The sequence below is a fragment of the Cupressus sempervirens genome, chromosome 11 (genome assembly GCF_028749045.1).
Source record: "Cupressus sempervirens isolate cs-2001-9-10 chromosome 11, ASM2874904v1, whole genome shotgun sequence".
NCBI classification, from domain to species: domain Eukaryota; kingdom Viridiplantae; phylum Streptophyta; class Pinopsida; order Cupressales; family Cupressaceae; genus Cupressus; species Cupressus sempervirens.
In genome coordinates, this window is record NC_143128.1 from 147,979,264 (window position 1) to 148,051,352 (window position 72,089).

The window sequence follows — 72,089 nt, forward strand, 5'->3', positions numbered from 1 at the left end:
TTGGATTTAAAGTACATGCAGATAATGCTGAAAAAACTATAGAATTACCTGGAACTAATGAAAACAAAATTGTGGAACTTACTGGAGTTGATGGAGACAAAGTTGTAGAACTTACTGTTGTAGTTTCTAATGATGGAGGAGTTAAGGAGGCTGACTTGGTGGCTGAATAAGTGACAAACAACTTGGTAGATGAAGTGCTTGGCATATCTATTTCAGATATCTAGAGCTGGGAGGAGACGGGTGAAGATTGAGCAATTGATGTGGCAATTGTGCTCACAATCTCACTTGAAGAAGCTATCTCCATAGTTGGTGTAACAATTTTCGGTAGAGAGTGAGGAAGGGATGCAATCACTTCTTCTACAATTTTAACTGGATCTTCTTCTTCCTCATTTTCTTCTTCCTCCATGTCTTCTTCCTCATTTACTTCTTCCTCCTTGTCTTCTTCCTCTTTATCTTCCGTAATGCATGCAGCTCTCCTGGAGTAACTATGATGGATGGAGTGCTTTCAAAATCATCACTGTCACTACTATCATCATCCTTAATCTCAACTGGATCTTCACTAGGCTTTTGCAGATGATAGATGTTTTTCCACATGTTTGTTGCATCATTTACAACACAATCAATGTCTTTAATTAAGATCAAACATGTGTGAAATCTAATCATCATTTTACCTTAATGGTTTTTCATTGCTACCTTTATGTCTGCTCTAGTGAGACTCGGTAGGAGATTCTTTAGAGATTGCCCATAAATGTCTTTAACCGTGTGGGTGGCTAACTCCCATCTCAATTGCAATCTCTCCAATAGTTCTTTGGAGATTTGAGAGGCAAGGTGGTCCAAGGAGTATTTCCATTTACCCATTTTATTCAGTACCAGTTCCTCAACCTACATTTTCTCAGCATCAGTTCGAGTTTCAAATTTCAATGCCTTGAAATTTTTTATGCCATCTCCTTCTTCTAATTTCTTAAGCCTTTCCTCGAATGTGAGAGGAGGCTTGACTAGTATAGGTTCTTGCTTACTTTTTTTGGTTCTTCTGGAGAATACTGCAGTGGGCTTTTTCTTAGGTTTAGTAATAGTTACCTTACCTTTCTTCTTTGGTTGCTCCTCTTTAGTTTCATGATCTCCTTTTTCTTCTTCTCCTTCTTCTTCTTCTTCTTCATCCTCACCTTTTCCCTTGGTAATCATAAGAGGACCAGTAGCAATTTTTAATTTTGCTATCTTCCTCTTGCCTTTGCTGATGGCATGGTGTAGCTTGATTTCAAGCTCAATTCTGGCCTTTGCCTCATCATATGTTCTAAAGATTGGTTGCCTTGGGTCTACTAGCTCATTGACTGGTGCTTCAATGATATCCCTGGTCTCATCAATATTTACCTCATATGGAAGAGGTTTTACCGATGCAACTCAGGGTCTAATTGCTTGAATATATACCTTATCATAGTCAACCATAAAATATATATCATCTTTATAGTCCTCAACTAGTTTTGGAAAAATCTAGAACCTATTATTCTTCGTCTCTTTGAAATCTTCAAAATAATTGTCCATAATGCTATCAAAAATTTCACCAATTTCTACTACAAAATCATTAATCTAATAAAGAATGGGAATGTCTTTTCTCCATACAATTATTCCCTTTGATGGAAATAATTTTTGAATATAGAAAAATAAGCAGATCAATAAAGAACCAAACTTACAAGGGTTATTCTTTGAAGTCCTTATACTTTCCATATTTTTATTCAGCTGTCTTAACAATAATTTTGATAGATCAAATTCAAGATTTTTCTTTACAATTTTAAATGCCAAATCCACAGCCTCACAAGGTACACTGTTCAGTCAACTTGAGCTATAGATTTTGTAGGCAATGACATGAATGCCAAACATTAGTTCGATATCTAACACAACATTAACCTTTAAACCTCTACCATCCCACTCAGCTAGGGTTTTCTTTTGTAAGTCCTCCCAACCTAGGGTTTTGGTGGGTTTTACTTTGTTGAGCATAGGGAGACCTATAATTTTATTAATCATCTTCTTCATAATTATTATTGGCTACTCTAACCATAGTTCCTCATTGTGCATCTGACTTAAAATATACCTAATCCATTTGATTTGGAAACTTCTAGGCATATGTGATATATGGGTCAAGCCTTTGGTTTCAAGATGCTTGAATTTGGGTTTTAGAGAGCCATCTACACAGATTTCTCCTAGGGCATTGTCCATTTCTAGGTTTCCAATTTCTTGAATAGAGCATTTGAAATGAGTATGAATATCATTGATAGGAAGTACCTTAGGTGGAATTTTTGATTGAGCTCCATTTGGGTTGAGTGATTTTGCAACGGCCAGAACAATCTTGAAGTTGGGTGCTTTCCATTCTGTGCCCTTTACCAGCATTTATGAGCTTCTTTTCACCTTGGTGCTACTGCTACTCCTGGATGCCATTGTTGCTCGGTAAGTGTAAGAAAATTCTAAATAGTTTTTCTATTTTAAGATCACTTGAAATCATTGAAGTTGCTTGGAATTTTCTTGGGAATCACTGGAAATTTCTTAGCTCTAAAATTGCGATGAAGAATGAAATTGAATTCTTCCCTTTTTGACAAAATTTTTGCCATAAATGCTTGGTATGAAGGTAGTTGAGATGAAATAGTGTTTGATAGGCTATCGCTTACTTGCTTAGTAGAAGCATGCAACTCAGTGATTCAACAAAACTTTTAGTTGTTATCGACCTAGCTCGGCAAGGTGTATAACCAACTTTCCTCGATAGATGCAACTCGACAAAAGATATGCTTTTTTTGATTCTTTGTGTATCTGGAATACTGATTTGATCATTTTACTTTCTTGCATATGGAAATTCTCTAGATATAGCTTGAAGATACAGTTCTAGATCCTTTATGAATCTAATTGGAAATGATGGAGTCACCCACTTCTTGAGTGACATTGTCATCACTTGAACTATCTTGCTCGGTAGATTTTGGAATCCACTGTTGCCTCATTTGCTTCTGAATATTTTCAGCTTTAGCTTTCTTTTCATCTTCAACTCTTCCTATATTCATGTAGTTTTTAGCTATATGACTGAGTTCAGTGCATGTATAACATCTTACTATTGTGTCTCTTTTCCTCAAGTGATGTCTTAAGTAGTCTTTGCCAATGTGTCCACATTCTCCACAATAATGACATCTGCACCAAGTATTGTAATCCCATCCAAAGATTGCTTTAAAAAGTTGTTCATTTGGATTGAATGATTTGGATCTACATTGGAATGCCTTATGAACATGCCTCTTATACTTGTGACAATTGCCTTCAAATTTTGGTTTTTCCTTGCATTCATTAGCTTTATGACCATGCTGACTACAATTGTAGCATTTACAATTGAATTTAATTTTTCCATTGCTCCAAAACTTGTTTGATGTGTGACCTAACTTACCACAGTGATTAAAAATAGGCCTTTGATTCCTTTGGGCACCTTGTTTGGAAGTTTCACCTTCTTCCTTGCAACCAAGTCCAGCTTTGCCTTTTTGTCTATGAAGATTTTGCTCACCTACCTGATTTAATTGAGGCATGTCTACTTGAGATTTCACCATTCTCTCATTGATTTTATTTTTAGTGTTTAGGTAATTTTCCAAACTTTCATTGATTTGTCTTTTAGATCTCAAGTCACTTTTTAAGCTTTCATTGATTTGTCTTTCAGTGATCAGATCATTCCTCAGGTCTTCATTTTCAGATCTCAGATTCATAATTTCTTCATTTGCTTTGGATAGTTTATTTACAAGATCTTGATGCTGAAGGGATTGACTATTTCTTACCTCTAAGTCTTCATTTTCCTTGTTTCTTTGTTCCAAGACTTCACATAGCCTGATTGATTGGATTTCTTGTTCTCTTTTAAGTTATCTTACTTCTTCCTGTAGGGAACCTTTCTTTGCTAGGAGTTCCTTGATTGCCTCATTAGCTTCATTTAAACTGCTTGATGGTAAAAGGTCTTCAATCTTTTCTTCAACAAACTGATGATTATTCATTTTTCTTGCAAGTTCCTCCCTTCTTTTTAGGGATTGATAAAGATGCTACTTAGCTTCTTTGAGTTGAGCCATGGCCATTTCCAGATCTAACTTTTCATTTTCAATAGCTTTGTCAAGTTTGAATATCTCCATTGTCCTTGATCTTTTCTCAAGCTGTCAAGCTTTTTCTTGAGAACCAAAATGCTCTGATACCAATTGTTTGAAATTTTCAAGATATGATAGGTTATTGAGAGGGGAGGCGTAAATCAGTAACTTCAGAGCTTTTAAACATTTCAACACTTTAACCTTTCATTGTTTACTTATCTAATCTACTGCATATATAAGAAATAAAACATCTATAACACATGTACTCAGTGATTTGGTGACCCAGAAACCTTCCAAATAAAAAGTATAATTGGGGTGGGGATGATACCCACAAAACTTCATTACTATAGTATGAAGTTGGCCTGTTAAGGCTTACAATGACCGCTTTTGGTGATCTACCCTGTTAGGAGAAAAAACGACTGCTAGGTCCACCTTGTTAGAGGATTTACAAACATACACTTAAGTATGCACTCTGTTAGGAGATTTATACAAAGACTCTTAAGTCTATCCTGTTAAAGGATTTACAAAGTTGATTCACCTGTTTGGATGAAACACTGGATCTACTTACAAACTTAATTTTCTGATTAGATTCTTGAAGTATATATCACCTCTTATGATTGATAGATCTTTACTACTCCTTGTTGACCTTGCTTCTTACTCTACTCTTTTGCTGATTCGCATTTACATTTCTCAAACATTGCATGTCTCTTTTCATGCTCTAATCCATACATCTTCTCATTGCGAATGATATAATACATTACATATATACCATTCCAATATTTACAATTGCAAGGTCAGCTAAAACAAAAGTGAACAAAGTATTACTGAGTTGACCAAACAAAAAATAACTCAGGTTCATTGAACTGACTCGGTGACCTTCTAATACTCAGCATCCATTGCATTACTTGACATTGTCATGCACTCGGTAGAAGTGAAGGCTCAGTCCATACTAATCACCTGATGTAGTTCTAAACTCGATAACCATTGGAGACTCGATAGATATAGTATCACTCAGTAAAAACTGAATCCTTTGTTTACCTTGCTTTCACTCGGTAAACATTATATTTTCATTACTTGGTAAGTACTGCACTTCCATCACTTGGTAGGCACTGTGCTTTCATCACTTGGTAGGCACTATGCTTTCATCACTTGGTAGGCACTATGCTTTCATCACTTGGTAGGCACTGCGCTTTCATCACTTGATAGACACTACACTTTCATCACTCGGTAGGCACTACACTTTCATCACTCGATAGGTACTGTGCTTTCATCACTCAGTAGCCACTACACTTTCATCACTCAGTAGGCACTGCGCTTTCATCACTCAGTAGGAACTACACTTTCATCACTCTGTAGGCACTACACTTGGTTAACACTAGAATGCTTGGTGTGAATTACTGTACAAGATTACCACTAAATGCTTAGTATACATTGTAGACTGAGTGATGAGCTTAGTTGCTATACTGATATAGATAAGTTTTGTCACTAATGGCAATAATAACTTAATGCCAACACTCTATAGCTACAATGATGAAGCATCAAGTGTCGATATATATTGTAGTGATAGAAATATGGTCATCTTTAAAGTCAGGTGAGATATCAGTATAACATATAGCGATCAAGTTTATCACTATGCATAGAAGACATAAGGACAAAATGGTGATGAACAATAAAGAAAGGTGTATCATTATAACCTTCAATGATCATTAACAAGTGGACAGATGAGGTTTTGTTATAGAAATGGCTGATGACATTATTTCTTTTCAAAATTGAGTTGTTTTGTTTTGTTGTCAATGATGAAGTGGTTTGTATCACTATATGATATGGTGATAAGTTCTTTTACTTATCGAAGAAAGCAAGTTTGTCTTGCATTGATTAGCGATAAGATCGATTGCTCGACATGTGTTATAGTGATAAAGAAATGTGATTATCAAAAGGGGTCTCTATTGCCTATAGTGATAGATTGGTGTTGATCATGGATCATATTTGGAGAATAATGGACATAGTGATGAATGATAGGCATTTTTGTATCACTATGTATTATAGCAATAAGATGAAAAATCACAACAAAGACATGAAACTAGATGTGCAAGATGTAAAGGATGTGAATATTGGTTCCAAATTTGTAGAAGAAGAGAAGTCTATGTTGTAATGGTCTCTCTATCCTCCACACAAGAGGCCTCAAATTATTGATATTGATCAAGCCTTTGGGTGCTTGATGATATTTAAAGTGGGAGTAACAAACCCTAATGAATTAGCTACCATGCAAGTTGGTGTTGGCCTATTTAATCAAGCATAGACAAAATAGATGACATTTGAACAAGATAATTGGAAAGCAATGTATGAGGGCCATTTGCAAATAGGAAGGCCATAGACTCAACCTATGATTCAAGTGTCTGGCGATGCCTTGAAGATTGAATTGAAGAGACTACATGAGGAGAATAAAAGACTGAAGGAGATATCTTTTGTAAGGAGGCAAATATATAGCTCTATATTGAAAAATCATTTCAAAATGTTATTGACCAAGTTAGGAAAAATTTGGGACATATACAATGGATACATGCCCTAAGCTATCTAGAATAATGAAATATATAGAAATATTGTTAAAGAGAAGATATGAACTTGTGCAGGATGAAGATATTTGAGGGACAAACAAATTGATCCAAGTTCATAATCTATACACCTAGGAATTTAAAAATATTTTAAAGTTATTCAAAAAATTGGTAATAGAGCATAGAGTTCCATGTGGCATAATGCAAATGGACAGACAATCAATTAGGGGATGTGGATGAGGATTTTCCATGCGATGGAGGAATAGGCCCTGGGAGCAGCAAAAAATGATGATCTAGAAATGACAAGGACCAATGAGTAGATTGAATGGACGATCGACATGGATATCAAGGCTTGTTAGGTGATCAATCATGCTAAGTTGCTAAATGATGAAATATATCAAGCACATATTTAGGAATGCAATGATTTTCTTAAGGAACCAATGTTAGATTCCTCTTGAGCAACTCATTTTGTTTTGGAACCTTGTTTTGATTAAGTCAACATATAATTATGGGTTTATCAATTAGCCAATTTAGTTTATTTTGTAAACAAAAGTTCATGTATTTTCATATTGTAACCAATTTGTTGTCTATAAATATAAAGACTAAATTTGGAGATAAAACAACCATATTTTTTCATATAGACATTTTTTCAATAGAAAGATAGATTTTCTTGTCCACTCTAGATTTTGTTATTTGTGTGCACTAGCAACACATGTATTTGAGGTGAACAATACCAGCTTCACCACTAGGATTATATGTGCTTGTTTGATCTTTTGGTGATATCATCTCTGTCTCATTTATCTTGTCCTTAGATTAAACTTCAAGTTTAGTTTGATTAACTATTCAATTGATTGAATATTGTAAGTTATTTCAATATTTGTCAAACAATAATTTTGTATTGATTGCTCAATCTCTATTGCTTTCTTATTGGGCTAATCAAATTCCTGAAAACCAAGGGACCCTAAACCTATGCTATGTTTTCTAAAGACATGGGAGAAGTTACTACTGACTTTAGTACTTTTAAATCTATTAAACAATTAGTGGAGCTCTCCATTTTAGAAAACTAAAAATAGTCATAAGTTTTGAAGGCATGGAGTTTTATGAATACTCAAAAATTTGTGAAAATCTAATCAATAAAATGTTTACCAATATTTTTTATGAAATCCAACAAATCAACTAATCTATTTTTTAAAAATAGTGTAAATCAACCAAACCCATTGCAAAAGTATTATTTTAAATTGTCACAAATCAAGGTTTTTACTTGAAAATTTTATGACTACATAAGAAATTTAGCTATAACCAAAATAATCTTTGATTGACCTATATAATTTTGTGCACCGTAGTGACTAAATAGATACATTGAACCAAGAAGTCTGAAACAACACCAATACCATACCCTAGGATTGCTATTGACCCCCATGGAATAGCACTAAACCATGAATCTTGCTTCAAATTTACATTAAATACCTATATTCAAAGATGAAAGTGACTTTATCATATCTATGCTCAAATTCAAATGTAGTGAAAATTTCAATATAAATGAACTAAAATAGTATTCATGATTCTTGTAATTTCAATTTGATATTTTCTTTGATTAAAGTAGCTACAAAACTAATCTACCAAAATCTAAAACTCTATCAAATTACTATGGTGTTTGCATCATGCATATGATTTTCCAATAAAATTAGTTGAGTATAGCATGAGTGTGAATAGAGTATTTATAGTCAAATTTAGATAAAATAACTCAAGCATAATCACTAAGCACAAATTAATTGTTCAAGATTAAACATAGAGTACCCCTATATGAAAGTCTTGTCAATGCGTCCATATACTAATTTATTTGTATATGCAATAGAAAATTATTTTAACATTCATCTTTTTAGAAGAAAAGGGAGTTTTAAAAAATGAAATAGACTAATAAGATCTCAAATAGTTCATAAACCATGTGGATTTGATGCATTCAAGAAGATAATACTTACAAAAAATGAAGCCAAATCATGCTAGACAAGTTTAGTAATGGCCCTTCCAATTTTTTATTTTATAGTTTCCTAAAAATTGCACATTAAAAATATACTTATGAGAAAATACCTAGAACAAATGAAATTGATTAAATAATGAAGATATGCTAGTTTGAGGTTCACTTGGTTTCAGTAATATTTTAATATTCTCTACTTAACAAGGCCAACCACGTGAAGGTGGAAGCTCATCTAGCCTCACCCCCCTCCCCCTAACATCAATCTAAATTCTCCATTAACATTTAATTACATTATTCATTCATTCATTCATCCATTCATCCATTTATGAACTATACCATTCAATCAATACAAACACATTAAATTCATTAATATGGTATTAAATTCATTAATACTAAACACTAATAAAGAATTAATTAACACATAACAATATTCATTAACATGACATAAACCTTATTATTAATATTCAACATTCATAGATAATTACTTAAAATAACATTCTTTCATTATCCAACAAAGTTTATCAAAGAGCATTTGAAAAAAAATCATTTTTTCTTCTTAGATTTCTTAAGAAACAGACTAATAGGAGCACAAATATGTTCCTCATTCTCCTCCTCTTGTGGCTGTAATGTCAAATTATGATGCTTCCTCTTGCTTTGAGGAGCATGTGGCTATTGCACTAAAGGGGGGTCACCTTCAATAACAAGTAAATGGGTTAAATTCACATACCTTTTTTTTGTACTATTGCTAGTACTTGATTAACTAGTAGAACATAACATGCATTTTTTTTTACCTAACAATTCCACATCATTTATACTAACATCTTGATCGACCCCCCACCTCAACATATTGAACACTTCGAACAAGCTCCACCCATTCACCATGATGTTCAATATGCTCTAAAATATTCAAAAAGTGGTTACACATATGATAATTAAAATTGAAGATATTTAATTCTATTAATATTTACATAATTTATTCCCAATAGTAAATTAATACCTCCAACACCATGATACACATCATGGCCAAGTTGTTATGCATAGGCTCTGTGATAGGATTTGATGGCTAAAACAAAATTCCATGCGCATTGTTATCATTGTTTGATATATAAAACATAAATAGTTAATTTATGTAGGAAATTAACATCAAACATAAAATTTCTCAACTATGCAATTTGATTTACTTTTCATTTGGCCAATTTAGCTCTGTCTCGTCTGGTACCCTAGATTCTTGGGTATGGCTTTTTGATTCATGGTGTAGGCATGAAACTACGACTTTATAGCCTTTGTTGAAGGAATTTTTTTTTGTCTTCATTTGTGGGCTCTACATTCAATTCTGTGCCCTATATTTTTTGCTTAATATCATCAATTTTGCATGTATGATTTCATTAAAAAAAATTGTTTGCAAACTTATAGAAAAAAATTGATATAAAAAACCATTGCTTTTACTTACAAGTGGAGAGTGAAGTTTCATATAGCCACTAGAGTGAAGTTTTTTTTGGCCAACCTTTTGTACTCTCACTTTTGTAGCTTTTGATGTGTCCTAGATTTTATGAATTTTTTTAAACATGTTAGACTATATATATACAAAATTCAATAATTAGTGCATGATTACATTCTACTTAATACTATCATGACATACCTTCTTTTTCCCTCTTCTGGTTCAATTCCTTTATCCTGTAGCCTTTTCTCTTTTGTATCGTCTATTATTTCATTCCACTGCATTAGTGGAATCATATGAGGAGGCTCGTACTTTGGGTTAACCTTTATAGTCCTTTTATATTGGTCTCTCTGAGTCTTTATATGTTTGGATGCTCTTTTAAGAAGTAGGACATTGTCAAAAATATTTTTTCCAAATTGGTCCTCAAAAGATGTAATGAGATGATTTTTTAATACAAGACCCTGTTCATTACACCTTATTTGAAAAAATAAAATTGTTAGATCAATTACTTTAATATAGTACAATAAATGGAAGAAAAGAAAAATATTGTACCAATGATATGAAGCTACATACTTTTTTCATATGGTGGGCCCAAATAGCTTCAATGCCATTTCAAAAAGAGTATCATAAAGAAAACCATTTCCTACAAAAGAAAATTATGGGTTATCAATCCAAAATGAGTTATGTATAAGTAAACTACAATTACAATGTAAATAATAACACTTTTAAAGAACCTCATAGCTTTGGTACTTTTAATGGAAACATGGTTTTCTTGTTCGATAATAATGACCCACAAACAAATTAGTACTAATAAAATGGGCTAATCTAGGACATGGTTCTACTTTTGTAGTAGTGGTCTCTATTTTTTTATCAACAAAAGGTGTATATATTAGTGCCCAAAATAGGTCCATGAGTATAAAATGCACCCAATAGAAAAAAAAATCAATGCATGATTAGCACATAACAAAATATAGAAAAACAAGGTTTTACCAATTGTACTTGGTACATAAGAAGATGCCTGCAAGCTTCTTATTGTCAACATCATATTCGACAGTATCAGAGTGATCAAAGGAGGCATCTGCACTTCATCATGAGCTAAAGAATACATTTTTAGCAAAGAAATTTGCAATGGATAAAGATCAAATGGGGTATTAGAAGCATCCTAACCATAAGTTGAGTCAATAATGAATGCAAAGGTTAGATGAATGGTTAAAGGTTTAAGGATTATTTAAACATGAAAGTTTTGCACTACTATAACCGTCACCATGTTGACCACATTTCGAGGGTGTCAAAAATACCTGTAAGAAGAACACATCATATTTTAGATAATGATCCATAAGATAGTATAAAATATAAACATCTATTGAACTTTTATTATTGCTTAAGATTAATTACTACTTACTTTCATACAATTGACTTTACCTATCAATTCATCTTTTAGTACCTCTACCTCCTCAATTCTTTTTTGTTCCATGACAAGGGTAAGAATTTGTTGACTATATTTATTTATAATCTTAGTAGCTATTAAGCTGGGGTTAGTGCTACATGCGATGTCATCTAAAAATGTCAGCTTAATTTTAGATCACATTTGATCTCCTATCATTTTTTTATTTTCCCTATCAATAAGTATCAAGTTACGACATTAGCATTAGTAAAATTCTATCAAAATAACTCCAAAGCTATAAATAAAAGAACATAATAATATGACATTTGTTTCTATATAATTTGTACAATTACACTAACTAAAATCTACCTTTGCTAAATGTGTGTGAGGAACATCCCCGACTGTGCCTTCTAGTGGATCCATGTCACCCTATAAAAAGGATTAGTAATTCTTAGCAACCAGTAGCAAAATGGAAGTAATAGGCTTACCAAAAAATAGTATTAATAAAATAGTAAATTGTATACTGGAGTCAATATTAATTTGAGGTAATTGATTAAAATATGTTATACTTACCAATCCCATGATAGTGCATTTTTTGTATCAACATGATTCAAAATGTAATCTATCAAAATTTCTTCCCCTACACTTATTGATTTTATTGCACATACAAAAATATGATTTCCCTTACATGCCTCAAATATGAAATTCAACCACTTATTAGTTTACACAAGTCAATAACTATTTATAAAACCTACAATATTTCCTATTTCATTTGGCCTTCCATCAATATACATAGTGTTGGAATTACAACAGGAAAGGTAAACACTGAGGGGGTGGGGAGCGGGGCAGTGGGTGGGTGGTAAATAATTTCTTTAAACATTGACCACATAAAAAAATTCACCACACATCCATCTCACAATTTAATAAGTAAATTGAAATACCATATAAAGAATATACATCTAAAGTATGTAAACAAGTAAGCATTCGCACATATATGGCACAAGATATGATTACCCTGAAACCCTCCAATGTGAAGGTAAAACTAGGGTGTGGATGAAATCCACAAATCTTCACTACTACAGCAATAAAGTGTATCCAATGAAGGTTACAATGTTTGATCATGAAATATGATCTACCTTACGAAAGGTCTACCTTATTAAAGGCTTACAAAGACTATTAGGTCTCACCCTATTAAAAGATTTCAACACCTTGTTAGAAGTGTGCCTAGTTAAAGGAAATCAACTCACAACTATGCAAGCACCTTGTTAGAGGATTTTAACATAACCTTTTAGGACTACTCTATTAAGAGATTTAACTGATTCAACTATTAGAATGTCTCAACAATGATCCTACAATTTGTACTCTATTGCTTGATGTTAGAGCACCTTTATACTTGATCCTTGTTGATCATATGTCTCTCTGCTATTCACTATTTCCTTTATCTATTCTTCTTTAACTAACTCTACAATTCAATTTAGATCATAATACATTGGTCACCATGAATGTCTTGTTTGCGCATGCAAACTCTCCTCTTTTTTTGATCATTCATTTATTTTCTCATAAAATATCCTAGTTTGTCCCCATTAAGAATACCTAGGTGAATTAGGGTTAGGTATGAATCAAAAAGTATGATTCACCCATATTTCCACTTAAATGTTCCCTTTACTTAACTGGATGCATGTAATACATAGGGATTTCCACTTAAGATACATTCTTAACAAAAAATTATCATAAATTAATTCTTAAGTTGGCCCAAAAATGGTTTACATAGTAATTTGTGCCAATACAAATAGCTATGTCAAAACTTTTTTACTCAGTATCTAAAGTCCCTAGTGCTCGGGACTAACTATTAATTAATTATCGTCACTTGGTATCTAGACTCAGCATGCACTACTTTCTTAGCAACTAAATTGGTTGGTACATACTATCTACTTGGTACTCGAGTGACTTGGTATATAAGTGACTTGACACTTACTGTTTACTCAACATGCTCTAACTTATATGTTGTTCTTGACATATGTTACTTGTATGACATGAACTAAGTAAATGACTTAAGTGTATAGATACTCACTTGTCAAAACCAATCTAAGATTAACAATCTCCTTATTTTACATGAGTGCCAAAAACACTTGGTCATACATTTATAACCTTATTTTTACGAGCATAACATAAATATCTATTCAGCTTCTATACAAAATTTCAAAATATTAAATTTTTCAACATGAATTATAACTCAAAATTTTATAACTCAACACTAAAAATTGTAATGGTGTAGCATATGTGTCCATCCTCTGAAGAGTTTGACTGGAAGGAGTATTGAATTTTGGTAATGTCACTAGTACTTGGATTGCTACTAGCTCCTTTGACTTAGGAGTCAAACTTGTCTCTTTAGACTTGTCCTTTTCTACCTCTTTTGTTTCTATCTCTTTGGTTTTAGTTGCACCTTGATCTTGTGCTAGAGGTGTAGGTGTGTCTATCTGACCTATTTGGCTTTGTTTCCCATCATTTTATTGGTGTTTTCACCTTGTCTACTCCAACTATCTCAACCTTGTCTTTTCTAGTTTCTTGTTCATTTCCTAATACTGAAGTGTCTGGAATGAGTGTACTGATAGTGAAACTTACTACCTCCTTATTTTAATATACAACTATGGGTTGTGAAGTTTGTACACTTGTAACTTGAGGAGTGATTGTAGGTATTTCTTATGTTTTCACTTCCTCCCCTATAGTTATAGTCTGTTCTAGTATCTCAACCATGTCTTTTCTAGTTTCTTGTTCATTTACTAACACTAAAGTGTCTGGAATGAGTGTACTGATAGTGAAACCTACTATCTCCTTATTTTGATATACAACTATGGGTTGTGAAGTTTGTACACTTGTAACTTGAGGAGTGATTGTAGGTATTTCTTGTTTTTTCACTTCCTCCCCTATAGTTATAGTCTCTAATTTCTAAATTTCATCCACACTCACTAGTGTAGAGTTGTCACATGATTTGATTGGATATATATTCTCTTCAAATCTTCCTATGTAAGAGGATTGATGTTATGAATAGTAGTATTAGAAATAACCTTTACTTTGATAGTTTCAATGTTTGCACTTATCACCTGTGGAGGGCTCACACTCAGTATTTATGTATCTTGTACAATCTATTTGGTTTGCTTCTCTTCCTTAGCTGGTGCTTGATTATCAATATTCATATTAGTACTTCCCTCAACTATGCCTTGTTTATTACAATCTTCTTTATCTTCTCTTACCTCAATAGGTATCTGGTCATCCTCTTTTGATGTTGATAGTCCATATGTTATCTTCCACATTTGTTTGGACTTCTTGAAAACATCCTCTATATTACTCTATAATATGATAAATTCCCTACTTAGGTTTAAATATCATACCATATTTCTTAATGGATTTAGACATTTCAGCCTTACTAAATTTTGGCATAACTTGTGCAAGGGATGTCTCTTTAATTTGTCTTTTAGTGTTCAAACAATAGTGCCATTTTTTCTCAACTCTATCATATAGAATTCTAGGTATTGAGTTGGAAAGTTCTAGAGGATCCTTTTCAAATGTAGCCATAATGGCATATATTTCTTCCTCTACTTGGTTCTTCTTAATATTTACAAGATTATTAAACTCAATTTGAGAGAAACATGATAAATCAGCATTGTTTCTAACACTCTCACATAAATTGTCTATATTTGAGGAGGGACTATGACTCACCACTTGGAATTGGCTATTTTCATCTAATTCAACCATCTCCTCATTATTTTTAGCTTGGGAAACATACTTTCTCCTCAGTCTCTTTGGTGCTCTAGCTTCCTTCTCTTTTGACTCGACTACTTCTTTAGTCTTGTATGCAATGACTTTTGTACTAGACCTTATGGTAGGTGTTGTAGGTTTGGGCTGACTAGGTTTTTCAACTTTTATATTTTTCTCACTCCCTGAGTCTTTGCCTTTCTTTTCTTCTTGTTAGTAGTAATAGGTGCTTTAGTAGCTTCTTCTTCCTTATCACCTTTTGCAATTTCTACTTCCTCCTCTTGCTCATCTTCTCCTTGAGCTTTTGTTAGTGCAAATAATGCTTGAGCTTGTGTGTCTTCTTCTTCTTCATCTTCCTCTTCTTCTTCCTTGGATCCTTCACCAAATTTTTCTTTTAATTTCTTTACCAATTTGTTTTTCTTCCTCATCACTAAAGTAGTCTTCAACTCCATTGTGATCTTTGATTCGGCCAAGTCATAATTACCAAATGCTTTGGCTTCCTTAACCACTTCTTTAGCAAGTAATGTTGTGATTGATGAAAAGGCTTCATCAACATTGATTTCATAACCTAATAGCCCTAGCCATCTCACCCTCTAAACTTTTGCTTGAACATATGTGTGATCAATATCAACTAGGAAGAAAACATCATTATAATGTTTCTCCACTAGTGAGACTGGTATCCTTAGTCTTTTCTTCATTATTTTCTTAAAATCTTCAAAATAACTAGTCACCACTGACTCAAATTTATCACCTAATTAGTCAATAACTTCTCCTATTTGAACTTCAATTGAACTATTCACCTTCCAAGAAACCTTAACAAATGTAGGAAATTTATTCTGCACATAAAAGTAAATGCATACCATAATAGATCCAAATTTATACTAAGCACTCTTGGTTTTCCTTATGGCTTCAAAATTATCAATCAATTGTTGCAACTACAACTCGACAAGATCATAAGTATGATATTTCTTTAGAATTTTGTAGCCTATATCCACTGAAATTCAAGGTACACTATTTAATCTACTAAACTAATAAAACTTTTGTGCTATTACCCTCGCTACAAAAGCTATCAAGAGATTTCCATGTTAACCCTTTCTTCTCGACAATCTTGTATTCTTCCTTCAATGCTCCATTTTCACATAGTTTCCCATATTCTTCTCTGATTTCCATGTCTCCTATGCTTCCAATCTTGTATGTGTAACAATTCTTAATATCTTGAGTCATCAAGACTCGTGGTGGTATCATAGACAACACACTAGAGGGACACTTCTTATAAGCTATGTCTAGGATAGCCTTTAAAATAGGTTGTTTGATTTCATTGCTAATTAACTAAACATTCAAAACCTCTTTTCCCTCTACACCTTTTTCTTTAGAATAACTAGATGCCATTACATATATCTAGGGTTTGCAAAATTTGAGACTACATAGCTCAACACATGATAAATACCTTAGAAATCTTACTAAGATGGTGTCGAACAATGATTCAAATTTCTTGCAAATGCTCAGATCAAATTCTCAAAATTTCCTTTAGCTCTTTGTATTCTTTCTAAAATTCAAATGATGTTAAATGAGTAGAAATCGATCAAATAGCCCTTAAAACACTACATTTAATGCTAAGTGCTTACACAGTTGTAAGCTCGGCATCAATTAATTTCTAGCTCACTCAAAATCCACATGTCTTTCCATACACTTAGTAACTACTATGAGCTTAGCCTTAAATAACCAATTTTTTTAGCTCAACATACACTAATATTTTACTTGGCACCTTATGAAACTTTTAATGCTTGACATTAACATGAAAAACTAATAAAACTTAAAGATTTATCCTTGATTTCTAATAACACTTTGCATTTTTATTCATGCATATGTAATCTTTTCAAAACTAAATCCTTGGAACTAATGTATGATATATCTTTTAACTATTTGTCCCACATAACTCTTGATTGCTTAATTTGATGAGGTGTGATCACTTGACCCATTGGGTGAAGTGATTCCATCTACACATGATGTGCTGCAATCCTCCTTTCTGTTCCATGTCTAGTTGATCTCATCTCTAAAATTTTCAATATTTGTCATGCATTTTCCTTTGTTGAAATCACAACTAGTTTTCTTTGACCTTATTGGACAATATTTTCTAATGTGACTAGTCTTCAAATAACTGAAACATGTGATTTGACTCAACCACCTTTTGTATTCACTTTTGAAGTGTGTTATAATATAGTTCTTAGGACCATGTCCATAATCTTTATAGTAGTGAAAACTATACCTTGTATTATAATCCCAATTATTAGAGTTTCCATTGTTCTTTACCTTCATTTGTTTGTTTGATGACCAGTTGGGTTTGGATCTGCACTCAAAAGCTCTATGTCCATACTTCAGATAGTTATAATAGTATCCTTCAAATATTTGAGTGTGCACGGTCTTAGTTTTGCATTCATGTGCTTGATGACCTTTTTTGTTTCACTTGTGGTAGTGACCCATGTTCTTTTCCTTAACATTCTCACTCTTATACACATTAGTAGTGTGTCCTTTCTTACCACAATTATGACAAGTAGGTTTGTGATTTTTACCTTTATTGTCTCTTTCTTCAACACTTTTGGATGATTCTCCTTCTTTAGTAATAGTGTATCCCAACCTAGATGTATCATTGTTAGAACTACGAGATCTCATCAATTGTACAAAGTACTTGATGGCTTAATTTAGTTTATTGAAACATTCAAAAAACTCCTTTTTCCTTTTTAGATCAATGCTCAACTATTCATTATATTTGTGATCTCAATATCTTTACTATTTATTTCATGATTATAAACCATGACTTGATTCATTGTTTCCAATTGCATGTGAGCAATCCTATTTACTTCTGATGATTTCTCTTCTAGCCTATTGGTCAAAACCCTTTTGTCATCTTCAATCATGACTTCATCTTCTATATATTTCTTTCTTTTGTTGTCACCTCACATAGTAATATGGCTTGTGATTCTTGCTCTATCTTAAGATTTCTTATCTCTTTAGCTAGGGTTCTATTCTTTTCCATTAGATCTACAATTGTTGCACCTAATTCATTAGATTTTCCATTTACAAATAGCATAGTAGTGTCCACCTCTTTGTATTGTGTGTCATTCTCCTCAATAGCAATTTCCTTCCTTCTTCTCAATGATTTATTTAGGTATTATCTTGCTTCATTCAACTGATGTAGAATGAGTTGTATTTCAATCTCTTGGTTCTCAATAAATTTTCCCAACATGTAGACTTCCATTTTCAAGATCTTTCCTCAAAGTTTCTAGGCTTTACTTTTAGCAAACAAAGCTCTAATACCAATTGTTGGAATTACAACAGGAAAGGTAAACTCTAAGGGGGGATGGGGGTTGAATTAGTTCTTTAAACTTTGACCACTTAAAAACATTCACCACACATCCATCCCACAATTCAATAAGTAAACTGAAATACCATGTAAAGGATATACATCTAAAGTATGTAAAGAAGTAAGCATTCACACATATATGACACAAGTGTAGGACCTAGAAAATTGACTAATGTCTAACATACTATGAGAAAATCAACTCAATGATCATATATTAACACCCTCTAGTCTACCATGAAAGACAAATGAATCAAAACAAGAAAGAAAATCTAAAACTCTCTCTTTCATTTTTAGCTCCCATGTCCTTTCTTCTCCATTTGATGTAGCTCCAAAATTGCCTATAGTGAACACAATATTGAAGAAAAAGTCTATGTTATAGATAATTCTATGAGAATACTTGAAGTTGTGATTTTAGTGTGAGAGATGGAGTGAAAATACCAAAAATCCAAGGACCAAAAATGAGAGAAAGAATGCTCATTTTATAATCAACACTCAAGGTGAGAACATTGGATTTGTCACCCATAGATATGCAACTTGGCACAAGATTCCTTTGAGAATCCATGACACATATGACACAAGATGCCAAAGTGTGGGATTCTATGACGCTTGAAAGTCAAACATGACTAAAGAGGGAAGAGAATCTATGACGCATCATATGACACCTCAATCACACTTAAAGCCAAGAATCTATGATGATTGAAGCCAAATATGGATGTGCGTAAGAGGATAAGAATCTTGGATTATGACATATCTTAGCCATATGTCAATAGAGAATCCACAAGCTGTCACACCCAAGTTTCATGATGATTTCAATATTGTGTGGAATATTTGAATTAAAAATCCTTTATTCCACAAAATAGAAATTAGTGAAAATAGGATTAATGGTGGAAAATGTGACTTAGGAAATTAAGAATTTCCATGGTTTATGAATGACAAATCAATCAATTAATAAAATTAATTAATTGATTGAGGATGACAATAAAGAAGAATAATTAGTAAGAATGATAGGATTAAATTATGGGTTATTTAATCCTATAGAGAAAATTAGTAAATGATTGGCCAGTTTGATTTAATAAGTGCAATAGTATCCTTTGATGATAATGTGATAATGATCTAGATTGAATAGGATGATGATAGGTAGACCAAAGCCATGGCCAAATTGATCAGTTGATCAAAATTGATAACATGTCAAGGACACATGACATGAGTTAAAGATACATAACATTTAATTGATATCGTAAATGCTACAAGATTGAGATTGATTGATAAGGTTGATCATAATAACATTGATAGACACTATAAATATTATTAAATGGTTGATAATGCTATGATCTGATGTTGAGAGACTTGACAATGTCAAGGATTAGGTGACATGAATGATAGTTTGACCTAACATTGAGAGCCATGACAGTACTATGGTCAGATTGATTAGATTAATAGGTTTCCAGGGTGCTGAAAGGCACAAAAATGCCTAGGATTGAAGAGATGATGATTGATTTTGGATATTTGACATGTTTTGGGTTGATTAGGATTGATTTTGGGTGATTCTAAGTTGATTTGGGGTGATTTTGAGTTGACTTGATATTATTTTGAGTTGATATGAAATGGTTTTGTGTTGATTTGAAATGGTTTTTGGTGATGTTGAAATGGTTCCAAAATGATGTGAAATTCATGTGAAAGATGATATGAATGATGATAGACACTGTTGAGATACAATTAGGTTCGCCAAAAGATCAAAGTTAGTGGAATGAGAAAATGGAATGAATTAGTATGAATAAGTGATGTTGATTTAGGGGCCCAAGATTATTTTCAAGGGTTACACTCAAGATAGTGACCAAATAATGAAAATGATAGCTCAAATTGTTCACAATAAAGATATGAATCCAACACAACTAATAGTTCATAAATTAGAGTTGAAACACAAAAGTTATTGCCTTCAGAGTGCAACATAGGGGCTTTGAGAGTAGTTCTGGGCATCCTACTACCCCAATTGCACTTAGAAAGTGCAGACTGTGCCCAAAAGACTTTGGGGGCCAAAAATAGCTTGATTGGATATGGAATGACCTAAAACTTTGTGTGCATGCCCCAAATGATATAAAGAGGTCATAACAAGGATAAAATCCTTCAAACATGGTCAAAAAAAGGTCAGACCAAGGCTGGACAAGGTAGAAAGCCCTAAAAGGTTGACAGGATAGTGTAGGATGATGCTAGAATGTAATTATGCGAGATGAAGATGATTTGGTGTATCAGAACACATGATAACGGTGATGAATGAAGATATGAATGAAAGAAGACCTAAGAAATGAGATGAGGACCAATTGGAATGAGGTGAAAGTTGTTGCTTTCAAAGAGTGCACTATATGTCAAGTGGAGCTTCATTTTGATGAAATCATAGATGAGAACCATTTTTGAGTATCTACAACAAGATATAATTATCTAGAAACCTTCCAAAGAGAAGGTAAAAGTGGGTGGGAATGACACCCACAAATCATCACTACTATAGCAATAAAGTGTATCTAATGAAGGTTACAATGTTTGATCATGAAACATGATCTACGGTGTAAAAGGTGTACCTTGTTAAAGGCTTTACAAAGATTGTTAGGTGTCACCCAATTAATTTTTTTCAACACCTTGTTAGAAGTGTGCCCAGTTAAATGAATTTAACTCACAATTAAGTAAAAGCCTTGTTAGAGGATTTCAATACAGCCTATTAGGTCTACTCTGTTAAGAGATTTAACTGATTCATCTGATAGAATGTCTCAGCAATGATCCTCTGATTAGCCCTCTTTTTCTTGATGTCAAATCACCTCTATACTAATGTATACTTGATCCTTCTAGACTAATGTCTCTCTTATATTCATTGTTTCCTTCCTCTATTCTCCTTTAATTGATTATGCAATTCAATTTAGATCATAATACCTTGGTCACCATGAATGTCCTATTTGTGCATGCAAACTCTCCTTCTCTTTTTCTAATCATTCATTCATTCCCTTATAAAAAGTTTAAGTTTTTTACTCCGTAAGAAGACCTAGGTGACTTAGGGTTAGGTATGAATCAATGACTGTGATTCACCCATATTGCCACATAAACCTTCCCTTTACCTAATTATATGCATGTAATACATAGGGATTCCCACTGAAGATTCATTCTTATCAAAAAAATATCGTAAATTGATCCTTAAGTCAGCCCAAAAATGGTTTACATTTTAGTTTGTGCCAATACAAACAACTATGTCAAAACTGTGTTAGTCAACATCTGAAGTCCCTAGTGCTTGGCACTAACAATGACTTCAATACTATCACTTGGCATTTGAATGACTTGGAATGCACTACGTTCTTAGAAAATAAATCACTCAATGCATAATATCTACTTGGCACTTGAGTGACTCAATACTCACTATTTACTCGGCATACTCTAAGTTATATGTTGTGCTTGACAAATGTTACTTGTTTGGCATAAACTAAGTAAATGACTTAAGTGGGTAAACCCTCACTTTTCAAAACCAATTTGAGATTAACACATAGCGTGCCTTTTACTTTGATCATTTACTTTGAATTATATGTAATTTTCCGAAAATGCATACTTTTTTTTATATTAAACAATTTGCATCTAATTATTGTAATTGTAACAAAGTTCTACACACTCTATCTATTCAAAAAATTTATTATAACTGACATTTATGCCATCCATGGAAAATAAGCCCAAACCATGTAATGAAGATGGAGCTATGCAATATATCCTTTCATTAACAAAAACATTAGTGTTAATTGGAGGTAGTTACATGGGTACCCATTCTTTATAAAGATGTGTGTACCTTAAGGGAACCTTCATGTTGCCTTTGGTTTCATTATCATAAGAACATGATCCCCCCTCAGCAAGAAAAAATTACACTTGTTTATAGTGTTTTCTTGTAATCTTCTGACCTCTAGTTGATCTCCTTATTTTAGACCTACTAGATGTCTCATTTTTGTATTCTATTCCCATATTTTCCTCTCTCAAGGAAGAAAGTTTAGACAAATACCTATTTGGTGATACTTGTAATTCATCAAATGAGAGACATAGTATTGGAATTCTTTAGGATAATTGGGGGGGGTGTGAACCAATTATCTAAGGTCCAAATGTACAAATAAATATTTTTAGTGCTTAGTAGATTCATATCCATAAAACCAAAACATACATGCATCCATTAGATCATACAAAACCTTAACTTATTAGGTCACTATCATAGCTCAAAATAAATTTGTAAAAATGTAAACATAAAATGCCATAAACTCATTTACACAACTTGACACAAGGATTTTACATGAAAACCCAATATGGGAAAAAATACCAATAACATGCTACCCAATTTCAGTCTTCTAAAGTGACGCCTTGTTCAATGTGACCTAGTTAAAGGATTTCAAACACCCTAGTAGCAATGAGCCTTATTAGAGGACTTAAGAACATTCCATTAGAATGCCACCTAGTTAAATGATTTACAAATGACTATTAGGTCAACCTTAATCCAAAGGATTTATCGTCAACGATATGATTGTTAGAAAGTAACATCAAGACTTGATCTGATAATAAAATATAGCTAACTTGCAAATTATAGATCTCTTGTTTAGTCCTTCATTTTTTCTTGGCATTCATACTCTTCAACTCTGACAACTTGTTCACCCTTCAAGCATTTAACCTCTTAAGACTTCTTGGTTTGTATGCCAATTGAAATCTCTTCTATTTGGCCACCAAATGAAGCAACACCCTAGGTTTCTTGACTTCCTTAGGTTCTCACATGTGACAACCTTTTCTTCTATCCTGTTATCTCTATAAATATAGAGTTTATACCTTTTACTATTTAACTACAATTGACCATTTTAAGGTTAGGAAAGATTCAACTAATCTACTCACTTTTCCATTTTAGTCCCTCTAGAAACTTTTTCTACAATATTCCTTGAATTTACCTCAAAATGGTTCATCTAGAGTTTGGTGCCTCTGAATAATCATAGTTATCTTCCACACATGACATGAAATTTAAGAAATCAAATTAGTCAGCTTAAATTCATCAAATCTTTGATTTAACACTTTTTACTATCACTCGACATCTATGCTATTTACTTAGCAATAATAGTCTTTTGATGCTGGGCCAAAATTGGGTTGCTTGGCATTAACTACATCTTCTCAGCTCAGTCACTACTATTATTTCCCTAATTCTCAACACTTACTAAATTTTACTGATGGTAGGCATATACTAACTTTTTTCTTGACCTAAAATACAATTTACTCAGCTTACATCGTTTGCTTGGGCAAGCTTGGTAAACACTTTTTATGAAAACATTTCTTGTTGTCTTAGCTAAAGTAACCATTTACTTTATCCTTAAGTAGATCAACAATGCATAATATCATCAATATATTACTTAGTCTTAGAGCTCCTTTTATAAACTAAATAACTCAACCTTTGTCTAGGTTTTTTTTCTATCTTCTCTTTTCAAATCCTCTTTATCAATCAACAAATGATAGTATTTAGACCAAAAAGAAATTGCCTCACCAGCAAGTAGCAGGTTTGACATCATTTATAAAATAATGATTGTTCCATGATAGATTCTACACTTCAAACAATCTCCCTCTTTGGAATTGATGAAAAACCAATAAAATAAAATACTAGAAAGAAAATTAATACCTTTGAATTTCTCCCTTTGTCAGTATATGCCCTTACTTTGTATAGGGTAATGTTATATGATTTTTGAATCTACTTCATGGTATCTTCTCCCTCTAACTTATATTTATTGGAAATATAAGAGGAGTAAGTGATAGTGGAGGGGTGATTTAGTTACTACAAAAATATAACCTAGATTCCTTAGATGTCAATACCAATCAAAACTCAGTGTAAACAAAATTTTTCTATAACTTAGCAAATACATAAACACTTAGTTTATACTAACAAATGTTGTAACTCAGTAAACATTGAAATAACTTAGAAAATTCTTATCATAAAAATCTTAAGATATTATCTATGATTGATCTTACTTTAACTTAGTTGCATACATAAAAGAAATAGCATGAACATTGACACCAAGATTTAATGTGAAAACCCAATTTGGGAAAGACCACCAATTACAAATAGCTATTGATTTTCACTCTTCTAAAGTGATCCCTATTAGGAGCCAACCCCGTTAAAGGTTACAAAACACATTTTAAGTGTGACCATATTAGAAGATTTAATCACCATGTTAGGAGTGGCCTTGTTAGAGGTCTTTAGACAATTTAATACAAATGCCACCTTGTTAGAGGATATACGAATAGCTATTAAGCCAACTCTGTTAAGAGCTTTAAATCATTGTTATAATGGTTAGAGAGTAACAATGAGATGACCTGATTTCTAATGCAACTAAATTGCTAATTACAGATCTCAATTCTTCCTTGTATACTTTATCCTTCTTGATCAAATGTATCTTTGTATCTAAACAAAGATATTCCACTTATCCTTCTAATTCACTTCCTTTAATCATCATCAAATATTCAATTATGTTCCACACACTCAATACTCAACTTGATCTTGTACATATATCTTACACATTGTCAAGTTAGCTTGAATACAACTTAGAATAATTAATATTCATCTCCTAAATCAGCTAGAACCAACAAACAATTCAATTGAACTCAATATGTCAAAAAAAGAAAATTCTTTGTTATCCCACCTTGCTCAATAGATACTAACTCAAAGTGATTTTTTTTTTGTTAATCAAGTGAGCTTGGTTAACACTGGTTCCATCCAACATTTCTTTCATTATTTTAGTGAGCTTAGTTAACACTCAACTTCTACAAACTTTTCTTTGTCGCTCGAGAGAACTTGTTAGACACTATCTTCTAAGCTAGGTAAACTCTAGAATACTCAACAAAAATAAGAAATTATCTTCAATGCCCAAGTGAGCTCGACATACACTAACTAGAAATGATATGATATTTTGTGTAACTTTAAAGACAATACATAATTAATCATTTATTTCCAACAATCTCCCTCTTTGGCATTGATAGAAACACATGTCATAATGCAATGAAAATTTAGAGAAAGAACAAAATAATGAGCATATCCCTAGTTTTATGCTGATTCTCATCCATAAGAACTTCCTCTATTAGTGTAAACTCTATTTGCCTTTAGTTTCTTCCTATGTCAGTAAAAATCTATCTTTGACATCTTCTGATAGCAAACTCTATCTTTGATATTATACCAAGTTCATTCACCATTTTTGACATCCCTTTCACTTCATCTTTATAAATTTCTATGAGATATGATATTAAACTTCCCCCTCCTTGAAATCTCATACCAAATATAATATTCAAAGAATATCAATGTACCTCATGTACTGATTCATTTGCAATATGCCCATGTCAATACTACATCAATTGATTGATCTTCAACATGTTTTGGTTGATGCATCACTAAACTTCATTTAGTGAGCTTAAGATAGGGGAATGATCCCTAGCTTATGTCTTAGATATAAAATACATCCTTAGGTAATGGCTTAGTAAATATATCTACAATTTTTTTTTTAGTATTCACATATTCCAATCTTTCCTCTTTATCTTATATGAATTCTCTCAAAAATGATATTTTATAACAATGTGTTTGATTTTGGTTTGCATCACATGATTTTTTGATATATTAATTGCACTATTGTTAGCATAGAAGATAACCACAGGATCCTTGATTTGTATCTTCATACCTATCAATAGTTGCTTAAACCAAACAATATTTGAAAAATTAACTATTGCTGCCACATATTTTGCCTCTACTATAGACTGAGAAATACAATTTTGTTTTTTTCTTGTCCAGGACACTAGTCTTTTACCAAGAAAGAATGTTCCACCACTAGTTCTCTTTCTGTCATCAACACTTGCTATCCAACCACCATCTGCGTATGCTTTCAAATCCAAATTGCCTCTTTTTTTGTACCATTAATTATAGTCTTTATTACTTTTCAAATATCTCATGATTCTTATGATTTCCATCATGTGATTTTCTTCAAGATTAGTTGAGAATCTTGCCACCATACCATCTGCTAATGCTATATTAGGCCTTGTATGCACAACATACTACATTTTTTCAATCACTAATTTGTATGTGGTCTGATCTACCTCCTTGAAATCATCATTTTTGGAAAGCTTATGTCTCATAGACATAGGAGTTCCAACTGGTCTTGAATCTTCCATTCCAAACTTCTTAATATCTCCTTGATATATTTAGATTGAGTATTGTAGATACCATATTTCTTCTATTGGATCTACAATCCAACAAAGAATTTTATTTCTCCAAACATAGACATCTCAAATTATTTACTCATTTCTTTTGAAAATTCCTTTCACAATTCATAATTTCCTATAAATAAATTGTTAGGTCCACAAATATTTCTACCAACACAATCTTCTTGTCTGGTCCTTCTTGTATATATAGACTACTGTTATTATTTTTTCTTTAGAAACCAATCTTTATCAAGTAGTTATGAAGTATTTGATACCAACCTCTAGGAGCTTTCTTGAGACCATATAATTCTTTTTATAATTTTTAGACCATATCTCTTTTTTTGGGATCAACAAAAGGTTCAGGTTGTTCTATGTAGACTTTCTCATCAAGAATATGAATTTTACATCAATTTGATAAACTTTAAATCCTCTATGGGCTACATATGCTAGTAAAGTTATAACACCTTCTAATCATTCAAAAAGAGAAAAATTCTCACCATAATCAATACCTTCTTTATAAGAATAACCTTTACATACTAACCTTGCTTTGTTTCTAGAAACTTCTCCATCTCCATTTAGCTTATTTCTGAATACCCACTTTGTGCCAATTACATTTTTATCCACAGGTCTAGGAATTTGAGTCCAAGTATTATTCTTTTCTATCTATTCTATTTCCTCATTCATAGCTTCAATCCATATTTTATTATCCAAAGAATCTTCAACATTTCTAGGTTCAAATTCAGCAAGCAAACATGTACCTTTCAAATTGTTTCTTGTCATTGTTCCATCTGACTTGTCTCCAATGATCTAATTAGGTGCATTGTGTCTTTTAACATATCTTGCTAATGTATGTACTTTGGATTGGGACTTTGTTTCACTTACCTTTTCATGATCTTCTATATTAAGCTTGGGTCCCACCATTTGTGACTCGGGTCCATTAGACTTGGATTTCTATAGCAACAACTTTGTAACTTTCGACTACAACTCAGGTCCTTTAGACTATGACTTAGGTTGCACTGGATGCAAATCAGTAGCTTTTGGAGATTTTGGGGACTTGAGAGGTGAAGTGTTCTAAATTCTAGATAGATTTGGAAATGTATTAGGTTCATAGTAAACAAATCTTCTATAATCCTTGGGTTCTTTGTTGCTTTCTTCTTTATTCTTTTCTATAAACTCATCAATTCTCACATGTGCACTTTCTATGATTTTATGAGTAGACAAATTCAAAAATAATTATACTTTACTTCTGTAGGAGTTATTGAGATTACAATAGGAAAGGTGAACTTCTAGGGGGGATGGTGAATCAATGCTTTAAGCTTTGACCCATAAAATATTCACCACATATCCATCCCATACATTCAACAAATAAATTAAAATACCATATAAAGAATGTATGTATTTACACATATATGACACAAGATATGATTACCTAGAAACCCTTTAATGAAAATGTAAAATTGGGGTGGGGATGACACCCAGAAATCTTCACTACTGTAGTGATAAAGTGTCTCTAATGAAGGTTGCAATATTTGACCATGAAACATGATCTACCCTATTAAAGCCGAGCCCTGTTAAAGGCTTACAAAAATTATTAGGTCTTACCCTATTACAGGATTTCAACACCCTATTGGAAGTGTGCCTTGTTAAAGGACTTTAACTCACAATTAAGTAAGCACCTTATTATAGGATTTCAATACAGCCTATTAGGACTACTCTATTAAGAGATTTCACTGATTCACCTATTAGAATGTTTTAACATTGATTTTATGATTAGCATTTTGTTGCTTGATATTAGATCACCTCTAAACCTATGTATTCTTGATCCTTCTTGATTATATATCTCTCTGTTGTTCACTATTTCCTTCCTCTATTCTCCTTTAAATGATTTTGTGGTGCAATTTAGATCAGAATACCTTGGTCATCATGAATGTCTTGGTTTGTGCATGCAAAACTCTCCTTGATCATTCATTAATTCCCTTTCCCACTCATAGAAAATTTAGGGTTTGTCTTCCTTAACAAGACCTAGGTGACTTAGGGTTAGGTATGAATCAACAATTGTGATTCACCTATAGTGCCACTTAAACCTTTCTTTTACCTGATTGGATGCATGTAATGCATAGGAATTCCAACTTAAGATTCATCCTTATCACCAAAATATCATAATTCAATCTTTAAGTTAATTCAAAAATGGTTTACATAGTAGTTTTCGCCAATACAAACAATTATGACAAAACTAAGTTACACAACAACTGAAGTCCTTCGTGCTTAGCACATATTGACTTTAGTACTTTCACTCAGCATCTGAATCACTTAGCATGCATTACTTTCTTGACTCTTGAATCACTTAGCACATACTATTTTCTTTGCACATGAGTGACTTGGTACATGAGTGACTCAGAACTTGTTGTTTACTTGGCATGCTCTAACTTATATGTTGTGCTTGGAATATGTACTTGTTTGATATGAACTAAGTAAATGAATTAAGTGTATAGAGAATCACTAGTCAAAAACATTTTGAAATCAATAGGAGTATCCTAAGAATATGCCTTCATGACCTTTGACATCAAATTTATCTTTCCTAGATTCTTTCAAGATATAACATTTTCTACCAAATACTTTTAAGTATTTTACATTAGGTTTGTAGCCATGCCATAGTTCATAAGGAGTTTGGTTTGTGTGTTTCTTTGGTTTTACTTTATTTATAGTATGCACTATAGTGTTGATTGCTTCCTTCTAGTATTTCATTGCAACATTCTTTTCTATCATCAATGTTCTTGCACAATCCATGATGGATCTATTCCTTCTTTCAACTATACCATTTTGTTGAGGTGTACTAGGGGCTGATACTTATCTCTTAATTCCCTTTTCAATGTAGAATTCATTGAACTCATTCGAAATGAATTTACCACCTCTATCTAATCTCAAACATTTAAGCTTATTTCTAGTTTCTTTCTCTACTCTTGCTAGATACCACTTAAATTTTTGAAAAGCTTTAGATTTTTCTTTTAGATACATTACAATTATTATTCTAGAATAATCATCAACAAGAAGAATGAAAACCATATCTCCACTATAACTCTCTACTCCAAGAGGTCCACATAAGTCTGCATGTACAAGCTCTAAGACTTCTTCAGAATGATAGTTCTTGCTTTTGAAACTAGTTTTTCCTATCTTACCAATTTGACAATTTTTGAATAGACCCGTATCAGGTTTCCTCAAGCTAGGAATACCTCTTACTCCTCTATTTTTTCTTATCTTGACAAGATGATAAAAGTTTATGAGACATAATATTTTGTGTCACAACTAGCTTTCTTCTACTTGAGCAATAAAACATGAAATTTCATTGAGATCTAGGTAGAATGGATTATCTTTTGTTTGTTTGCTAGACCCAACTAGATTACCTTTTCCATTGAGTAGTTTGGCCTTCCCATTCATGAATTCTAACTTGAATCCAATGTTATTCAATGGTGCCAGACTTAGTAGATTATGCTTTAGTCTTTTAACCCAATAAACATTGTCACATCTAAGTTCATTGGTTAGTGAGATGCAACATTTTCCCTTTATGCAACAAGGTTTAGTGTTTCCAAATCAAACACTACTAGCATCATAATGTTCCATGTGTCCAAATTTTTTTTTGTCTCTATCATATGATGTGATTAGCCACTATAAGTAATCCATGTATCATTTTCGCTAGGAGAGATAAGTGCCATTTTATCTCCTTCATCATTAGATTAATCTTTTATAGCAATATATACCATTTCATCTTCACTATTATTAGAATATTTAGCCATAAAATAAGATTTCTTACCATTTTCTTTGTAGTCCTTGTAGTTCTTGAATTCCTTATTGCTTTTCTTTTCATCTTTGTCTTCTCTATTTGGGCACCTTGCAACAATGTGACCAACTTCTTTACAAGACAATTGGATTAGAGGAATCTTACTTTTTTACTTTCCTCTACCTTTGGAATATTTCCTTACAAGTAGGGTTTTAACAACTTCAAGATCATTTTCTAAATATTCTTCCTCTTCTTCACTTTTTGATTGATTGGCTTCTAATTTCTTACCCCTTTTCTTGAGTGAAAGCTTGGTTTCAAATGCAGACTCAATACCTTTGGAACTAGGCACATAGTTAACATAGATATCCAACTCAAAATCAATCTTCCAGCTATAGAATCCAAAGTTATATTTCTATTTGGATCACATCTCATTTCTTTAATAGAAGACACTCCAGTTGCATAGATAGGAAGAAGGATCCTAAGTACCTTTCTTACAACTATTTTGTCATCAATGTCGCCTCCAGATGCTTTGATTGCGCTCACACTTGCATTAATTAACTCAACATATTTTACAATGCTTTCATATTCTCTCATCTTCATCTGATCAAATTGTTCTCAAAAACTTTTAGATTTAACTCTTCTTACATTATCATCTCCTCCATAGATGGCTTTTAGTTTGATCCACATATCATAAGTTGCAGTGCAACTTTTGGCTTCATCAAATTTAGCATAATTAAGAGAGAAGATATCAATCATCATGTTGTTATGATTTTCTTTTCAGCAATTTCTTCAACTATTAATGTTCTAGTAGGAGTCTTGTATTTGCTATCAAGATATTTACAACTTGAACTATTGATAGTTGCTAATTATAATCTTATAAGTCCTTTCCATGCTACAAAGTTGTCTCAGTTCAACTTGGGAATCTCTCTTATGTAAGCATCCTGATCTTTAACTTAGGTCCTTGAAACCTTCTCTACAAGCACCAAAAGCTTTGATACCAATTGTTGGAAATATAAGAGGAGTAACTAAGAGGGTAGGGGTAAATTAGTTACCAAAAAAATATAACCCAGATCCCTTAGATGTCAATACAAATCAAAACTCAGTGTAAACATTACTCTCTTGTAACTCGGCAAATACATAGGCACTTGGTTTACACTAACAAATGTTGGAACTCAGTAAACATTAAACAAACTCAAAAAATGCTTATCATGAAAATATCAAGATATTATATGTGCTTGATCTTACTTTAACTTAGTTGCATACATAAAATAAATAGCATGAACACAATTGGTAGTCGGATTTAATGTAAAAACCCAATTTGAGGAAAACCACCAATTGTAACTAGTTACTGATTTTCACTCTTTTGAAGTGAGCCCTATTAGAAGCGAACCCTATTAAAGGTTACAAAACAGACTGTTAGGTGTGACCCTGTTAAAGGATTTAATCACCCTATTAGCAGTGGCCTTGTTAGAGGTTTTACAAATAGTTGTTAAGCCAACTCTGTTAAGATATTTAGATCACTGCTACAATGGTTAAAGAGTAACAATGAGATGAAATATGTTTTCATGTAGTTGAATTGCTAATCATAGATCTTTGTTCTAGCTTGTACTTGACCCTTTCTAATCAAATGTATCTTTTCAACTTCACAAGGATATTCTATTTATCCATCTAATTTTCTTCCTTACTACATCACTAGATCTTTAAAATATTCCATGCATTCACACTTTTACACAATGGTTGGAGAGTAATAATGAGATGACCTAATTTCTGATGTAGTAAATTGCTGATTAAAGATCTCAATTCTAGCTTGTATACTTGATCCTTCCTAATCAAATTTATCTTTGCATCTCAACAAGGATATTCTACTTATCCTTCTAATTCACTTCCTCTAAACATTATCAAATCTTCAATTATCTTCTATACATTCAATCCTAACCTTGACCTTGTATATGTATCTTACACATTGAAAATTTGGATTGAATACAACTTAGAATAATTAATATTCATCTCCTCAATTAGGTAGAACCAACAAAAAATTTGATTGAACTCAATATGCTGAAACACAAAAATCCTTCGTTAGCCAACCCTTCTCAGTAGATACTAACTCAAGGCAATTTTTTTGTGTTAGCCAAGTGAACTCATTAACACTACATATTCATAAAGTTCCTTTGGTAACCAAGTGAGCTCAATTAATACTAGTTCCATCCAACATTTCCTTCATTAGCCGAGTGAGCTTAGTTAACACTCAAATTTTGCAAACATTCCTTTGTCACCCAAGTGAACTCGGTGGACATTGTCTTCTAAACTAGGAAAAATGTAGAATGCTCAATAGACATAAGAAACTATCTTCAATTCCTAAATGAGCTTGGCATATACTAACTGACAATGATATGATATTTTGTGTAAAATCAAAGACAATACATAATTAATCAATTGTTTCCAACAATATCTCCCTGAATAGGAATTTCTCCCCCTTTCCTACATCTCCTGCTTTGACAATAATGCCAAAGACTTGTCATATTTTCATGCAGATATAATCAATTTACGTTCTCCCTCTATTACCTTGCATGTGATTGTCAATCTTTTGATTTAGTTCCTTCATTACTTTAAGCAGCTCCTAAAGTAAGATCTGCTATATCAAACTTTTAAAATATGACATTCAACTTAGTTGATGCTAGGCACTACTCTTTCTTCTTAAGTAGCTTTCGATAGGGGTATCACCCCTAGTTTAAATCTATGATATTCATGGTCATTCTTAGGTAAATATTTTGTGAATATATCAACTACCTATTATTTTATATTCATATATTATATTCCTATTTCTTTGACTTGAACCAACTTTCTCAAGTAATGATACTTGATTGCAATGTGCTTTGTCTTTGTCTGCATCATAAGGTTCTTTGATATGTCTATAGGACTTGTGTTATCACAATAAAGTACCACAGGTTCAACAATTTCTTCCTTCATTCCTTTGAGTAGATGTCTTATCCATACCACATTTTTACAATTTAGTGTAGAAACTACATATTCAACTTCAACAGTAGATTGAGAAATACAATTTTGTTTCTTATTGGTCAAAGTGACCAATCTCTTTCCTAAGAAAAATGTTGCACCACTTGTACTCTCTTTGTCATAAATGCTTCTTGTAGCATAGATCATAGTCTTCTATTCCTTTCAACTATCCCATGATCCTTTTTAATAGCCATCAAATGATTCTCATTATAATTCTTAGAAAATCTTACTATGATCCAAACAACTAATGCAATGTTAGGTTTGCTATGTACTAGATATTACTGTCATGCCCAAACTATGAGGGCAAAACACACTCCAATTTTTTTTGAATAATAATTAATAATTAAGCATGCTGATGTTGAAATGATAGATAAAAGATTTAGTGCAGGTTCTCTACATAATTACACTTAAACCTAAATTTCTTTAATTCAGAATCTAATTGTAACCATTACTAACCAAACAAGATTAAAGCTAACAAAATTATATTTAATTAAATATTTAAATCACTAACCAAATCATAAACTAACTCTATAAAGAAAAATTTAAAATCAAAATAACTTTAATAAAATACTTGATCCATATTAATTTAATTATTATCACTTTCTAATAATCACATTTTAATAAACTAAATTTTACTAACTTGAATGATAAATAAATAAAACATAAATTTCATTTAGTTATTCATTCAGTATAAATGGGTAAACAACTAAAATACCAACCTTCTTTTAATAACACTAATACTATCTAGTACTTAAACGAAAATAGAATTAAAACTACATATTCATCACGTTAACTAAACTCATTTAAAATTGATAACTTCATACTAAATAACACGTTAAGGCTTAATTTACATTCTTACCAATCTAAACTAAACTAACATCTAACTTGCTCAATATATTCTAACACTACCCGTACTAATTAAAAAGACTCTTAAATTGCTACCAACTTAAATTAAAACTTTAAATAGTAACAATTACACAACTTAGAAACATAATGCATCAAAATTACACTAACTATCAAAGACAACTATCTAACAACAACAAAAAAAAAAATGAAACTAATACTAACTTGCACTAACCCATACTAACTTAAAACTTTAGTAAATTAAATTAACATCACATAAACTAACACAATTGTGACTTAATTAAATTTAAAACTATCTTTAATACCAAAACTAAATAAAATAAAATAAAACAAACTAAGCTAACAACAAACCTAATCTACCCCACCCAAACCTTTCGATACATACCCAAAATGCTCATTCAAAAAACAAACCATGCAGTTTGTCAAAGAAGAGGCACTCTGCCCAAGCATATTAATAGCTGACACCACTGACCAAAGGGATGGAGGCATCAAGGTCAAATATAACAGTGGTGTAAATCAAATGCAAATGTTTGCAAGCGCACTTGTCATCGATGCCCACCCAAGACTTGCATTTGGAAGACTCAAGGATGACGACACAAAGGCAGAGATGGGAGTTGGGGTATTAATGCAATTTCTAAAGAACATGATGACACTACCACGCATATCCCACTCCCAACACATCCTATCAAACAACTATTTTCCTCACACAATAACTCCCCATCTCCTCATGCTATCATCCACTGACAAAATGCAGCTCCAGGTTCCTTCTTCTGCGCTGGACAATGAGGATCAAATCCTCCTCTTGAGCACATCCCGCGGTCCCAGACAGAAGAATTTCATAGGCCAAGGAAAATGCTAAACACAAAGAAAAGAAAGAAAACTAGTTGGGTGACACTCACGTGGTTCAAGCAGATACGAAATCACAAATTGGGGAACACAAAGGAAGTGAGATAAATTTGGAAACCTGACACCAATAAATACTCTGCCCCTCCTCCAAGACTAGCCAGTGAATAAAGAATAAGTCAGACATGACAGGCTCGAGAAGATATGCTAAGAATGGAGAAATGGTTGAGTGAGTCTTTATTGCCATAAAGTTTTGTTGGTTAAGACAAGCTTATGAAGATATGTTTTCATATGAATTCATTAGTTTATTTAGTTTGTTGCAAGGAGATTCGTATGGAAATATTCATAAGGATAATAAAGATTTTCTGTCTTAAATCAAGAATTATTACTTTCCTCATAAAAACTCCAGCATCCTGTAGATGGATGTTTGAAAACTTTGTTGCCTCTACTCTCTTGAAAACACATTTTGTTCTGCCCCTTAAAGTTGCTAAGTATAGATTTTTTTTTTTTTTTTTTAAAGTTATATATTATCCAAGAGGGGTTATATATATATATATATGTATTTTAAAAGTCTAATAGGAACTATTACAAATTAACTATTCCAAGAATATGAATGGTCCATTTACTAAAATGCAAGAATTGTTTGCTTCCAATAATCCTGAAAATTGAACCTACATTCATAACATAAATTCCATTTTTTTTCTTTTTTTTTTTTTTTACATAAAGAAAACTGGAAATTTTACTTAATTGAACCATCAACATTTCATCCTAACTTAATGTGCAACCATCTAAGTTAAATCACGATTAAATCACATGATAACCAAATATGTTCAACACCAATTTTATTGGCAAACCTGATTCAAGGCTCAGCCGAGAAAGAATCAGGAAGAAAACTTGGCTTCGTTGCCATTTACAATAAGGTTTAAAATACAATTTACAATAGGATCTCAATCCCAATTTTCAACAATTTCATCAAATTTTCTTCATGATCAAATCAAGGAGTTTGTAATACTTTCTGAATCTCATTCCAAGAACCATGGAGGACACCAATAACTGATCGGTGACAACCAAGCAGAACAAAAAGAACATCAAGCATGCAAAATCACACATGGTGTAAACAATAAGATTCACAATGAATCAAGACTAGGGAGAGGTGGATTCTTCCAACTGGAGAAGTCAAGCACAACACCAATTCAGATGGCCAATCGGGGCCAATAACCAAGAACTTCCGTTCTTCCATTTAAACTTGCCATACTCATACCAGGTTAGTGCTGACGGGTAGGGGCCCATAACACCCTACCCTTTATCCCTCTTCTCATCCTGAGAAGAGACTCTACACAGGTTGGAGTCCAACTAAATAGACCTCTCCCAAAATTGGTCACTTCTGCCCTCTCCTAGGGTGAGTAATACCAAAACACCCATGCAAGGAAACTCAAAATTTCAAACATAAACAAGAAGGAAAACAACCAAAATAACAAGGTTTACAAATCTTCCCAACATACCCACAACCATATAACAGTAAAACAACAACAAGGTAACAAGAACATGAAACAAAACATAAAAAATGAATAAGGGAGATGGGAGTTTCTTACCTTCACAAAGAGGTAATGGCAATGAACCAATTGAGTAGAGTATCCCTCCTTCCTTCAAGCTTCAAGAAATCTTCTCTAAATGTAGAGATTGGGTAACCAAACCACTAGACCAAGGAAGGTCTCTAAATAAGCCTCCAACTCAACCACCCAAAAGGAGAAATAACTATTTCCACCCACTAGCCACACTAGAAACTCCTAACTCAACCTACACCATGGTTAAACCCTAAAAGGAGGTGGGGTAAGACAACTCATGACAACCACTTGCAATTTTCGCACAAAGGCAAAAAGGGACTTTTTGAGTGCCCTCAAAAGTCAAAGCTAGGGGCTTAGGGGTTGGAAAAGACCCCTAACCCATACCCACACCCATAGGTTAGAAAAAAAACATGTTTTAAAGCCTTAGGGAAGGGGTTAGAGACAAAATAAAATCTATAAATAAAATAGGTCCATCAAACAATTCCAACTAGAAAATAAAGCACATAACATTTTTACGAGTGTCAAGCGACACTGAAAAAGCATAATTACGAACAATAGGGTTTCCAAATTTTAGCACATGGAGATCAGTTTTGTTCCTCCGTAGGGTTTCTCGGCTAAATATCTACACACTCATTGCACACATCAGTAGTCCCGTAAAATCACATGTATATAATCGTATATGTATCAGAAATTTTTTTCAAAATTTAAAACATACATTAATAAAGTTTCTTCTCCCTTCATAATTCTTAACCATTTGAAATATTGTAAATTAAATCTCAATCCTACATCTACTGATTTCGTCAACATACGTATACATGAACATTAAATGACAATCATCAAATATATCTAGAAATCACATCACACAACATGAAATAATAAAATATGTTCTAAGCATCAGATAATGTCTCGACATCTCGAGTCGCGGATAACAAAATAAGAGTAAAATATCACTATGCTACGATGGGTCGGGGTGAGGCCTCACATCCTCCCCCACTAGGCATGAACTTCCTCCTGGAGTTCATAAAAAAGGTACGGGTACTGAGATCGCATCTGCGCTACATCCTCCCATGAAGTTGTGACCTCATCGTAACAATCCCATTGGACCCTAACCTAGTCCAGCTCTCAGCCTCGAAGTGCTAGTGTCTATCGGGAAATAATGTGGATAGGCTCCAGTGCTAGCTGCCCGTCTGACTCCACCTGTAAAGCATCCCAATCAATAATATGAGACTCATCATAAATGTATCCTCTAAGTACTGAAATATGAAACACATTGTGGATGCATGACAGGCTAGGTGGCAAAGCTAAACGGTATGCAACAGGTCCTATCCTCTCAAGGATCTTGAACGGCCCAACAAACTGGGGTGCCAACTTAGAGCCCTTTCCGAAATGAATCGGACTCTTGTGTGGTCGTACCCTCAAGAACACTCTATCACCAACCTGATACTCTCAATCTATCCTCTTCGCATCTGCATACTTCTTCTGCCTATCCTGTGCCTCTCTCAGGCGCTATCTAATCAGGGTCACCTGTTGCTCCATCTCCTTTACCAACTGGGGACCAATAGATACTCGATCCTCGATCCTATCCCAACTCAAGGGTGTCCTGCACGGCCTAGCATACAAAGCCTCATACGACAGCATACCTATGGAAGAATGATGCCCATTGTTATAGGCAAACTCAACAAGATGAAGGTATTCATCCCATTTGATGTGATGGTCCATCACGTACATATGCAGCATGTCCTCCAAAACCTGATTCACTCGCTCGGTCTGGCCATCGGTCTGAGGATGGTATGCTGTACTAAAATTGAGCTTAGTGCCCAAAGGTGACTGCAACTCTTTCCAAAATGAAGAAGTGAACAAAGAGTCTCTGTCAGATATGATCTTACGGGGAACACCATGAAGTCTAACAATGTCTTGCAAGAACACCTGAGCTATGTCTCGTGCTGTAAATGTAGTACGCATGGGTGAGAAATGGGAAACCTTGGTCAATGTGTTGAATATCACCAAAATGGCATCATGGCGACGAGATGACATAGGAAGACCAATAATAAAATCCATAGATATAGTGTCCCATTTCCATATTGCAATCTCATGCAGCTGGAGAAGCCCGCCAGGATGATGGTGCTCTGCCTTCACCCTCTGGCACTCGAGGCATCTCGCAACTATGCTAGCAATCTACACTCTCATGCCTGGCCAATGATACAACTGCCTCAAATCTACATGTAACTTCTTAACACCGGGGTGCGCTGCATAAGGTGCTTTGTGAGCCTCAAGTACAATGAGCTCATGCAAACCTCCAATGGAAGGTACATACATTCGTCCCCTATGATGCAAAAGTCCATCGGACTCCAAAGAATATTCTACAAACTTCCCTTCCAAGGGTTTCTGAGAATGTACTAACTGACTTACTTTTGCATAAAGTTCATCAGCTGGTAAGTGTTACAAAATTTGCTCTCTCAAGTTAGTGCAAGTAGTCATAGATGAAAGTTCATGGCACCTTCTGCTTAAGGCATCTGCAACCACATTCTCTTTTCCCTTGATGTAGTGAACATTAAAATCATAATCACATAGGAACTCCATCCACCTTCTTTGCCTAGCATTAAGGTTCAGCTGGGAGAATATGTACTGCAAGCTCTGGTGATCTGAATGAAGCTCGAATCTATGATCTAGAAGGAAATGTCACCATCTCACCAAGGCATGAACCACTGCCACTAGTTCTAGGTCATGAGTAGGATAATTGAGTTCATGAGTCTTTAACTTCCTAGACTCAAAGGAAATAGGTCGTCCTTTCTGCATAAGGACTGCTCCTAAACCATCTAAAGATGCATCGGTGCACACCACAAAATCTATAATAGGATCTGGTACTGCAAGAATTGGTGCACTCGTGAGGGCTCTCTTGAGCTCTTCAAAAGCTCTACCACACTGCTCCGTCCACTCGTACTTCTTCCCCTTCCTCTGAAGAGAAGTGATGGGGTGCGCCAACCTAGAGAATCTTGAAATGAAGCATCGGTAATAACATGCTAGCCCCATAAAGCTCCTCACTTCAGTAACATTGGTGGGTGCTGGCCAATCGATGATAGCCCCGATATTTGATGGGTCTACTGAGACACCATCACCTGATATGACATGACCCAAATAATGTATCTCAGGTCTGAAGAATGCACACTTTGACAAGCTGCCAAACAACTGATTCTCTCTCAGCCTCTACAATACCTGTCTCAGGTGCTCTTCATGCTCTCTCTCATCATGAGAATAAATTAGAATGTCATCAAGAAACACAACCACAAACTTATCCAAAAAGGTATGAAATACTCCATTCATGAGGCTCATGAATACAGCTGGAGCATTTGTAAGGCCAAAAGGTACCACGGTGAACTCGTAGTGGCCATACCTAGTATGAAAAGCTATTTTGGAGATATCACTATCCACAATCCTCAATTGATGATAACTCGACTTTAGGTCAATCTTTGAAAATACTCGGGCACCCTGCAACTGGTCAAAGAGATCATCAATTTTGGGAAGAGGATATCGGTTCTTGATGGTCACCTTGTTCAATTGTTGATAATCAATACACAACCTAAGTGATCCATCCTTCTTCTTGACGAAGATCACTGGTGCACCCCAGGGTGACACACTAGGTCGTATATGCCCCTTCTCCAAGAGTTCCTCCAACTAAGCCTTTAGCTCACTAAGCTCATGAGTAGTCATCCTATATGGTGCTCTCGAAACTGGCTCAGCTCCTGGTACTAGGTCTATGTGGAAATCTACTGCTCGCGGTGGAGGCATACCAGGAAGCTCTGAAGGAAACACATCTGCAAACTCCTGAAGGATTGGAAAATCATCAAGGGATGGCTCCCTTTCTGAATCTTCCTCTTAGTCACTAATAGTGATAGAAAACAACTGACAACCCTTTCGCATGCACTGTCTAAGCTGCATAGCGGAAATCATACGAAGGGACACTGGCCTCTTCACTCCGAAGATCTCCCTAGAGATACCATCATCATCCACACATTCCACCCTCTTCTGTCGAAAATCCACCTTGGCGTTGTGGGCACAAAGCAAATCCATGCCAAGGAAAACATCATAAGAACCTAGAGGGGTAATGCGTAGGTCAGTCCTAGTGGACATGTCTCCAATCTGCATCTGACAACTCCGCACCATGGAACTAACTGACACTCTGGCTCCTGAGTCTAACTCTACCTCCCAACTAACATCCTGTCTAACTGCCACTAGCCCGCAATGCTCCACCACAAATGGAGATAGAAAAGAGTCAGTAGCTCCGGAATCAAATAAAACTGCAACCATATGGCCCTGTATAATACCTATAGCCTCGATAACTATGGCCTGATGCTCAGCCCGGCGGTTGTCAACCGCTGCAAAAACTCTATGGGATCTACCCATGTCACCAACTGTCGGCTCTGAAAAAGCCCTACTCTGACCATTGGATCCCTGTCCTTGCGTACACTCCCTAGCTATATGACCCATGCAACCACAAGTGTAGCATGGTACGCGAGAATAAGATCGTGCACCCTGTGACCCCGACTGCTGTGGGCCTCCTGATCTGCTAGATCCGCTGAAACCTCCCCTAGAAGACTGTTGAGTCTTCACTGACTGAGACTGTGGGGCCTGTACTTTCTGCTCCTACCTAGGACCCTGTGACTACCACTGCTTGGGCTTAGAGCCCTGATAACCATGAGAACGTTTCTGCTGGTGTTGCTGCTGGAGTTTTGGCTGCTGAGACTGCTGGCCCCTAGAGGACCCTGCTGTATAATTTTTATTCCCTTTCCAAGGGGGTTTCTACTGGAAGGAGTTTCGGTTTTGAGGCCAATCCCGTGACTCTTGCCTACCTCGAGTATCCTCGGCAACTAGTGCTATCTCCACTGCCTGTCTGAAGGTGGTAGGGAAGGACATCCTAACTAGGCCCTAAAGAGAGAAATTTAGACCCATGATAAAGCGATGCACCCGTAGTTTCTCGTCCTTCATGTATTCCACATAGGGAAGGAGCTTGAGAAACCTACTCTCATACTGAGCCACTGTAAGGCCTCTCTGGTAAAGAGAATGGAACTCCTCTATCTGTTTCTGCCAAAAATTCTCTAACAAGTACCTCTCTCAAAATCTTTCTAGGAAAGATTCCCACGTGAGGGTGTCCATCCTCACTCCACCAATGATCTCCTCCTGATGCCACCAGTTGGAGGCATCCCCTCTCAACTAATGAACTGCTAGTCGTGCTTTTAGATTACTCCCATAAGGGTATAACCCAAAGCACCGTTGTAAGCTCTACAACCATGCCTCTGCTACTGAACCCTCAGTGGTACTGGTAAACAATGGTGGTCCAAGTCGAATCAATTCCCTGATGTCATATCCTATATGTCTAGGAGGTCTATCAAAAGGGGGTCCTCTCTGGTGTATGGAATCTTCCTCGTGTTCACCCTGACCCTCTATCTGTCTTGGTGGGGGAATCCTAGTCCTCTCTCTAACTCTGGGCTCGCCTCCTCCGGGTCCCTCTGCTTCCACTACTGGAATCTGCTGGACTGGCTGAACTATAGGTACCACTCTCTGCTGAACTACACCGATCAAAGTTTGAAGTGCATCAATAATGTCCTAATTTGGGTTCAGTGGTGGTGGTCCACCCTCCTGTCCTGCTCTACCACCCCCAGTCTTATGACCTCTGCCTCGTCGGTTACGAGTAATAGGCGGCATCTACACAATTAAAAGTTTGAGTTAAGTTTAGGAAGCATAATGGTTTAAGGTTCCTAGTGTTGAAACACGGGCTCTGATACCAAAATGTCATGCCCAAACTACGAGGGAAAAACACACTCCAATTTTTTTTGAATAATAATTAATAATTAAGCATGCTGATGTTGAAATGATAGATAAAAGTTTTAGTACATGTTCTCTACATAATTACACTTAAACCTAAATTTCTTAAATATAGAATCTAATTGTAACCATTACTAACCAAACAAGATTAAAGCTAACAAAATTATATTTAATTAAATATTTAAATCACTAACCAAATCATAAACTAACTCTATAAAGGAAAATTTAAAATCAAAATAACTTTAATAAAATACTTGATCCATATTAATTTAATTATTATCGCTTTCTAATAATCACATTTTAATAAACTAAATTTTACTAACTTGAATGATAAATAAATAAAACATAAATTTCATTTAGTTATTCATTCAGTATAAATGGGTAAACAACTAAAATACCAACCTTCTTTTAATAACACTAATACTATCTAGTACTTAAATGAAAATAGAATTAAAACTACATATTCATCACGTTAACTAAACTCATTTAAAATTGATAACTTAATACTAAATAACACTTTAAGGCTTAATTTACATTCTTACCAATCTAAAGTAAACTAACATCTAACTTGCTCAATATATTCTAACACTACCCGTACTAATTAAAAAGACTCTTAAATTGCTACCAACTTAAATTAAAACTTTAAATAGTAACAATTACACAACTTAGAAACATAATGCATCAAAATTACACTAACTATCAAAGACAACTATCTAACAACAACAAAAATAAAATGAAACTAATACTAACTTGCACTAACCTATACTAACTTAAAACTTTAGTAAATTAAATTAACATCACATAAACTAACACAATTTTGACTTAATTAAATTTAAAACTATCTTTAATACTAAAACTAAATAAAATAAAATAAAACAAACTAAGCTAACAACAAACCTAATCTACCCCACCCAAACCTTTCGATACATACCCAAAATGCTCATTCAAAAAAAAAACCATGCACTTTGTCAAAGAAGAGGCACTCTACCCAAGCGCCTTAACAGCTGACACCACTAACCAAAGGGATGGAGGCGTCAAGGTCAAAGATAACAGTGGTGTAAATCAAATGCAAATGTTTTCAAGCGCACTTGTCATCAATGCCCACCCAAGACTTGCGTCTGGAAGACTCAAGGATGACGACACAAAGGCAGAGATGGGAGTTGGGGTATTAATGCAATTTCTAAAGAACATGATGACACTACCACACATATCCCACTTCCAACACATCCTATCAAACAACTGTTTTCCTCACAAAATAACTCCCCATCTCCTCACGTTGTCATCCACTGACAAAATACAGCTCTAGGTTCCTTCTTCTGCGCTAGACAATGAGGATCAAATCCTCCTATTGAGCACAACCCGTGGTCCCAGACAGAAGAATTTCGCAGGCCAAGGAAAATACTAAACACAAAGAAAAGAAAGAAAACTAGTTGGGTGACACTCACGTGGTTCAAGTAGATACGAAATCGCAGCATGGGGAACACAAAGGAAGTGAGATAAATTCAAAAACCTGACACCAATAAATACTCTTCCCCTCCTCCAAGACTAGCAAGCGAATAAAGAATAAGTCAGACATGACAGGCTCGAGAAGATATGCTAAGAATGGAGAAATGGGTGAGTGAGTCTTTATTGCCATAAAGTTTTGTTGGTTAAGACAAGGTTATGAAGATATGTTTTCATATGAATTCATTAGTTTATTTAGTTTGTTGCAAGGAGATTCGTATGGAAATATTCATAACGATAATAAAGATTCTCTATCTTAAATCAAGAATTATTACATTCCTCATACAAACTCTAGCATCCTGTAGATGGATGTTTGAAAACTTTGTTGCCTCTACTCTCTTGAAAACACATTTTGTTTTGCCCCTTAAAGTTGCTAAGTATAGATATATATATATTTTTTTTAAAGTTATATATTATCCAAGAGGGGTTATATATATATGTATTTTAAAAGTCTAATAGGAACTATTACAAATTAACTATTCTAAGAATATGAATGGTCCATTTACTAAAATGCAAGAATTGTTTGCTTCCAATAATCCCAAAAATTGAACCTACATTCATAACATAAATTCCATTTTTTTTTTACATAAAGAAAACTGGAAATTTTACTTAATTGAACCATCAAAATTTCATCCTAATTTAATGTGCAACCATCTAAGTTAAATCACATGATAACCAAATATGTTCGACACCGATTTTATTGGCAAACTTGATTCAAGGCTCAGCCGAGAAAGAATCAGGAAGAAAACCTGGCTTCGTTGCCATTTACAATAAGGTTTAAAATACAATTTACAATAGGATCTCAATCCCAATTTTCAACAATTTCATCAAATTTTCTTCATGATCAAATCAAGGAGTTTGTAATACTTTCTGAATCTCATTCCAAGAACCATGGAGGACAACCAAGCAAAACCAAAAGAACATCAAGCATGAAAAATCACACATGGTGTAAACAATAAGATTCACAGTGAATCAAGACTAGGGAGAGGTGGATTCTTCCAACTGGAGAAGTCAAGCACAACACCAATTCAGATGCCCAATCGGGGCCAATAACCAAGAACTTCCATTCTTCCATTTAAACTTGCCATACTCATACCAGGTTAGTGCTAACGGGTAGGGCCCCATAGCACCCTACCCTTTATCCCTCTTCTCATCCTGAGAAGAGACTCTACACAGGTTGGAGTCCAACTAAATAGACCTCTCCCAAAATTGGTCACTTCTGCCCTCTCCTAGGGTGAGTAATACCAAAACACCCATGCAAGGAAACTCAAAATTTCAAACATAAACAAGAAGGAAAACAACCAAAATAACAAGGTTTACAAATCTTCCCAACATACCCACAACCATATAACAGTAAAACAACAACAAGGTAACAAGAACATGAAACAAAACATAAAAACTGAATAAGGGAGATGGGAGTTTCCTACCTTCACAAAGAGGTAATGGCAATGAACCAATTGAGTAGAGTATCCCTCCTTCCTTCAAGCTTCAAGAAATCTTCTCTAAATGTAGAGATTGGGTAACCAAACCACTAGACCAAAGAAGGCCTCTAAATAAGCCTCCAACTCAACCACCCAAAAGGAGAAATAACTATTTCCACCCACTAGCCACACTAGAAACTCCTAATTCAACCTACACCATGGTTAAACCCTAAAAGGAGGTGGGGTAAGACAACTCATGACAACCACTTGCAATTTTCGCACAAAGGCAAAAAGGGACTTTTTGAGTGCCCTCAAAAGTCAAAGCTAGGGGCTTAGTGGTTGGAAAAGACCCCTAACCCAGACCCACACCAATAGGTTAGAAAAAAAACATGTTTTAAAGCCTTAGGGAAGGGGTTAGAGACAAAATAAAATCTAGAAATAAAATAGGTCCATCTAACAATTCCAACTAGCAAATAAAGCACATAACATTTTTACGAGTGTCAAGCGACACTAAAAAAGCATAATTACGAACAATAGGGTTTCCAAATTTTAGCACATGGAGATCAATTTTGTTCCTCCGTAGGGTTTCTCGGCTAAATATCTGCACACTCATTGCACACATCAGTAGTCCCGTAAAATCACATGTATATAAACGTATATGTATCAAAAAAAAATTTCAAAATTTAAAACATACATTAATAAAGTTTCTTCTCCCTTCATAATTCTTAACCATTTGAAATATCGTAAATCAAATCTCAATCCTACATCTACTGATTTCATCAACATACATATACGTGAACATTAAATGACAATCATCAAATATATCTGGAAATCACATCACACAACATGAAATAATAAAATATGTTCTAAGCATCAGATAATGTCTTGACATCTCGAGTCGCGGATAACAAAATAAGAGTAAAATATCACTATGCTACGATGGGTCGAGGCGAGGCCTCACAATTACAATTTTCCAATCATAGAACTATACAATGTTTGATTTACTTTAGTAGAATCATTAGTTTTGGATAGTTTATGTCTTATCACCATAGGAGTAGTAACATGTTTTGAATCCTATATATCAATAGTTGTCAATATTTCATCTGATGTACTTGCAAACCAAAAAAGAATGTTATCTCTCCAAACATAGACATCTCAAATTCTTTCTTCATTTCATTTGCAAATATCTTACAAAATGCATTTTTTCCCTCCAAATATGATATCATCAACAAATATTTCAGCTAGTAAAATCCTTTTACCTCCTCCTAGCTTTAAATACAGATTGTTGTTATCATCAGTCTTCTCAAAACCAATCTTTAGAAGATAATTGTGAAGCCTTTCATACCATGCTCTTAGGGCTCGCTTTAAACCATATAAATTTTTATGTAATCTACATACCATGTTCTTGTTGTTTAGATCAAAATATCCTTCTAGTTATTGAATGCAAACCTCTTCTTCTAGTATACTATTTCGAAATGGTGACTTCACATCCATTTGATAAACTTTGAAACTTTTGTATGCAGAGGAAGAAAGGAGAGTTCTTACTCCTTCCAATCTTGCAACTAGGGAAAATTTCTCTCCATAGTCAATTCCCTCTTCTTGTGCATATCCCTTGCAAACTAATCTTTCCTTATTCCTTGTGACTTCACCATTATAATTTTTTTTTTTGTACACCCACTTGGTTCCCATCACATTAATGTTATCTAGTTTGGGTACTAGAGTCTATGTTTTTTCTTCTCAATATGATCAATCTCTTCTTTCATGGCTTTACTCCAGTCTTCATTCTCTAATGCATCCTTCATCGACTTAGGCTCATCTATGATCAAAAAACATATATCACTTCTCAAAATATTCCTTGTCATTAGTATAACTTCTTTATCTCCAATAATTTGTTCAATAGGGTGATGTCTTCTGACATATTTTGACAATCTTGGTTCTACTCTTCTTTCTTCAATTGGTCTGTCAACTTCAGAATCACTATGTACTTCTCTATTAGGTAAATCAACATTCCTTCATGTATACTAATCTTAGTAATAGAATGTACCTTAGCTTCTATTTGGAACTCAACTCCTAAATGCAACTCGATTCCTAAATACAACTTGATTCCTAAATGCAACTTGACATCCATTGTATGTGACTTGATAGTCAATGATACTTGTTGTTTTTGGTTTACACCTTGGTTTACAGCTTCATTGGTATTCATGTTTTCATAGTAGTATATGAAAGTTTTGTACTTTTCAAGTTCCCTTTTAGGATGAACTTCATATACCTCTATATATTCATCAAACTTCACATTTGCAATTTCCACAACTTTGTTAGTGTTAGTATTTAAATACTTATAAGCTTTACTTCTTGTGGAATAGCCTAAGAATATATCTTCTTCACTTTTAGCATCAAGTTTAGCATTCATGTTGTCCTTAAGAATGTAACACTTACTTCCAAATACCTTAAAATATTTTACATTGGGTGAGTATCCATACCATTATTGATAGTTCAAAAAGTGTGGAATGTGTACCTTTCTTGACTTGTACTTGATTCAAGGTATAGATAGTTGTAACAAAAACTTCTCTCTAGTATGTTAAAGCAACATTCTTCTCCATCATCAATGTTCTAGTACAATCCATTATAGATCTATTCCTCCTTTCAACAATCCCATTTTTTAGAGGGCTCCTAGGTGCATAATTCTATCTCTTTATTCCATTGTCATTAAGAAATATCTCAGACTTCTCTATTAGATCTCAAACATTTCAATTTTTGTTAGTATTCTTTTCAACTCTTACCAAATACCACTTAAACATTTGACAAGAATTAGTTTTTTGTTTTAAAAGCATAACTATCATCATCCTAGAATAATTGTCAAAAAATAGGATAATGTACTTGCCACCTTTGTAGCTTTACATCAATTGGTCCACACAAATTAGTATGAATTAATTCCAAAATTTCTTTAAGGAGTGAGTCTTACTTTTTAAACTAGATTTTATCATCTTATCTAACTGACATTGTTTGCAAGTCACATTGTCAGGTTTCTTTAGTTTTAGAAGACCTTTAAATCCTTTTATGTTACTGATACAAACTAATTTATCAAAGTTAACATGACATAACATCTTGTACCATAGCCACACATCATCAAACTCTACAAAAATATAAGTAACATCATTCATGTCAGGATAAAATAGATTAACTTTAGTCTGATCTCCATTTTCAATTAGTTTTCCATTGGTGTCATAGATATTTTCTTTCTTGTTATCAAATTAAACTTTGCAACCTGAACTATTAAAATGTGACACACTCAACAAGTTATAGTTAAGTCCCTCTACATAGTAAGCGTTGTCACCAATGATTTTTTTGTAATTTTGATTATTCCTTTACCTTTTACCAAACATGGTAATCATTATCAAATCTAACAATATTTCCATTGCATTAATCAAGGGTAATGAACTTACTTTTACCTCTAATCATGTGGTGTGAACATCTTGTAGTGCCTCTCATGTTTGCAGTATGAACCTTGTTATATTTTGTTTTAAGAGATACTTGTTACTCTTATTACTTATACTTTGAGATGACTTGAGGATTGGATGTTATACTTTGATTTCAGTATCATAGATTCTATACTGCTATATTGTTCAATTTGTCATATTTTCATATTGATTCCATTTTTAGATGATAGCAAGTCTATGAGGATATTTGGTTATTTGGCATTTTAGTCATACCTCTAATTCTATTATGTGATGGATTTTATACTATGGTGATTTACTTCACTCTTGTTGCATTATGGTTTATGCAAACATGAGTGATGTAAATTAATTATTTAGGTATAACTAAATACATGGTTAAATTAGTCAATTAATCCATTTATTGCTTTAGCTACTATATGATATATGTAATTGCAATTGACCATGTGTTTTAGTGTGTAGAAATTATATCCGTCACAATGGCAGATGGAGTTAGTGATTCATCCATTCATATTTCACTAATGTCATCCTTGTATAGTTGATGTATCTTTATTTTAGTTATTTAATTAAAACTTTTAGTGATTATTAAATTCAAACTCATTTGCATTATGTGATTAGACTAGTGAGAGTATTTGTGCATTTAGAGGTTCACATTATCATGAAAGTTATTAAGGATATTTTTGTGATTTTGGGTTTCTAGGCTTTAAAATTAATTGAATTTAATTTTTGGTAGCTTTATCGTAGATGAATTCCTATTTCTAGGAATAGACTATTTTCATTTGTGTCAATTCGGAGCTTAGTTAATATAACTAGCTATTTTCCCTAAGAGTTATTCACTCAAAAAGTAAATAAGTATAGAAAGAGGAATTTAATTCCTCACTTTTCAATTTAGAAATTTAGAAATTTGAGAGCATTTTCTGAAATCATTTTCTAAGAGATTGGTCTTATGTTTGTTATGAGAGCTATACAAGCATGGGATCTTAATGAGGATAGACTCGTTGGATCTAGTTCAAGGAGACCTTGTGATTTATTTATTTTACCTAGTTATTTTTTGTTTTAGCCCTTTTCACTATCAGGTAGGGCTTTCCCATATTTTGGTTTCAACTTCATTTTAGCTTCTATTTTTGGTAGCAGTTTGTTATGAGGTTGAGAACTAGTGTTCCCCTCTATTTCTATTCGATAGTTTTTCTTAGTTGGTCAGGTTTGAATATTTTTCCTATTTTTGGGATGGGGTTTGGGATTTCACACTACTATGCTAGCCATTTTTGCATACAATGTCCTAACCCAAATTTTATTAGATTTTTTAGGCTTTTGTGCCCTAAGACCAAATGGATTCTAATTTTGAAGTTTTCTAATTTTTGGGGTTTTCACCTCATTTTGAATGCCACCATATTTTCTAAGATTTTTTTGGCATGATGTTGGTCATGGATATGGACTATCCATTTGGGTGTCAGTCTGACCATTGTTGCACTTTTATGTTGCATTGGGATGTGTGCTACATTCTTCCTCAGTCTATTTTTGGTTGAGCATATTTTTACATTGTGCCTCATCTAGTCTTTGTGTTGTGATCTTCGTGATGGTGGTGCACCAAAAAAAAGTACGTTCTTGTATATTTATCTGGTGAGTTGAGAGGCTTGATCTTCTATGGTACTTTCAAGAGTTATGATCATTGGGTTTGGGTTGTGGATATGCATGCCTATGGATACTCATTGTTGGATGATCATGGGTAGGGTAGGGTAGCATATGGAGGGGGCTTCTATCTCACAACTTGGTGACCATTTCCTAGAGGGTTGGCAGAAGAAGTTTTAATCAAGTGATAACTAAAGAAGATACTAGGTGGTACTAAAACTTAAGATAATAAAATGTATGTACATGGCCCTCCATTGAGGAGTTGAAATACATGATCTGATCTTGTGCTTGTTGATGCCAAGTGACTCTCCATGATGCCAGCCCCTACATAGTAGTCCATTGAGTGTCTAACTAGGACCTCTAGTTTATGTATTGTCTTTGATCTTGGTTCCAATCATCATACTATCTAGCATGAGGGTTATCCATGGACCTTTTCTTTATGTGTCTTTATGGTTGGACCATTATCTCCATTAGCATGATAGGAGTGGACCTACAAGTTCAACATGGTTGGGAGGCCTAGCTACCATCACTACTACTAGGGACTAGTGTACATAGATAGTTCTTTATTCTAGTATGACCATTGCTGGATATTTTCACTTGGTGCTTCAAGTTCTACAGTATACTTCCTTGTGATTTATTCTTTCATTGGAATGCTTGCTTATCATGTTAGATGATGTTAGTTTTCTTGGTGCATTCTTCTATTATGATGTTTAGCATATTTTAGATGATGAGTTTGATCTGTAGGATTATCTTGTGCTTTACTTCTAGCATGTTAGATTTCCTTATTCTTATGTTGTAGCATGTTTTAGTAGTGATGTTCTCATAAGATAACTCTAACAATTTGGTCACTAGTTTGGGATGTTATATGCAAGGGATGGCTAGGACCCTCGAGGTCTCATGATGCTATTATAGTTGGGAAGAACTGCATACTTAGTTTGGTTGTTCAGTTTTTTGTCATGTCATTTCTATACATTATGATGTTTCTTTCAGTTCTTTCCCTTCACTACTATGTCAAATGGTTAGATGCAATTTCTATGTTGTAGCTATTATTTTGAGTGTCTTTGCCTTGATTTTGGATTTAGTATTCCCTAGTGTGGAGGGTTGATTTCCTATTTTATCCCTTGTTTTGGTCCTTAGAGTAATTCTTTCTTTCTACAGGCAATCGTGCATCAGCATTGGGTGATACATTAAAGTATCGCATGCTCAAAGGAGAAGAATTGTATGATACTGGAAAGTATCCCATGCCCATGTAAACTCTATTGTGCGACACTCTCTTCTATCACATGACTCTTGGAGAAAAGTCATATGATATTTCCGAAGTATTGCACACCTTCATAAGAAGTATCACCCAAACCCTAATTATATCACACACCTTCATAAGAAACATCGTACGATACTGGAAAGTATCGTACCATGTTGATTTAAAGTATCATCTAGGTTTTGGAAAAACCTATCTAGGCGTATAGCATGCACATTTCAATTTGACTAGAAGTTTTTTGGAGGTGTTTCGGATAAATTTTATGGTTTTCTCAAATATCTTAGAATTGCATTTCAAATTTGGTATGTTTTTGGATTCAGAATCATTTGCACCCTTCTATGGTTAATCATTTTGGCTAGTAGTATTGTTTAGAGATTTGTTGGTGTTGGTGTTTGTTTACTCTTCTATTGTGATCTTTGTGATCCTCATACATTGTATGTTGTGTAAATCCATACTTGCTTTAAATTTTTTTTATCTTGGCCTATATTTATGCTTGTTTCAAGGATCTCCAGGTGGGGCATTAAACATCCACTATCAATGATCCATCTATCACTTGTGTTCAGATAAGGTATTAATGGTGTTGCCTCATCTTCATTAAAATCATCTTTCATAGCAACATACACAACTTCATCATCATGGTCATCAGATTCATCTTTTGTTTCCTCTTCAGCAATGTAGCAAGAATTTTTTCCCTTGTCTTTATATTTTTTTCTATTCTCATCTATTCTACCTCTGTATTTATCTCAACTCATTTTTTTCTTCTTCTCTAGACATCTAGTAGTAGTGTGACCAACCTCATTACAATTGAAACACATGATAGGTAACTTACCTTTGTATTTCCCTTTTCTTTTATGAAATCTCCTGGATAGAAATGCTTAAAGAACTTCTACATCATCTTCATCTATATCACTATCACTAGAAACATGCTTGACCTTTTTATTTTTCTCTTTAGGTTCTTTCAATGATAGTTTAGCTCTAAAAGAAGATTCAACAATTTTTTTTTTGAAATTTTCAAAAATAGAGAGTTAAAAGTTAGTGAGTCTACCCATCAACCCTTCAAGGGTTAGATTACTACTAGGAACACACCATATTTCTTGTATGGAAGAGACTCTAATAACATAGATAGGTAGAAAGGTTCTCAATACTTTGTTGATCACAGTCTCATCTTCAATAACACCATTTGCTCCTCTGATAGCATTCACATCTTTGATTCTTGTCTGATAATGGACTATAGTCTCACCTTCTTGTGTTCTCATGTCATCGAACTTTCCTCTTAGACTTTTAGCTTTGGCTCTTAAAATATTCATATCTCCTTCATAGATCATTTTTATAGCATCCCACATCTTCTTCATAGAATTACATCCTTTGATGTCATCAAACTCTAAGTAGCTTAGGAAAGAGGCAAGATCTAACATTTCCTAATAGTAAGGGCTCTAGTAGGATCAACATGCTTAGTGGTGATGGTAGATTGTTCATAGTCTCCAAGACTTGCTAGATGTAGCTTCATAAAACTTTGCAATGTATGAAAGCTTTCCTTGTTCAATTTAGGCACCTCCTTTCTATACATATTGATCTTTAGCTTTACCTTCAAACTATTTCCTTGCAAGCATGAACACTATTATACCAATTTTTGAAATTCTTTAAAATAACTAAGAAGGGGGTGAATTAGTTATCCAAGGTCCAAATGTACAAATATATCTTTTTATTGCTTAACATATTCATATCCATAAAACCATAACATGCATGCATCCATTAGATCATATAATAACTTAACTTAGTAGGTCATTATCCTAGGTCAAAATAACTTTGTAAAAATGTAAATATGAAATACCATAAGCTCATTAACACAATTTGACACAAGGATTTTATGTGGAAACCCAATTTGGGAAAACCACCAGTAACATGTTACCCAATTTCACTCTTCTAAAGTGATGCCCGGTTAAAGGCCAACCCAGTTAAAGTTACAGTACACACTATTAAATGTAACCTGGTTAAAGGATTTCAATCACCCTATTAGGAGTGAGCCTTGTTAGAGAACTTTAGAACATTCCATTAGAATGTTACCTAGTTAAAGTGTTAGGATTGATATCAAACTAAAATAATAATTACATGCAAAATAAACAATATCAAAAAATAATGGATTATAGAGAAGAGAACACAAGACACCAAGATTTAACGTGGTTCACCTAAACTCTGGGCTATGTCCACCAAAAAATAAGTTTGATATTATTATGATCTAGTGATTACAACTTAATTATAATTTGTAATGCCTTACATCTCAATACCACCACAAGAAGCAATTTTTTCATCACACATAATGAAAAACCCCTAACTCTAAGCTCTTTTATACAACTATCAACTATTTTTACTGCTTTAGGGTTATAATTAATAATTACATTATAGTAATTCCTTGACTAGTCACCACAAACTAACATAAAGGATTTATAGATGATTATTAGGTCAACCTTAATCCAAAGGATTTATCCACACTAATAGAGTTGTTAGAATGTAATAGCAGGACTTGATTTGATAATAAAATACAACTCACTTACAGATTAGATATCTGTGGTTTAGTCCTCCATTTGGCTTGGCATTCATACTGTTCATCTCTAATAGCTTGTTCACCCTTCAATCATTCAACCTCTTAAGCCTTCTTGCTTTGTATGCCAATTACAATCTCTTCTATTTGACAACCAAATGAAGCAACACCCTAGACTTCCTATCTTCCTTACATTCTCAAACATGACAACCTTTACTTCTAGCCTACTATCTCTATAAATAGAGAATTTAAATATTTTTCCATTTAACCACAATCATCCATTTTAGGGTTAGGTAAGATTCAATGAATCTACCCACTTTTCCATTTTAGTCTCCCTAAAAATTTCTAAAATCTTCCTTGAATTTGCCTAAAAATGATTCATCTTGAATTGTATACCACTATCTCATCGTACTTATCTTTCACATGCTTTATAAAATTCAAAAAATCAAATTAGTTAACTTAGATTTATCAAATCTTTGATTAAACACTTTTTATTGTCACTTGACATCTACACTATTCACTCATAAATAACAGTCTTTTGATCCTTGACCAACACTGGGTTTCTCAGAACCAACTACATCTTTTTAGCTTGGTCACTACTTTTTTTTCCTTGATGCTTGAAACTTACCAAATTTTACTGATGTTTGACATATACTAACTTTTTTGTTTTCCTAAACTAGAATTTACTTGGCCTACATTTTTTTCTCAGCCAGGCTTGGTAGATACTTTCTATGAAAACACTTATTCTTGGCTTGGCTAAAGTAATCATTTACTTTACCCTTAAGTAGATCAACAATACATAATATCATCAATGTCTTACTTGGTCTTAGTGCTCCTTTTATACACTAAATAATTCAACCTTTCTCTAATTTCTCTCATTATCTTCTCTTTTCTAATCCTCTTCATCAATCAACAAATGATAGCATTCAGACTAAAAATCAATTGTCTCACTAGCAAGTAGTAGGTTTGACATCATTAGCAAAATAATGATTATTCCATGATAGGTTCTACACTTCAAAAAATCTCTTTTCAACATATAGTATGACTAAAGTTGATGTGGATGGTAAAGAGTCTACTACAAATAATAAATTGCATCTATAGTATCTATTGACTTATACCTCTCGATCCATCACACTGTGTAGGATCCTACTCAAAGGCATTAAATTTCCTATATATGTAAATCATTTATCCTAAGTTAGCCAAAAACTAGATGATATGTATGCTACAAATTACAAAGAAGACAAAAATTACATTATGTATTCATCAAAATCATTGTACATTTTCTAATTCCTTACCTCTACTTTATTTATAGTACCTATGCAAAATAATTGTATATGCTCCATGAAATTAGAGTTCAACTCATAATAAATTAATTATAAAAAAATACATGTCATAAAAATTTCTATGAACAAATCAATACCTCATACATTACATAGATCATAACTTGACATGCATTTCATTCATTATGTCATTGATCATCCTCTTCATCCATGTCATCATTGTGGCTATCATCATCATCACCATCACCATCACCATCATCATCATGGCCAACGCCACCACCATATTTATCACCATCATCATCTTATTCATCACCATTATCATGACCACCATCATCATGGCCATAATCACCTTGATCATCACCATCTATATCAGCATGATCATGATTGTCATCATCATCACCATCATCATCAACATCACTAGAATCATCATGATCTTTTTCTTCTTTATCATCATTGTGTAATAGTCATTTGTGATCATCATTTACTTAATCTTCTAATTCTTCAATAGCTTCTTCTTCTATCACATTATACTTTACTAGCCTTCTTCTTGGATCATGTCTAACGACAAATAATCAACCCAATTTATGTGGAATGCAAAAGCAAAACACTTGCTCACATTGACTTGGAAGAACATAGGACTCATCTCCAATGGGCTCAAATGACCTTGTATTAATTTTTGTAAATCCACTATCATGTTCAATAATAGTCATATTAGGATTATTTTGATTCAGACATAGTCTGTACCATTTGATGAAAAATAGAACTAATTTGAATGACTTAAAGTCACACTTAAGCATATCAACCAAAATGCAATAATATCAATTTTCAGATTTTTGAGGATGTATATCATTTCAAGATGAAATATTAGTGACCTTGAAGACAACACTTATCCAAGAATCACAATTTTTCTTCATTTTCTCTAACATTTTTATATTACAAAATTTATGACATTGGTAGTATATAGCTTTTTGGTGTTTGATCTACAATAATTTAAACATGTCAAGATTATTTGCATCAATTTTTAAGTTGACATTAAACTTATTGGACATGATTAGTAATATTATACATACCTCTTCACCTCTTAAACCATATGCTAGATCAAGTACCATTGGCCTAACATTGAGATCTCCATTACAATGAGCTTCTTTAACCAATGATGCAACACAATCCTATGTTAATGAGCGACCATTTTATTAAAAAAATTTAATCCATACCATCATCCAATCAAATTTTTTTGCAATATACAAATGTAGTGTATCCCGCTCATGAGAAACTATAAAGAAAACACAAAAAACACTTAGAAACAACTCATATTGAATATTTATTAGAATTAATAAACTCCAATAACATCTTATAATTACCTCTCACTTTCCTCAATATAAATTTCTCAATGAATTACTCCCCTTCAAATTTTCTAATAGAGTTGGGATCCCAAATATGATCTACATGGATATTTGCTATAAACTTTGGAAGATATTCACTTATGTATACCATGGTATAGTATACCATATATCCCTCCACCATAAAACTCTCAAAATGTGTTGCTTATCAAACTAGACCCTTCATAAATTTCAATTTCCTCTCAACCATCCACATTGACCTAGTTTTTATAGGCCCATAGAATTCAATCTCCTCAACATAATGTATGAGGTAGTGTTCTTGAGCATTGGAAAAAGATGAAGGTAGAGACTTTTGCATTTCACACATAAGTTGGGAAATTTGTTTCTTCCAATATTTTATATCTTTTTATTCAATTTCTTTAGATGATAGTCACTTAAAAGAGATTCAATGCACAAGAGCATATAAATGATATTTTAGAAAAAAATATGATAATTACATAAAAGTTAAATTAAGTTATAAATATAATATACATACAAAAAATCTAAGAACTACCATCTCTAGCCTCATATATTTTCTATGATCATATATAACTTGTTTAAGACTATTATCAAACTAGTGTGAGAGGGATAGAGGTAGGATGTACTACAATAATTAAAAAATTATCTATTCAATATATTATAAAATAATGTAATAAAAAGTAAATGTAATTTTACAAATATATTGTAAATAGACAGCATGGCTTACCTTGACAAATGTGAGGCCTCGCCCTGACCCATTGTAGCATAGTGATACATTACTATTATTTTGTTATTCACAACTTGAGATGTCAAGACATTATCTAATGTTTAGAACATACTATATTATTTCATGTTGTGTGATGTTACTTTCAGATATATTTGATGTTTGTCATTTAATGTTTCGTGTATATGTATGTTGATGAAATCAGTAAATGTAGGATTGAGACTTTGATTTAAGAGATTTTAAATGGTTGAAATAGTTAAGCAAGATGAAGAAACCCTTATTGATGCAAGTTTTAATTTATGTGAATTTCTAATGCGTATACATATATGTACATGTGATTTTGCGGGACTACTGATGTGTGCAATGAGTGTGCAGATATTTTAGAAGATATTGTAAATAGACAACATGGCTTACCTTGACAAATGTGAGGCCTCGCCCCGACCCGTTGTAGCATAGTGATACATTACTATTATTTTGTTATTCACGACTTGAGATGCCAAGACATTATCTAATGTTTAGAACATACTATATTATTTCATGTTGTGTGATGTTACTTTCAGATATATTTGATGTTTGTCATTTAATGTTTCATGTACATGTATGTTGATGAAATCAGTAAATGTAGGATTGAGACTTTGATTTAAGAGATTTTAAATGGTTAAAATAGTTAAGCAGGATGAAGAAACCCTTATTGATGCAAGTTTTAATTTATGTGAATTTCTGATGCGTATACATATATGTACATGTGATTTTGTGGGACTACTGATGTGTGCAATGAGTGTGCAGATATTTTAGCTGAGAAACCTTACGAAGGAACAGAACTGATCTCTATGTGCTAATTTTGGAAACCTCATTGTTCGTAATTCACATATTGTATTGTGAGATGTATGTATGTATCTTTCTATGTTCAGTGAATGTTAGTGTCGCTTGACACTCGTAAATTGGTTATGTTCTTCAGTATGCTAATTAGGATTAGTTGTGTAACCTTTGGACCCCAGTTGGTTTAAGTTAGTGTCAGTTTGCTAATTGGGTTTTTCATCGAGTTTAGTCATCCTTAATCCAGATTAGTGCTTAATCTACAGTGTTAGAGTAGTTAGATGGTCCTATTTTATTCCTAGATTTTGTTGGCTCTAAACCTTTTTCCTAAGGCTTAAAACATGGAATTTTTATACCCAAAGGGTATGGGTTAGGGGTCTTTTCCAACCCCTAAGCCCCTTTTATTGACTTTTGAGGCCACTCAAAAAGTCTCATTTTACCTTTGTGCAAAAATTGCAAGTGGTTATCCTGAGTTACCTCACCTCACCTCCACTTAGTGTTTAACCATAGTGTGGGTTGAGTTAGGAGTTTCTAAAATTTCAAGTGGGTGGGAGAAGTTATTGATCCCTTTGGTGGTTGAGTTTGAGGCTTATTTAGAGGCCCTTCTTGGATTAGTGGAGGTTGTTACCCAATCTCTACAATTAGAGAGGAGTTTTTGAAGATTGAAGGAAGGAAGGGGAAACTCTACTCAAACTTGTTCATTGCCATTACCTCTTTGTGAAGATAGGAATTCTCATCTCCCTTGTTCAGTTTTCATGTTTGTTTCATGCTTATGCTACCTTGTTTTTGTTTCAATGTTTGTATGATTGTGGGTATGTTGGGAAGATTTGAAAACCATGTTATTTTTGGATGATTTCCTTTCATGTTTATGTTTGCAATTTTGAGAGTTTTCTTGCATGGGTGTTTTGGTATTACTCACCCTTGGAGAGGGCAGAAGTGACCAATTTTGGGAAAGGTCTGTTTATTTGGACTCCAACCAATGTAGAGTCTCTTCTCAAGATGAGAAGAGGGAGAGAGGGTTGGGTGTTATGGGCCCCTATCCATTAGCACAAACCTCGTATGAGTATGGCATGTTTAAATGGAAGAACGAAAGTTCATGGTTAATAGCCTTGATTGGGCATCTTTTTTGGTATTGTGCTTGACTTCTCCTATTGGAAGAATCCACCTTTCCCTAGTGTTGATTCATTGCGAGTCATTTTTTGAGAACCTTGTATGAATATGCATGTTTGAATTGTTCTTGGTCATTCTTTTGGTCACCTGATCAGATTCTGCTTCCTCCTTGGTTCTAGAAATGTGTTGTAGAAAACATTATAAATCCCTTGATGAGGGTCATGAAGAAAATTCAATTTAATTGTTGAAATTTGGGATTGATATCCTATGTAATTTTATATTTTTAAACTTTGTTGTAAATGGCAACGAAGTTGGGTTTTCTTCCAGGTTCTTTCCTGGCTAAGCCTTTGAATCAAGTTTGCCAATAAAATTGGTGTTTGAGTATATTTGGTTATCATGTGACTTAATTGTGATTTAAATTTAGATGGATGCATATCAAAAATAGGATGGAATTGATGTTGATTTAATTTGACAAAATTTTAAGTTTTCTTATATGTTGAAAACAAAAATTTTGATCATGTATGTAGTTTCAGTTTTGTTAATTACTAGAATCAAACAATTATTGCATTATTGAACAAAATGAATAATTCAAATTCTTGGTATGTTGTGGTTGTATCAAGTTCTTATAGATTTTTCTTAAAAGGAAATAATGACAAAGGTTGAATTATTCCAATTTAAGTCATATAGGAGCTCAAATGATTATGGTATAAATGTTTTAAATCTATTCAAAAAAATACACCTTAAAAAAAATATACTTGCCTTGTAATTTCTATACTTAGAAAAATTTTCATCAAAAAAAAAATTGTGTGCAAGAGAGTAAAACTCTCTGCCTTTTGTATGGGAGAAGAAACTAAATAGGTTTGGGCAGCAGAGAATATTCCTTAAATGATCCTTTTTATTTAAATTTTGGAATTAAACAAAATAGAATAAGAACATTGATATACTTGTTAAATTTACAAAGAAAATTCAAAAAATATATATATATATATATATATATATATATATATATATATATATATATAATCATATATCTAAATATCCTACTCTTACCAAATTAACTTTCTAATTTAATGCTCACCCCAACTTGGTCTCTATCTATCCTGTTCTCCCTAAGCGATGGATTTGATAGAGTCATCATGTGTATTGATGATGTTACCCGTCCCCATAATCTTCTTCACCCATCTTTATTTTTTCTTGAGCGCTCACTTTGGTTTGCATGATGGTAAAGTTGTTTTAATTAAAACAAAATTCAAATTGGACTTTTGATGGGTTTTAGGCGCCTCCCTTTTTGCATGGGTTTGCGCTGATCGTATTGGGCAGAGCACTGTCCCAAGGACAACGCTTGGGAAGTGCTGCCCATGTGGTAGGATTGCAGGGTGGGGTTTAGGGTATAGAGTTAGTGTAGGTAGTTAGTAGGTTAGTAAGTATGTTAATTAATTTAGTTAGTTTTATTTCATTTTTATTTTGTTATTAGTTTTTAATTAGTTTATTTTTTTTTTATTGTAAGTATTTTAAATTTAGTTTGTAATTATTAACTTAAGTAGATTTAAGTTAGTTTTTATTATGTTAGTTTAGTTTAGTTTAGATTAATCTATTTGTTATTAATTTTAGTTAGGTGTTAGTTTATTTTATTTTATCATTGTTAATAGTGTTAGTTTATATTTTAATTAAAATTGTTTTTAGTTAGTTATACTTTGTGATAGTAAAATTTAGTTGAACATTTAATATTAATGTTAGTTTAATTAGTCTTTGAATATTATTTTAGTCTTTCTTAAATATGTTGGTAATTGATCATAACTTAATAAATTTTTTTTTAGGGGTATGGGTAGATGTAAATTTTTTTCCTTTAATAAATTCTTGATTTGATATACTCAAATTGATTTAAAATGAACTCATTTAAAGTGTTATTTAAATAAATTTTCATATATTTTTATAGAGGAAATTTAAATCTATTATTTTAAGATTGATATGAATAAGTATAGATGTCGATATCAATCTAATAACAAGAGCTTCAAAACGATGTATTCATCCACTATAATTTTTTAACTTAGAATGAATCATAGTGAACCTTCACTTCCCTTGCAAGGGATTAGTTTAAAACTTAGAGCTTTTTAATTATTAATTATTATTATTTTTTTTTAAAATTGTGTTCTTGTCCTCATAGTTTGGTGATGAAATTTTGGTTTAAGAGCCCATGTTTCAACACTAGGAACCTTAAACCATTGTGCTTCCTAAACTTAAGTCAACTTTTAATTGTGTAGATGCCGCCTGTTACTCGTAGCCGGTGAGGCAGAGGTTGTAGGGCTAGGGGTGGTAGAGCGGGATAGGAGGATGGACCAGCTCTACCACCTCCACCTCCACCACCACCGAACCTGAACCAGGATATTATAGATGCACTTCAGACTTTGATCGGTGTAGTTGAGTAGAGATTAGTACCTGTAGTTTAGCTAGTTTAGCAGATTCTAGTAGTGGAAGCAGAGGGACCCAAAGGAGGCAAACCTAGAGTCAGAGAGAGAACTAGGAGTCCCCCACCGAGGTAGTTAGAGGGTCAGGGTGAACACGAGGAAGAGTCAATACACCAGAGAGGACCCCCATTTGACAGACCTCCTAGACATGTAGGAGATGATATTAGGGAATTGATTCAACTTGGGCCACCATTATTTACCAGTTCCACTAAGGGAATAGTAGTAGAGGCATGGTTATAGAGCCTACAGTGGTGCTTTGGGTTACACCTTATGGGAGTAATCTAAAGGCACGCCTAGGAGTTCATCAGTTGAGAGATGATGCCTCAAACTAGTGGCATCAGGAGGAGATCATAGGTGGAGCTAGGATGGACACCCTCACATGGGAATCTTTCCTAGAAAGATTCTAAGAGAGGTACTTGTTAGAGCATTTCTGATAGAAATAGATAGAGGAGTTCCATTCTCTTTATCAGAGAGGCCTTACAGTGGCTCAGTACGAGAGTAGGTTTCTTGAGCTCCTTCCTTATGTGGAATATATTAAGGATGAGAAACCATGGGTGCATCACTTTATCATGGGTCTAAATTTCTCACTTCAGGGCCTAGTTCGGATGGCCTTCCCTACCACCTTTAGACAGGCAGTGGAGATAACACTAGTTTCTAAGGATACTCGAGGTAGGCAAGAGTCATGGGATCAGTCTCAGAACCAAAACTCTTCCCAGCAAAAACCCCCTTGGAAAGGGAATCAAAACTATACAGCAAGGTCCTCTAAAGGCCAGCAGTCTCAGTAGCCAAAACCCCAGTAGCAGTAGTAGCAGAAACCTTCTCAGGGTTATCAGGGCTCCAAGCCCAAGCAGTGGTAGTCACAAGGTCCTAAGCAGGATCAGAAAGTACAAGCCTCACAATCATAGTTAGTGAGGACTCAACAGTCTTCTAGGGGTGGATACAATAGATCTAGCAGGTCAGGAGGCCCACAGCAGTCTGGGTCATAGGGTGCACAATCTTATACTCGCAGACCATGCTACACTTGTGGTGGCATGGGTCATATAGCTAGGGAGTGTCTGCAGGGACAGGCATCCAGTGGTTAGAGTAGGGCTTTTTCAGAGCTGAAAGTTGGTGACATGGGTAGATACCATAGAGTTTTTGTAGTGGTTGATAACTTCCAAGCTAAGCATTAAGCCATAGTTATCGAGGCTACAGGTATTATATAGGGCTGTATGGTTGCAATTTTATTTGATTTTGGGACTACTGACTCTTTTATATCTCCATTTGTGGTGGAGCATTGTAGGCTAGTGGCAGTTAGACAGGATGTTAGTTGGGAAGTAGAGTTAGCCTCAAGAGCTAGAGTGTTAGTTAGTTCCATGGTGCAGAGTTGTCAGATGCAGATTGGAGACATGTCCACTAGGACTGATCTACTCATTACCCCTCTAAGTTCTTATGATGTTGTTCTTGGCATGGATTGGCTTTATTCCCATAGCGCCAAGATGGATTGGCTTTATGCCCATAGTGCCAAGATGGATTGTCGACAGAAGAGGGTGGAATGTGTAGATGATGATGGTATCTCTAGGGAGATCTTAGGAGTGAAGAGGATGGTGTCCCTTCGTATGATTTCTGCTATGCAGCTTAGAAAGTGCATGCGAAAGGGTTGTCAGTTGTTTGCTATCACCATTAGTGTCAGAGAGGAAGATTTAGAGAGGGAGCCATCCCTTGATGATTTTCCAATCCTGCAAGAGTTTGCAGATGTGTTTCCTTCAGAGCTTCCTGGTATGCCTCCACCTCGAGCAGTGGATTTTCATATAGACCTTGTGCTAGGAGCCAAGGCAATTTTGAGAGCACCATACAAGATGACTACTCATGATCTTAGTGAGCTAAAATCTCAGTTGGAGGAACTTTTAGAGAAGGGGCATATTCGACCTAGTGTGTCACCTTGGGGTGCACCAGTGATCTTCGTCAAGAAGAAGGATGGATCACTTAGGTTGTGTATTGATTATCAACAATTGAACAAAGTGACCATCAAGAACTGATATCCTCTTCCCAAAATCAATGATCTCTTTGATTAGTTACAGGGTGCTTGAGTATTTTCAAAGATTGATCGAAAGTTGGGTTACCATCAGTTGAGGATTGTGGATAGTGATATCCCCAAGACAAGTTTTCGTACTAGGTATGGCCACTATGAGTTCACCGTGGTACCATTTGGCCTCAAAAATGCTCCAGTTGTATTCATGACCCTCATGAATGGAGTATTTCATACTATTTTGGATAAGTTTTTGGTTGTTTTTATTGATGACATTCTGATTTATTCTCATGATGAGAGAGAGCATAAGGAACACCTGAGCCAGGTATTGCAGAAGCTGAGAGAGAATTAGTTGTTTGGCAGCTTGTCGAAGTGTGCATTCTTTAGACCCAAGATACATTATTTGGGTCATGTCATATTAGGTGATGGAGTCTCAGTAGACCCATCAAAGATTAAGGCTATCATGGATTGGCTAGTACCCACCAGTGTCATTGAAGTGAGGAGCTTTATGGGGCTAGTAGGATATTATCAACGCTTCATTTCAGGATTCTCTAGATTGGCACACCCCATCACATCTCTTCAAAAAAAGGGGAAGAAGTATGAGTGGATAGAAAAGTGTGATAGAGCTTTTCAAGAGCTCAAGAGAGCCCTCATGAGTGCACCGATTCTTGCAGTACCAGATCCTATTACAGATTTTGTGGTGTGCACCGATGCATCTTTAGATGGTTTAGCGGTAGTCCTTATGTAGGAAGGACAACCTATCTCCTTTGAGTCTAGGAAGTTGAAGACTCATGAACTCAATTATCCTACTCATGACCAAGAACTTGCGATAGTGGTTCATGCCTTGGTGAGATGGCGACATTTCCTTTTGGGTCATAGATTCGAGCTTCATTTCAATCACCAGAGCTTGCAGTACATATTTTCTCAGCCTAACCTTAATGCTAGGCAGAGAAGGTGGATGGAGTTTTTGTGTGAGTATGATTTTGATGTTCATTACATCAAGGGAAAGGAGAATGTGGTTGCAGATGCCTTAAGTAGAAGGCACCATGAGCTTTCATCTGTAACTACTTGTACTGACTTGAGAGAGCAGATCTTACAGCACTTACCAACTGATGAGCTTTATGTAGAAGTTAGTTAGTTAGTGCATTCTCAGAGACCCTTCAAAGGGAAGTTTGTAGAGTATTCCTTGGAGTCTGATGGACTTTTGCATCATAGGGGACGTATGTATGTACCTTCCATTAGGGGTTTGCGCGAGCTCATTATACTTGAGCCTCACAAAGCACCTTATGTAGTGCACCCCAGTGTTAAGAAGTTACATGCATATTTGAGGCAATTTTATCATTGGCCAGGCATGAGAGTGCAAATTATTGGCATGGTTGTGAGATGCCTCGAGAGCTAGAGGGTGAAAGCGGAGCATCGTCATCCTGGTGGGCTTCTCCAGCTGCATGAGATTGTAGTGTGGAAATGGGATATATATCTATGGATTTCATTGTTGGTCTTTCTATGTCATCTCGTCACCATGATTCCATTTTGGTGATAGTTGACACATTGACCAAGGTTTCCCATTTCTCACTCATGCGTACTACATTCACAGCACGAGATATAACTCAGGTATTCTTGCGGGACATTGTTAGACTTCATGGTGTTCCTTGTAAGATCATCTCTAATAGAAACTCATTGTTCACTTCTTCATTTTGGAGGGAGTTGCAGTCAGCTTTGGGCACTAGGCTGAATTTTAGTACAGCGTACCATCTTCAAACCGATGGCCAAACAGAGTGAGTGAAACAAGTTTTGGAGAACATGCTATGTATGTACGTGATGGACCATCAGGTCAAATGGGAGGAATATCTACATCTTGTCGAGTTTTCCTATAACAATGGGCACCATTCTTCCCTAGGTATGCCACCTTATGAGGCCTTGTACGAGAGATTGTAAAAGACACCATTGAGTTGGGATAGGATCGAGGATCAAGTATCTATTGGTCCGCAGTTAGTAAAGGAGACAGAGCAGTAGGTGACCCTGATTAGACAGTGCCTCAGGGAGGCACAGAATAGGTAGAAGTATGCTGATGCGAAGAGGACAGATCGAGAGTATCAGGTTGGTGATAGAGTGTTCTTGAGGGTGTGACCACACAAGAGTCCAATTTGATTCAGAAAGGGCTCTAAGTTGGCACCGTGTTTTTTTGGGCCATTTGAGATCTTTGAGAGCATAGGACCTGTTGCATACCATTTAGCTTTTCCACCTAGCCTGTCATGCATCCACGATGTGTTTCATATTTTAGTACTTAGAGGATACATTTATGATGAGTCTCATATTATAGATTGGGATGCTTTACAGGTGGAGTCAGACGGACAACTAGCATTGGAGCCTATTCACATTATTGCCCGACAGACCCTAGCACTTTGATGCCGAGAGCTTGACTAGGTTAGGGTATGGTGGGATTGTTACGATGAGGTCACAACTTCATGGGAGGATGCAGTGTAGATGTGATCCCAGTACCCGTATCTTTTTGATGAACTCTAGGGGGAAGTTCATTCCTAGTTGGGGAGGATGTGAGGCCTCACCCCGACCCATCATAGCATAGTGATACATTATATTATTTTGTTATTCATGACTCGAGATGTTGAGACATTATCTAATGCTTAGAACATACTATATTATTTCATGTTGTGTGATGTTACTTTCAGATATATTTGATGTTTGTCATTTAATGTTTCATGTATATGTATGTTGATGAAATTAGTAAATGTAGGATTGAGACTTTCATTTAAGAAATTTTAAATGGTTAAAAGAGTTAAGAAGGATGAAGAAACCCTTATTGATGCAAGATTCAATTTATGTGAATTTTTGATGTGTATACATATATGTACATGTGATTTTGCGGGACTACTGATGTGTGCAATGAGCGTGCAGATATTTTAGCTGAGAAACCTTATGGAGGAACAAAACTAATCTCTATGTGCTAATTTTGGAAACCTTGTTGTTCATAATTCATGTATTATATTGTGAGATGTATGTATGTATCTTTCTATGTTCAGTGAATGTTAGTGTTCATAATTATGTTCTGTTAATGTCACTTCACACTCGTAAATTGGTTATGTTCTTCAGTATGCTGATTAGGATTAGTTATGTAACCTTTGGACCCAAGTTGGTTTAAGTTAGTGTCAGTTTGCTAATTGGATTTTTAATCGAGTTTAGTCATCCTTAATCCGGATTAGTGCTTAATCTATAGTGTTAGAGTAGTTAGATGGTCCTATTTTTTTCCTAGATTTTGTTGGCTCTAAACCTTTTTCCTAAGGCTTAAAACATGAAATTTTTATACCCAAAGGGTATGGGTATGGGTTAGGGGTCTTTTCCAACCCCTAAGCCCCTTTTATTGACTTTTGAGGCAACTCAAAAAGTTTCATTTTACCTTTGTACAAAAATTGCAAGTGGGTATCTTGAGTTACCTCACCTCACCTCCACTTAGTGTTTAACCATAGTGTGGGTTGAGTTAGGAGTTTCTAGAATTGCAAGTGGGTGGGAGAAGTTATTGATCCCTTTGGTGGTTGAGTTTGAGGCTTATTTATAGGCCCTTCTTGGACTAGTGGAGGTTGTTACCCAATCTCTACAATTAGAGAGGAGTTTTTGAAGATTGAAGGAAGGAAGGGGAAAATCTACTCAAACTTGTTCATTGCCATTACCTCTTTGTGAAGGTAGGAATTCTCATCTCCCTTGTTTAGTTTTCATGTTTGTTTCATGCTTATGCTACCTTGTTGTTGTTTCAATGTTTGTATGTTTGTGGGTATGTTGGGAAGATTTGAAAACCATGTTATTTTTGGATAATTTCCTTTCATGTTTATGTTTACAATTTTGAAATTTTTCTTGCATGGATGTTTTGGTATTACTCACCCTTGGAGAGGGCAGAAGTGACCAATTTTGGGAAAGGTCTGTTTAGTTGGACTCCAACCAGTGTAGAGTCTCTTCTCAGGATGAGAAGAGGGAGAGAGGGTAGGGTGTTATGGCCCCCTACCCATCAAGACAAACCTCGTATGAGTATGGCATGTTTAAATGGAAGAATAGAAGTTCTTGGTTAATAGCTCTGATTGGGCATCTATTTTGGTGTTGTGCTTGACTTCTCCTATTGGAAGAATCCACTTTTCCCTAGTGTTGATTCATTGCAAGTCATTTTGTGAGAACCTTGTATGAATATGCATGTTTGAATTGTTCTTGGTCATGCTTTTGGTCACCTGATCAAATTTTGTTTCCTCGTTCATTCTAGAAATGTGTTGCAGAAAACATTATAAATCCCTTCATGAGGGTCATGAAGAAATTTCAATTAAATTGTTGAAATTTGGGATTGATATCCTATGCAATTTTGTATTTTTAAACTTTGTTGTAAATGGAAATGAAGCCGAATTTTCTTCCTAGTTCTTTCTTGGCTGAGCCTTTGAATTAGGTTTGCCAATAAAATTGGTGTTTGATTATATTTGGTTATCATGTGACTTAATCATGATTTAAATTTAGATGGATGCATATCAAAAATAGGATGGAATTGATGTTGATTTAATTTGGCAAAATTTTAAGTTTTCTTATATGTTGAAAACAAATATTTTAATTGTGTATGTAGTTTCAGTTTTATTGATTACTAGAATCAAACAATTATTGCATTATTGAACAAAATGAATAATTCAAATTCTTGGTATGTTGTAGTTGTATCAAGTTCTTATAGATTTGCCTTAAAAGGAAATAATGAAAAAGGTCGAATTATTCCAATTTAAGTCATATAGGAGCTCAAATGATTATGGTATAAATGTTTTAAATCTATTGAAAAAAATATATTTGCCTTGTAATTTCTATACTTAGAAAAAATTTCATCAAAAAAAAAATGTGTGTGCAAGAGAGTAAAACTCTCTGCCTTTTGTATGGGAGAAGAAATTAAATAGGTTTGGGCAATAGAGAATATTCCTTAAATGATTCTTTTTATTTAAATTTTGGAATTAAACAAAATAGAATAAGAACATTGATATACTTGTTAAATTTATAAAGAAAATTCAATATATATATATATATATAATCATATATCTAAATATCCTACTCTTACCAAATTAACTTTCTAATTTAATGCTCACCCCCACTTGGTCTCTATCTATCATGTTCTTCCTAAGCGATGGATTTGACAGTGTCATCATGTATATTGATGACGTCACCCGTCCCCATAATCTTCTTCACCCATCTTTATTTTTTCCTGAGCGCTCACTTTGGTTTGCATGATGGTAAAGTTGTTTTAATTAAAACAAAATTCAAATTGGACTTTTGATGGGTTTTAGGTGCCTCCCTTTTTGCATGGGTCTGCGCTGATCGTATTGGGTAGAGCGCTACCCATGTCATGGTAGGATTGCAGGGTGGTGTTTAGGGTATAGAGTTAGTGTAGGTAGTTAGTAGGTTAGTAAGTATGTTAATTAATTTAGTTAGTTTTATTTCATTTTTATTTTGTTATTAGTTTTTAATTAGTTTAATTTTATTTGATTGTGAGTATTTTAAATTTAGTTTGTAATTATTAACTTAAGTAGATTTAAGTTAGTTTTTATTATGTTAGTTTAGTTTAGTTTAGATTAATCTATTTGTTATTAATTTTTGTCAGGTGTTAGTTTATTTTATTTTATCATTGTCAAAAGTGTTAGTTTATATTTTAATTAAAATTGTTTTTAGTTAGTTATACTTTATGATTGTAAAATTTAGTTTTTTTAATATTAATGTTAGTTTAATTAGTCTTTGAATATTATTTTAGTCTTTCTTAAATACGTTGGTAATTGATCATAACTTAATTAATTTTTTTTTTAGGGGTATGGGTAGATGTAATTTTTTTTCCTTTAATAAATTCTTGATTTGATATACTCAAATTGATTTAAAACGAACTTATTTAAGGTGTTATTTAAATAAATTTTCATATATTGTTATAGAGGAAATTTAAATCTACTATTTTAAGATTGATATGAATCAGTATAGACATCGATATCAATCTAATAACAAGAGCTTCAAAACGATGTATTCATCCACTATAATTTTTTAACTTAGGATGAATCGTAGTGAACCTTAACTTCCCTTGCAAGAGATTAGTTTAAAACTTAGAACTTTTTAATTATTAATTATTATTTCTTGTCCTTATAGTTTGGGCATGAAAACAAAGGTATGCCTATCATGTGTTTTCAACCCTGCCGAAAATCACCTTTCTTTGATACATGACTGCTTATATTTGCTGCGAATCTTGTGGGAATATTTTTTATGACTTCTTTTAATGCATCACACTTTGCCGCTCTATTAATAACCAAGGAAAGGCACTCATATTTATGCAGCCTCCATTACTATTTGATTAAATAAATTTTTTCAATGCAAGATTGGATTCATGAATGTCATTACAAATTTTGGCAATTTTTTCTTTCTCACACCTTTCATCCAATATATTCCATAGTGTCTCTATTACATTTTTTCCAATATGCATACAGCATAAAACAAATGCATGATTAGGAGGTCCTTGTAGTATGGAAACCTATTAAATTGAGTAGGATAACATTTTATTTCTCTAGGAATTTGGTCATTGATGCCTTGACAAACTTCATGAGCATCAATTACTATTGGATACAATTGTTCAATAGTGTGTCATCTTTGATATCACACAAATTTCATATCAGTCATCAGATAGTGCCTACCAAACTTAGAAGGTCAGTAAAGCAAAGGACAATGTCTACTGAGCTTAGAAGGTTAGCAAGGCAATAGACAGTGTCTACCAAGCCCAAAAGGTTAGTAAAGATAGTTTACAGTGTCTATCGAGTAGATAGTTGGTTACCGAGCCTTCAAAGTAATCAAAGAAATTTAGTTCTTATCAAGCTCACTCAGTAATTGAAGAAAATATGACAAAAGTAGTTTTTACTGAGCTCACTCGGTAGTCGAAGAAAATATGATAGAAACAGTTCTTACCAAGTTCACTCGGTCATCAAAGGTAATTTGGTAAAAGCAGTTCTTACCTAGTAAACTTGGCAGCCAAAGGATTTTAAGATATTTTAATGTTAACTGAGTCAAGAACATTAACTCTTGAAATTCCTGGAAGCAGTATTTACCAAGTAGGGTTGACCAGTAAAGGACATTTATTTGTTTAAGAATAATATCTGTAGCTGACTAATGAATGGTTTATTGGTAAATGTAACATGTAAATGAGTTGACTTGACAATCTAAATGGTATAAGTAAGAGGTAAAGTTGTGAATTCAAAAATGATGTGAAGGTATGATAAGTTAATGTGGTATGAAGACTAATTATTGTGGAAGTGAATTTGAAGGATGATTAGATATCATTGACGAGCAACAAGTTCATATTTGATCAAAAAGGATCTAATGATGCTGAACAGAGACCTGTATCCAACAAATTTAGTTGCATCTTGTTCAGGTCAATTCATTGTTTCTTTCTAACCATTGTAAGAGTGATTTCAAATCTCTTAACAGAGTTGATTTAATAGCCATTTTGTAAATCCTCTAACAAGGTGATAGTTCAGTTGAATTGTTCTAAAGACCTCTAGCAAGGACACTCCTAACAAGGTGATTAAATCCTCTAACAAGGTCACACCTAATAGTGTGTATTGTAACCTTTAATAGGGTTGGCTCCTAATAGGGCTCACTTCATAAGAGTCAAAAATTGGTGACTAGTTACTTGGTGGTTATATTGGGTTTCCACATTAAATATAGTGTCTCTTGTGTTCATTTTTATTTCAGTTACATTTATGAATACTTAAAGATAAGTAATAGTTTAATTTATCGAGTTACAACATTTGTTTACCAAGTATCAGCAGTAACCAAATCTTTAAGGGATCTAGGGATCTGTGGTTAAATTTTGTTAAGTAATTGATTC